At 33.8% G+C, this 72,089-nt stretch overlaps 3 non-coding genes across 3 annotated transcripts; 1 reads left to right on the plus strand and 2 right to left on the minus strand.

The window, feature by feature from the left end:
• Positions 1–25,566: 25,566 nt before the first annotated feature.
• On the plus strand, positions 25,567–25,673 carry LOC128035777 (small nucleolar RNA R71). The gene has a single exon (XR_008192326.1). It is a non-coding gene; the product is annotated as a small nucleolar RNA R71 (small nucleolar RNA).
• Positions 25,674–35,533: 9,860 nt separating this feature from the next.
• LOC128035830 (small nucleolar RNA R71) lies at positions 35,534–35,640 on the minus strand. Its single transcript, XR_008192377.1, has one exon. It is a non-coding gene; the product is annotated as a small nucleolar RNA R71 (small nucleolar RNA).
• A 5,756-nt stretch (positions 35,641–41,396) lies between these two features.
• Positions 41,397–41,502, minus strand: LOC128035775 (small nucleolar RNA R71). The gene has a single exon (XR_008192324.1). It is a non-coding gene; the product is annotated as a small nucleolar RNA R71 (small nucleolar RNA).
• Positions 41,503–72,089: the final 30,587 nt, after the last annotated feature.

The raw sequence follows: 72,089 nt of genomic DNA on the forward strand, positions 1-72,089 counted from the left end.
ACTCATGATATCTGATATATGGCGATTTTGGGTAATACATGTATTGTAAACATGATATTACTACATTGATATTCTGATTCACATGTGATTATGAATATTCTAATTATGAATCGCATGTTAAGCATGCTATTGTTTTGCCTATGATTCACATGTTAAGCATGCCACTGTATCAAACCAAAAAATAAATTTGATTCACATGTAAAGCATGCGTACTGTAAAATCTTTCTTGTTTGCCATATCACATGCGTGGGGTTGGGATAATGTGTATGGAGGAAGGATCTGGTAATATATCTATAGTTTCTGGTGGCTTGACCACAATATTATGTATCTGGCAGTATATCTGCAATTATTTGGTTGCTCGACCATAATATTCTATTTCTGGCAGCTTGACTGCAATATCTGGTGGCTTGTCCACACTATTGGCATGTTACTGGATGGACAAGTTTCGGGGAACTCATTATGGTTTGTAGCGGAGATGGGTAGGAATTGTTTTCTAAAAAAATTGCACTGTTTCTAAAAAAGTGATGCATTGACATCATCATTATGCATTCTGATAAATGTGGTTCTATGATTGGATATTTTGTATGTATATGATATGTTAAAACTGATGCTTTATGTGATAATATCTGTTAGTATGATTTGAAACTCAAACTGGGCTTTTTAAGCTCACCTCTTTTTGTTCTGACCTTTCAAATAATAATCGAGGTTAGGATGGGCTCGGCTTTCGAAGGTGCTCTCAGACGTTTTCAAAAGAACTTATTTATTAGGCACTTGATATACTTTGAGATCTGTCTTTATTTTTGTTGACTTTGGCTTGGGACTTTCTTTTAGACTTTGGATTTTGGATTTTGGATTGTTTTTGCATGATTTTTGTTTTTAAACTATCATTTAAGAGAATTTATGAAAATGATAATTAAAATGGATTTTTCACAATAATGTTAAATTCATCTCGACAATAATGTTTTCAAACACAATACTTCGATTTCAAAACTCAACACTACTTACCCAACAACCTAGAATTTTATGAGATACATCTATATATTAAACCTATGTTTTCAAAATGTCCAAAATAAGATTTAGTTTGTTAATTTTCGCTGCGACGTTTACCTAAAAAATGATGTTTTATAGAAACTATCAGTACTAGAGTTTTCTAATTTAGACGATTTGACAAAATATTTAAAAAGGAAATTATAGATGATTTTTGGATTTTATTTAAGCAAAATGAAATGACATTTTAAAAATTCTTATTAAGGAAAAAGTGAAAATAATTTTCTGAGCTACCAACTCGGCCAATGTGATCTACAAATTCAACCATAACGTCTAGGTCGGGTTTAGGGGGTTACATTAAGCATCGGCCTGTTGGCAGTATCTACGGAAATAGTTACAGGAGTTTTCAAGTGAAGAAAGATTACACCCAAGAGAGTACACGCCTATTAGGGAGTACACCCTAGAGTTGTGTTTGAACACTAAGAGATTGCCAAGTGTGTGTGGGGAAATTGTAAGAGACTTAATTGTCATTAAGACCGCGCCAAACGAGAGTCTCTGCCAATTCATAGTATGATCAATTTGTAAGAGTATTTTTCAATTGGATCTCATATCAGGTTAGTTGAGAGTTGTTGGGATTTTGTAGCAATAGAAGGCAGAGCTCAGAGTAAAGAACAGAGTAGTAAAATGAATGAAAGATTACTTGTACATTAAAACAAAAAAACTAAACAAATCATCTTGTGCAGCATGGTTAGCCATTTCTCAAAAGGATTAAATTAGATTGAGTTGACCTCCCCATTACTGGTCAACAGTGAGGTTAACCTTCGCAAGGTTTTCTGTTACCTACCCTAGATCGGGTAAGGAAATTAAGGGATCGAGAATATATTTATGGGAATTGGATACTTCAAATGGTTTTTGGCTATTTGCTTAATGTTCAAGCTCTTCTTTCTAACGTCAACATTATATTCTTCCTTTTCATTAAGGTCAAACTAAGATAGATAATTCATCCTTCTTGTAAGTCTTACAGCTTTGCACATTACGATTATACAAGGGAAGAGTGTTAAAGGAAGGCCCTGCATGGGGGTCGGATGTAGTTGAAATAGTAGTAAAATTTCTGTAATGAGGATTTTAATGGAAATCTTATGATCATTTAAGTAGTTGTTGCTGGATCGAGAAGTACTATCGAAGCAGAAGCTCTAGGCTGAGATAAAGGTAGGTCTCTGGTGAGTCTCTAAACCTGATTCCTGTATGTCATGTAATTATGCAAATGCATGTCTCTGAGAGATATTCATAAATACATAAATGCGGTGAATAATGTGCAGCATGGTATGACGTTGAGTTATATAAGTTGTTGTCACTAGCATGTGTGTAGTCGTTTTTTAGTACCTACTTGTTATATGGGTTCAGTACCTGACAATTATTAGGTTATGTAAAAAGGTGAGAAAGAGATTTGTTCGTGTTGCTTCTGATAGGGCAAGCATATTGCTAACCAGACAGGCAAATCACTATGAAAATGGAGATTTATCATGTAGCCTCCTGTAAAGTAGTTGTATTGCTAACCGAACTGGAAGATCAGGAAATAAATTTGTGGAAAGTCCATAGTCATGGCACCATATGATAATACACCAAGAGGGCGTGAAGTTATACGACTATGTGGGAAAAGCCCCATGGCAAACATTGAGATGGTACGCCTGTATGATAAGCAGGAAATTCTCTGCAAAAACCTTTATGGTGAATTCTATGGAAAGCTTTTATGGCATGTTATTTGGGAAATCCATTGAGTGAATTTTGTAATGACCAAGTGGCGACATGTTAGTTTTCCTTGAGTGAGATCTGGGTATGCTTATGAGGCACTTTTTGATAGTATTCTCAATAGAGTAACAAACTGATGAATCCACCTTCATGATCTCCCTTGACAGGGAACTTGGGACATTCAGAATGATGTTATTGCAAGTGTCCACCAAACCTTGAAATATTTTAGGTCTTGTATTAGTGTTATCTAGAAGTCTATTAAGTGCATTGAAATGTTGTGTTCTTTTAAGCAAGTATGATTGTTTAGACTTATTTGAAGATACAATGTAATTGGTGTTCTTGTAACCGATGAGTCCCATAAGGGAATCCAACAAGAGTAGTATTCGGTGGGTATCATTCTGAGAAGCATATCTAACTACAAACAACCAAGGAATCATGTAATGGGATTCAAAATGGTGTAAAGTTTATGATCTGCCAGTCAGGTGAACGGAGTGTAAGATAGTTAAGTGCAGAGATTGACGTATGGTTATACACCATCCAAGAATCAAAGATGTATCCACCAATGTCTGAGAGGGAAGCCAAACCCTTGATTCAAAAGAATCTACATCTTTGTTAAAAGGTAAAAATAAGTGAGACTCACTAAGTTTCTTAGAAACTTATATGCGTGTTTTGGTTTACAGGTTTGTGAGTTGAACCTGTACGCCAGGAGGGACCAAGACAGGAATGCGCCATGACCGTAGACCGAGGGAAATATTATGCATACAGAGGGAAATTTATAGAACAATTTTTTTAATTGACAAATAGGAATATACACAATGAATATGTCTATTTTATCAAACAATTTAATGTAAGGTCTTATTTTACCCGGAAAGTTTATGAAAAACAATATATGAATTATTTCAAACCTAGTGCCTTAGAAAGGATTTAAAAAAAAGATTCATTCAGTATTTTTTTTTGTAGGTTGTACAATTTAGCTAAGTAAGTATTGTGACGTCTTATACTTGAATTTGGTAAATAGGGTCAGGTATAGGGAATTACAACTATCCCACCCTTAAAGGAAATTTCATCCTTGAAATTTATTCTCATGATTAATACAATAAGCGGACTCAGAGTAATACTCTACTCTTCAACATCCTCATTCTATCATCTGAGTAATAATATCTCGCTTTTCCCTGATTCTTTAATGGTGTTTTCTCTTTCATAAGTTCACCATAAACACACTTCGCTTGGATGGCAGATCCATCTGTACTAAACTTGAAGCGAAAAGCTTGTATACTGACATAGTCATGGTTATTCTAGTAGAGAAACCATGAATTACACTCTAAACTAGATAGTTTCCCATTAGAATACTATCTAGCAGACGCTCTGCGACAAATACAAGTTGGTGTATTCTTGCTTAAGAACTGGCTCAAGAGGATATTCGTGCTCTTTTAGATACCAAGGGGTTTAAGAGAAACCTTTTCCGTGGCCAAAAGGTGTCAGATGCTGATTGGGAGACGTGAACAGTTATTACAAATTTGAAACCCAACTTCATGTTGACATTTGTCTATTTATATCGAGACATAGAGAAGGAAAATCCTTAAATCTGAAATTCATTGTCCCCTAATTTCCTTATCAAGTAAGTTTCTACCTAAAACTCTAAGTTTCCTTTCTTCCATTTTTCTTCTTCTATTTTTGATTTTGTCACCATAATTTATCTTTCCTTTAGGGATTTCCCAATCCGAAGGTAAATTTCCATTCTCCTTCACCTTATTTCTCACTCTATTTTAAGTATGAATGGAATCAGACTAGTGTTACGATGGAGGGCAAGAGGTTACCGACATTAGAGCCAAAAAGGTCACCGAGGTAACTCTATGGTTGAGGGTGGTGATGAGCCACAATCTCAAAGGACTAGCACATTAGCAATGTCACATTTGTACCATTGCCTAACCACCTTGGCATAGATAATCAATTACTTGGCAGCTCGAGGTATCTGGCTACAAAATTTTTCGTATCACTTCAGAATAATTGATGGGGAAAAGCGATTAAGAGATTCTAGGGTAGCTGGTCGGTCTATCCTGGTGGACTTTTGTGATGTACTTCATAGATTGTTGATCTATTTTAATTCAGTGTAGTAGACTAAACTAGTTTTCGCACATTAGGAGCTTAAATACAAGCACTTTGGGCAACTTTTAGTTAAGATTTTGTAATTCTATTTACATTTAATAAAATGTGTAAATTGAGTCTTTTATTGACCTTAGGGGCCAATTGAGGCCTAAGGGTTAGCTAATATGCTTTGTGAGCGTGCAAGAACCATTAGAAGGCGTGTTAACTCGATACTGGTCATTGTGTTCCAACACAGAGAGCTGGATGTCGCAACCTAGGGAGAAAAATAGAAGAATTTCAAGACCGCCTTTGATGTCATGAAATAACCCTGAAGATATCCTGAAGATGAGGCATACTGCGTTCGATGTTGTGACATAAGCCTGCTGTGTCATAACATCACCTCTGTACAGGAAATAATTATGAGTTAGGGGTGTTTTGCTTCATACAATCAAACATTAAGAATGAGGACGACAACTAACGTAAGGTTAAGGACAACAACCACTTTAAGTCTATAAATAGGCTTATTTTTAACACATGTTATGGACAACTTTTCACATTGTATAATTTTCTTCATAGTCTTAGTCTTTAGCCTTTCTCTTTTCTTAGGTCTTATGTTTATTTCAATTTTTTTCTTTCTCTTTTATGGAAGAGATCAGATTTCTGAACTTGATCAAACTCTGTGAGGATTCGACATTATATTTAGTACAAATCAGGCTTATTCGAAACTTTATATTCTTGAATTGTTATTCATGTCTATTTTATATATCAAGTCTATATTGTTTATGAGATCCATGAGGAACTAATCCTTCTATGGCTGATTAGTGAGTGGAGGTATGATTAATCAATTTTTTTGTCGGGTTTTCTTGGCAAAACAGTTTTTTGAGAAAGGAAGAACTTAAAACCTAGGCTTAATGACCCTAATAAGTCATTAAGGTGGGAATTAACGCAAATTTGATATGGCCTATTGTGAAGACCTTAACCTTAAACCAGTCTGGAGTATGAGGCTGAGAGATAAGTAATTGTTTTCAACTCATTATTCTATTGAAAGATCAAAAGATCCTGCTAGGGTATCGACTAGTTGATTGAACAAGAAAGCCTAATGTAACATTTGGTTATGATTACCGAAGGGAGCTAATCACCCATGTTTAGGTTTCATAGATTCTGCTATTTGATTTCTTTATATTTCATCATAATATAATCTATCAAAAGTACTAATTAGATCTATTTGTACTTAGGTTAGAGTTAACTTAGTGCTTGCCTACATTGGGCACGATCCTTAGAGTACTCACCTACTCCGTTGTAACTATATTACAACCTGACCCATATACTTGTGAAAACCGCCTTTTTAATATATTTTGAGCAGAATTTCTACTTTCGACTATGGTGTTAGAGTATACCCAAAGACCAATCATGAGATGATTGTAATAACATAATTTTTAACCTCGTTTGTTACTGTTCATTATTATTTTAGTTTCTTTTATGTGTATATAAATAAACTATTTTATAATAATGTCTTCAGAATAATTTGATTATTCTTAAAAGGTCCTTAGTCGAGTATTATTGTGGGCTTTGATAACAATAATGCATTAAGACTAACATATAGTTTATTGATGACAAAGTGTTGTCATTGACATGAGATGTCAAAATAAATACATGAGTATATGTTTTAGAGAATAACATATTGGACTGACCCACTATGAGTATGTTTCTTAGATTATTATGTAATAGTCACAACATTACTCATAGTGATTACTATGTATATGATCCTCAAACTTGAGATCATCATTATCCCAACATCGCGAGCCGTATATTTTGATACAGTCAAATGTCCACTGTAACTGGTTGTTCTATAAAGGCTAATGTTGGAAATATCAAAATCTATGTAGTGGGATATGGTTGATCAATATAGGATTTGTCCGTCCTACATAATGGGAGCAATATCATAGGCCACTTGATTGAGTGAGACTAGAAATGCATGACCATGCTCGAATAAGTTTATATGAGATATCATATTTATTTGTTTGTCATAGTCTACTCAGGATATCAAGCAACATTAGATGGACGATGCAGGTGTGACCGTTCCATGACTTGTGTCTATTTTAGATATAAAGGACAAAAGGATTTAATACATGAAGGGTTAATCACAGAGAGGTTATGTCAAATCATTACTTATTGTAACCTTGGTAGCAATGATGGATTGCTAGATGTCACTCATTGTTTGTAATACTAGAATCATTCTAGTATTACTGCTCACATTACAAGAACCTACAGGGTCACATCTTATGCTTGAAATGAACGAAATCTAAACATAGTTGGTATTTTTTTTGGCTATCACATGAATTAAATTGATTATAGAATTAATTTAATTGGGCGATTAAATATTGAATGAATTATGTATAGAAGTATGTTGTACACATAATGGGAACACGGTTAAATTAATATATATGAATTTGATTCATATAAAATTTAACTAAACATAATTTCATCAAATCCTTGTTATAATTATTGTAATTATAATTTATGATCGAATATTATAATTATTGTAATTGTAATATTTTGGTCAAACATTATTATAATTATGGTATTATTATTACATTCGGTTAATTATTATAATCAATTTTGAATCATATTAAGATATCAATTATTCCCGAATTAGGAAATATGGGGTTTTTCTTAAAAACCATTATATACTCAAAATATAGTGTATGAGGTCTAATAGCCGTCAATGAGTTTCTCTCTAAAAAGGTTTAAGAGAGTTTTTACCGTTCATTGTCACACTGGGTGGATTACGTAGAGGCCGAAACATTCCGTCGTGGCTGGGAAGTGACATGCAATTGCGTAATCGGTTTCACAACAGTTATGTTTGGTTTTCTACATGATTAAAGGTAATCGTGCATACCTTCCTCACCCTGGTTCGTTCCTCGCTCATGGATCCCTGGATGTGATCACTGGATTTAATTTTTCCACTACACCATATGGTGTATTAGTGATCCAATAGTTGGCACGTCCGAAGGTGGTCAAGTTATGGACCCCATTGCCGGGGATGCAATATCACTAATTTGATTTTAATTTTTTCATTTTAATATAATAATTAGGAAATATTCAGGTTATAAATACAATCGTTAGTTCATTTTATTTAGTTACTTGTTAACATTACTAACATTTTTTCTTCTTTAAGGAACATTAGGGTACACTCACATCAAAGATACTCATAGAAGTGACTACCAAAGTCAGTTTACCATATATCATGGATGATTTTGAGCTCATGTGGTCGGATGAAGAACTAAATTACGACGTTGAAATCTATGAGGATGGAGTCTATGAGAACTAGGAGATTTAGGAGAATTAGCAATTACTCATACTAGAACTGAGTCAACTTTGAGGTGAAAATCCAACTAATTTACAAGATGGTAATACCATCATTAACATAAATCCAATTGGTCATCAATATGAGCAAGCCCAAAATTCAAATGAGGAGGAAAACTCAACAATAAGGACCCATAGGTGGAGGGTACCTTAAAACCAAAAGGTTTTGAGTACAAAAGAGTACCAATATGGGCTAGTAGGAATAACACCATGAAAGGTTACTCAAGAAGGGGTAGAGCCAGAGGAGGAGATAGTGAGCATATACCCTAGTCAATCAGGAGTTGAGTACATCTTTCCAACGACGTCAGGTTTCTCGATGGGGAGAATGTACAAGATCAAAACCTACCAAAAGGTATTAAAGTTATGAATCTACCTCGACAATCAGAGACAATAGTACTCATTATCGACTAAATGGAGGAATGCCTGATGTATCGAAAACTGGTGAAAGAGATCAAGGAAAAACATGTAACTCTTAAGGAGATATTTAACCTGAGCGTATTCTGAAAAGTATTAATCTTCAACCAAAAACCTCAAAAGTTTGATAATGTAGAGGTTTCCTGGATACTAATAAAGATCGGGAAAGTCAGTATTGACGAAAGTTATAATTGCAAAGTTGTTAATGGACATGTAGTACCACCAAAAAATCTAGAAAAAAGGCTAAAAAAAAATACAAAGCACTCGATTCCTACAAGAACCACCCAATAAAAGTGTGACTTGACATGTAGGAAAACCTGAAGACGCCTAGAATCCACCACAAAGTTAGGTTGTATGTAACGAATCTATTATTAGAACGTTTGAGGTAAACTCCAAAAAACTCCTCTCACTGAATGAGTTCTTTAAAAAATTTATCCGACCTAGGGATGAAAAATATTTGTACTATATTATGCAAAATCAGGATAGAAAAAATGTCTAAGGATGTTACACTATTATTTGATCTTAAAAATTGCTAACTGCCACGACTTGCAAAAAGAACTTTCAATGGTCAATGTAGGACGGAAGAGTAAATTCAATGAGCAAAACAAAAGAAGAAGAGTAGAATGGCACGATGGATGCTGGACGAACACCAATAGAAAAGAAATAGGAAGAGCATTCATAGGCACACTGACTGAGCTAACGGATGAATCCGATAGCAAAACCCAAAAATTTCTTAAAACTTTAATTTTATGTATATTATTATACATTTAACTAACCGCTTAGTTTAGATTCTAACTTGTATTAAATTTACGTTTTATAGGAACCGTGCCATTTTAGAAATTTGAATTTGGTGTAAAAATAGAGTTAGTGTCACAACATGGTGGCTCCATGTCGCAACACCAAGGCCAGAATCAAAGGAATAGAGAAAACCAATTTGATGTCGTGACACAGAAGACAGTATACCCAGGTTTCAAAAATTTCAGAGTGTGCCATGACATCAAACCCCGTTGTCGTGACAATGGCAAACTGCCAGGGATGGACTAAACCTTATTTTACTCAGTTTTTAACCCTCATTTTAAAACTTAAAAATAGTTTAACTTCAACATTCTCAACATTCTGAACACTCTAAAAACTCTTAAACATCCCAAAAAATCCTTTTTATCAAAGCCCTAAATACCCAAAACTTCCATTGTCACCTATCAAGCTTTATTTGGGCAAAAAAGCATTAACCACTTCGACAAGAAGCATCAAAGATTGCAAGAAAGCTAAGGTTAAGTATTCCTTTACCTGTTTTATTGTTCTATCAATTACTGCTAATTTTTATTTGATTATTTTAGAACTAAGGTACTCGAAAATGACGCCTAGAAAGAGTACGAAACCCAAACTTCAAAATCCAAATGTCGAGAAATATTTTCTTGAATTATAGGAAAGATTGCTTACACAAGAAAGAGGGTTCGAACCCTCAGTGGTTCTATGCAAAGAAATTTGGACAATAGTCAAGGACCATCGATGGGAGTGATTTTGTGTCACTCCTACAGAAAATGCTATCATACTAGTTGTACAAGAATTTTACGCCTCTTTTAGAAAGCAAGAAATGAGAAAAAGGCAAGATGAAAGTTGGGACACTATAATGGTGAGAGGATAAGTATCGATTACTCTTAGAGAGGTATTTGAGTTTTACGATGTCCCTTACTATGGCAAAGACTTCCTTAATAACACTAATTTGAATACACTTAGGGATATAAAAATGTATGATGTCATTAACTACTTAGCTCAGGGTAGAGGTACATGGAATTATAGGTCGAATACCTCCTTACCAACTAATTTCAATCAAGCAATAATGTTTTCGGTAGCGAAAATATGGATGCAATTCATAGGTACTAGAATTGCGCTTGTATTGAATGTTTCTAACGTTAACACTTTTTTGATCTATACTTTTGTATGGTATTTTGTGGCACAAGCAAATATGTGTGGTCAAGTGGATTTATCGCGAGGTGAAGTGTTGTGTGAATAGCCAAAAAGTTGGGATTTTCTTTCCCCACCTCGTGACAGAACTATATCGAAAAGTAAAAGTTCTGATGGGAGGGAATGAGTAGTTCAGGAAGCCAAAAAATATCATAGTTGGAGATTCATTATATAAGCAATATGTTGAGCTTTAGAGGAAACAAATTATTGATTCGTACCAGAGGAGGAAAAAAATATGGATGTTCTGGTGTCACTCACACAGAATGAGCGATCGAAAGCTCAAACAGGGGCAAGTGGGAACATCAAATAAAAAATCATTGGAATGATCAGGTGGGTGCAGGAGACGAGCTCGATACTTCGCCTGATTGAATGGGTTAAGAGCACCAAATTATTCGTCGGACATATTTCGCCCAACACAGACCCATCATAGAGCTGAAGTGGAGGAGGCAAAATCGAAGGACGAGGATGAGGTGGACGATTAGGATTTCCAAAGGAATGAGAACAATTATGAAGCAACATTTTACCCAAAATACTCCACACCAAAAGGGTCCATCATTCGAAGCCCAATCCGACATGCACCTTCGACAGGAGGGACTTCCCATTACGAATATGGCTCGGGAAAGGGAAAAGCACCAATGGAAAGGAGGCATTCACCTTGTTTTGATGATTAAGATGAAGATTAAAACTGAACTTTTTCTTTTCTATTTTTGGATTGTATAAATTTTTGGATGATTTTTAATTTAAAAAATTGTTATGGATAGGAGTAATAGTAGACTATTAGTTGTTTTTTGTTTTGTTTGAATTTTCTATGTAGGAACCCAACATGGAAGAGGCACAACAATCTCGAACCTTCAACAGTAAAAGGAGGAGGCACCCACCAATAACCTACAGAACTACTACGATCAATCGGGTAACTTTGTTCCTTATCTTTCTAGGGCTGCACATTGAAGACAATCTGTTATCTAAAGTGTGGGGGTAACATAGAAAATCTATTTAATTTTTATCCTTTTCTTTGATTTTTCTTTTCAATTGTGCGCTTGAGCTTATGAAAATACAAATTATTGGTTAGGAGCATGTACATAGGTTGATTGTATTTACGGTAATTTTGGCATGATGATAGGTGATTTTAATTTTTTTTTATTAGACTATTAAGTTCTATTTATTATATTGTAAATATTCATTAAGAATGGAATGTACCAAATGATATAGAGAATAAAAGGAAACGAGCATGTTAGTATGTATGATAAATTATTGATTTTTTTATTATTTGGTTGAATAAATTTGTTAATATTGAGATACCTAGAGATGAACTAAGACATTGTTTGGTATACACTCGCAGCCAAAAAGCTAAACCCTTGTTTGTTCATCCTTAGTACCTATTTTGAGCCAGAAAACACTTCTTGATGAACCTCTATACAAAACCCAAGCTAAAAATAATAATTTGTCCTTACCCTTTTATTTCGGCATGAATTGCATGATTATAGACGTCTAGCCATACATATTGAGGGATAAGTAGATATATTATGGTGGTTTTGTAAAACTAGAGCGATAGGAAAGATCAGTGTAGTATGGTGATTATAGGTTAGCTTAAAAGTGCAAAAAGAACAAAAATGAAAAAAGAAAACGAGTAGAAAAAGGACGTGAAAAATAAAAGCATTTGTGAGTAAGGTATCGTGAAAAACAAAGAAAAGTGACAAAGTCAAAAAAATAGAAACTTGTTCATTAGTGAACAAAAATCGTGAGCTAGCCATAGTTACTATATGATGCTGAGATTTCCTATAAGGAGAAATAAGGAAGGTAAGAGAAGGAGAAATAAGACAGTGAACGGGAAAGGATCATTACGGGGGAGAATAGGGGACAATATGATGTGTCAAACTATTTTTGTGCTTGAAACTATTTGATGCTTACTGTTCTTGAATTCCATTCCTGCCCCAAGCCTCAAAACGTTACAAGGGGAAAAGCCTTATGTGATCTTGGTTCACTTATTTACAACTTGATATCATATTGAATAATTGCATTTATGACTATTTGTATTCTGCTAAGATAATCAAATTATTTGTATAACTTATTAATGGATCCCTACATTTGAAACCCTTAATGCTTGTATGTTTTGTAATATACTGAACTTAGGTGTTTGATGTCAAAAGTGGTAAATCAGTTATATTTCATGCCAAGATTATGTGTAAATATGAAATGCTTATTCATGTGCTTCAAGGCTAACATCTGTACCGTACTTGCTTAAGGGTCATCTTTTCATTTACCTTTTTTTTTTTTGCTTTGCTTGAGAACAAGGAATGACATAAGTGTGGGGGAGTTTGATCTGTCATAATTCGGTGCAGTAGATTAAACTAGTTTTCACACTTTAGGAGATTGAATACATGCACTTTGGTTAAGTTTTAGTTAAGTTTTCATAATTCTATTTACATTCAATAAAATGTGTAAACTGAGTCTTTTATTGACCTTAGGGGTTGATTGAGGCCTAAAGGTGAGCTAATATGCTTTATGAGCGTGCAGGAGACTGTTAGAAGGTGTGCTAACTCGATACTGGTCATTGTGTTGCAACACTAAGAGTTGGATGTCACAAAATAGGGAGTAGAATAGAAGAATTTTGGGACTGCCTTCGGTATCACGACAAAGCCTGAGGATGTCGCGACACACCCCAGAAGATAACCTAAAGATAAAGCATACTACCTTCGATGTCACGACACAAGACTTGGTGTGTCACAACATTACCTTTGTACAGGAAATAAAACAAGCCAATGACATTTTGGTGTGCACAATCAAACATTAAGAATGAGGATGGAAGCTGACCTAGGGTTAAGGACGACGACCACTTTTAGTCTATAAATAGGCTCATTTAACACATGTTGTGGACAACTTTTCATATTTATAATTTTTTTCATAGTTTTAGTCTTCAGTCTTTCTCTTTTCTTGGGTTTTAAGTTTATTTCAGTTTTTTTCTTTCGCTTTTGAGGAAGAGATCAAATTTGTGAACTTGATCAAACTTTGTGAGGATTCGACATTTTATTCTATACAAATCAAGCTTCTTCGAAACTTTATACTCTTGAATTATTATTCATGTCTATTTTAAATTTCAAGTCTATACTATTTTTGAGATCCATGAGGAACTAATCCTTCTGTGGGGGGATTAGTGAGTGGAGGTACGATACTATAGTGGAATGACTTTGTGACTAAATGAGTTTATAATTAATTTTTAAAATGTCAAAACTTAATTATAAATCACTTAAGTCTCAACTTCATATGTCCAATTGGTCCCTCCGCTAACTCGTTGCAACCAGAAATGAATTGCATGTTTGAATAGAAATGAACGGAATGAATAGAAAAAGAGAAATGGGTAACATTCAGGAATGATTACGATTTTCTCCAAAATGGAGAAATGGAATCATTTGGAAATGAATGTAGGTTTCGAAAAATTGAAACATAAATGAAAATAGAAATTTGCAGTCCTGTATAGGACTACTTAAAAAATGATGGAAGAATGAGTTAATGTTTTTGGACTGTTTTGAAGCCTGAAAATAAAAATAAACTATTAAGTCATAGTGAACATGTTGAGTTGTGACATATTGAATGAATTTTCGCAAAACTCTACCGAGGATAAAATCATCAAAATTTTACTGAAGTAAAATTGGGATGAGAAAATTATTTAATATGTAAATATTAAAGTTTATTTTGGGAAATATAAAAACTGAATTGAGTTGGATCACATTACAAAGTACTAGGTCAGAAAAGCCTAGGAAGTACTCATGTAACATGAAGGGAGTAACAACCTTAGTAGAAATACAAGGGTCAGTCGTTCACCCCTCTCCTACTCTAAGTAGGATGTTGTGTTTCTATTTAAGATAAACATCTACAACTCTACAAGGGTTCTACCTTCTCTTCATATAAATAGATGGCACCGGTAGAGCTATTAACATAACTTTCGAGAGATTGTTATTCTACTAAAATATAGAAAGAACTAATTCTCAACTATTACATTTTTTTCAGAATAACAATTCTACCAGTTTCTATTAAAAAGAGAGAATTTTTGTTTTCACTGTAAAATGAGAGAAAACATTTTCTAGTTTTGTGTTTCAATTCAATTGGTTCAAGCCCACACTCAAAATAGTTTGTGGTACGAGAATAGTAGAGAAGATAATTTGGTTGAAAACTGAGAATAACGAGCGTCCGCTAAGCTAAAAACATAGGTACGAATTTAGTTAAGGTTTATTGCGATAAATATCACAAACGTCTTCGATTTTTTAAATTTTAATTTTCTGTTGTTCAAGAAAATCATTTTCAAACTGGATTTTTTCCAACATACCACCGAACCACCACTGTCGTTGTCATTGCCACCCATTTTTCTCTCTTTCTCCTTTCTTTTAGTTGTAACCAAATATACTTTACTCTTCTCTCTTTTCATTTTACTTCTTTGATCAAAACCATGTCCTCTTTCTCTTCTCATCTCCATCAAACCTTGTGATAAGAAAAGTGTAAGAAAGTCCTCCATGTTCAATCTCTATCTTTCTAAGTTTTCAATTGGAATTATAAATCTCATTTTGGATCTAGTTTAAATGAATATAACTTATGATTTTATTATGTGTATTTATTGATCAAGGTGCAGATTTGGAAGCTTTTGACTAGATTTAAGTTGTTTGAAGTGTTATGTAGCAAGGCTATAAACGAAAAATAGTGTAAGTAACTGTTCTTCTTTTTCATAAGGATCTAAAGACATCGCTTTAGCCAAAAATAATACGTGTACTAATGTGTGTCTTTTTCAGTATTAGATCTAGACTAGATCTAACTTAATTCATAGTGAAGGAGTACTTGGGTTTACATCTAGAATGGTTCAGTCATACACAACAAGGTGTGTGTTATAACTAAGTATCTTTGTGTGACTACTGAAATTCGTGTAAAACTATATTTTTAACTATGAATAATTGATGGTAAGAATACCTTTGGAAGAATATTCAAATGAAATTGGTGCTCTATTTTAGGGTTGGATAAATGTAAGTACCCCGATCTTTAAAGATTATGTTGGCCATTAATGTCATATGATATTATATATGTTGTACTAATTTGCACATTTTGTGATGTAAGGAAGTCTGTTATCTCTGTTGTTCTGATTAAATGATAAATCATGTACATTTTTACTGATATTTTAATCACATGGTTAAAAATGTGTTTACTGATACCGGTATTACTAAAAGCATCAATAATTATGCTCACTATATTGTTTACCAAATACATGATAACTCATGCCACTATTTCTATCACTGATCACATGTTCAAATCATTCCTACTATATTGTTTTTGTTATTGATAAAGCATGTCATACTGCATTGGGGTTGGGACGATTATAAAAGGAGGAAGTATAGACAGCTTGACTGTAATACTTGTGGCTTGTCCATAATTTTGGCAGCTTGACCACAATACTGGTGGTTTATCCACAATTCCGGTAGTTTGTCTGCAATTACTGGAGGCTTGTCCATAATACTAGTAGTTTATCTGCAATTACTTGTGGCTTGTCCACTAGTTGTTTGTTATTGGATGGATGAGTTCTAGGGAACTCTTATTATGGTGCATAGTAGCATTGGGTAGGAATTTCTCTGTAAATATTGCAATGACATGATCATGCATATTAAGACTTTGAATCAGTATTGTTCTTTGTTTAATTATTGTCTTGACTGCTATTATATTGTCTTATACAGATTACTTACGCTATGACTTACACTAAGATTTTTAGCTCACTCTTTACTTTTTTTGATTAGTTTTTAGATAACCCATGAGGTTAGGATTTGGACAAACTTTGGAGGAGGAACTCAGATGTTTTTTTGTTTTAAAGTACTTTGAAACTTAATTCTATTATTTGTTTTGGGATTGTTGATATGCCACAATTTGTTGTGGCAAATTAAGGTCTTTCTAGCACTTAACGAGCTTATTTTAGAGTATTTTTATATGTTTTTATTTCATTTTTATTTTTTATTTCATTATGTTTAATTTATTCAAAAATAACTATTTCTATGCAATTTTGAGTTATGTTATGACCTAATGGGCCACTATGGGCATAAGGATAATTTAACAGCTCTATCTAGTGTGTAGGACACTATTTTCGGGCTTAGAAGGTGAGGGATGGCTACAATGTCGCGACACTGAGAAATGGTGTCGCAACACCAAACTTCGTAGCCAAAATACCTAGGAAATGAAGGCAATGTTACAACACCGGTCCTGTGGTGTCGCGACACTGAGTGACAAACAAGAAAATTTAATTAAGGGTTTTTTAGACCTCACAATGTATCTTAATCAGATTTTTGGGTTGATTAGTAATCTTAATTAGGTTTGAGCATAAACTCTATAAATAAGTATGTTAAGTCTCACTTTAGGACGCTTGGCCAAGCGAGCCGTTTTAGTATTTTAGGATTTATAGTTTAGTTCAATTTTCTTTTCAGTTTAGTCCTTTTGTATTTTTGTTACTATTTTAACTTGGATTTGATTTTGACCCAAGGCTTTAATATATTATTTTTTCATTATTTTTGTGTTGATTCCAATTGCAATCGAGGTGATCTTTGTATCTGTTAAAGGAGAATTCGCTTTTGAGCTTCAATCGACATCAAAAATGAATTTATTTCTATACTCCTTATATTTATTTAATTTGTTGATTTGCATGTTAAATATGTGTTTAGGATTTTTTTTATTTCAATACATGAGTAGCTAATTTTCTTAGAGAGTTTAATGAAAGGTTGTGTGAATAATTAATGAATGAACGAGGGTTGAAAATCAGGTTAGTTGGTTTAAATTATGTGCGATTATACCCTAAGAAGTGATGCTCATAGGAAGTAATTTGGGATAAACGAGATCAAGGGATAAGTTTATCGAGTACCTCATAATTTATCCCAGACAAGAAAATGAGGTCGAGATGTAAGCATGTATTGGTTGATTAGTTAATTAGTTAGACATCGAGAGGTAATAACTAGTTAATTAATAACTAACTCTATAAAACCTGAGTTCTAAAGTTAGTTAGGATCACTAAAGTGAGTTAAGCTCCTACTCGTTTTATTGGATTGTTTTCGATTGTTAAATTTGTTGATTTTTATTTTAATTCATTTTTAGGTTAATTAGATTAATTGATGATAATTTTGTTTTTCATAATATAATTTTAAATTTGTACTATTTAGACTTGTTAGTGTAGAGAATTAATTTCAGTTTCATTCAACCTCCCTTGGGTACGATCCTTAGAATACTTTTAGGAGTGTTTCATTGTAGCATTCTTCTATATTACAATTTGACCTATTTAGTTGTAGACACCTCTGTTTAGTCTTTTATCTATTTTGCTGCAGTATTTTCAATCCACACGTTCGCACGTCTGGCAGTAGTCAAGTTGTTGGCGGAGTTGTCGAGGAGGTTTCGGCATTACACTCAAATTTAATTTTATTTACTTGATAAGATAAATAGGAAAATTTAGGATTATAGATACCAAATTTAATTTAATTTAATTTAATTTATTAATTTTACACTATTAATTTTAACTTTGATTTTTATTTCTTGAAATTAGGGTGTTGATTATTTGGAAGTAAATGATGAAAACTATTTTGGGACAAACTATATTCAACACAAGCTGGATTCAACCAAGTATAGCAAAACCTATTACTCATGGGAATCACTTTGAGATTAACCCTGCATTGCTAACTTGGGTGTCAATGAACCTTCAATACTGTGACGAGGTGGATTTTGACCCAGTGGTGTTCTTGAGGAGATTTGAACAAATTTACAAGACCATGGGATATTTGGGAGTTCTAATGAAGTTATTAAATTATTATTAATCCCTTTTGCACTTAAAGGTCAAGTTAGGAAATGGTTGGAGGCATTACCACATGGCACTATTGTAACACCCCTAACCCGTCTTCGTCGCCAGATTAGGGTTATAGAGCATTACCATATGATCAAAAACATTTTAACATTTAAACATGCATATTGTCCCTAAATCGAGCCCTCGAGGCCTTAAAAATGGCTTAGAAGCAAATCGAGACAAATTTGAAACAATTTGGAAGGTTTAGGAAAAGTTACAAAATTTGCAAAACAGGGGTCACACGGCTGAGACACACACCCTTGTCTCAGGCCATGTAACCTTCGAACTAGGGACGCACGGCTGTGTCGCTAAGCCGTATGTCTCATAAGGCTAAGTCACACACCCATGTCTCAGGTCATGTGGACCCAAACAATTTCCAGTCCATATCATACATGACCTTTCAACCTATTTAAGCATACTTCAAGAGAACCTAAACATTACCAACACATACACCAAAATGCCATTTCAAAGTCCTAAGTTAACTAACCAATGTGTCATTCAAAGACACCACGTATGCATCCAAACATCATATATCTAACATGTCAATATTGCCTTATTTCAAGCATGAATACCTAACTTCATTGTGTAACTAGATTACATTTCAAAAGACCTTTTCCAAACCATCATTATCATACCATATGACCATACACATCAATTACCTAACATATTCATAAGCTACATTTCATACTTATCAACTCAGTACATATAGGTATTAAATCATACCATATTTAACCATTATCAAACATTCAAAACATACTATAAGATCTTGATTTTAAATCACTATAAGTGGTCAAGATGACCTTATTTATCAAGCCATACAAGTCAATCATATAAACATAACTTCAAGACATAAGCATAATAATTTAACCTTTTAGTACATCCATGAGCCATCAATACAAAAGGCCTATACATGATAATATTGCAATTTTCCATACATACTATCCTAACTCAAATATGAGCTAAAACATGTCACAAGTATCCATTTTCAAACCATCATCAACATGCCAAGGTATCCATATCAGCAAGTACTTTAAAAAAACCAAAATAACATTTCCTTTGAACACTTACCATTTCGTTTCCTTCTGAACACTTACCATTTTGTTTCCTTTTCATACCCATTTAACCATCTAGAAATCATCGGATACTCGGGAAAGCTCACACAAAGTGTGCTTAAACATATAACAGTAACATTTCCTTTACATCAATGCTCATACGAGCTGCGAAATGGGTATGCTCACATGAGCTGTGAGTTGGAATGTAAGCTACACGATGCTGCTCACACGAGCTATGGAGTATCCTACACAAATGCAGGACCTCAGCCATCAGTAGGACATTCAAGACCAGCACTCGAAACATGAAATCCCTAATGACATGTCATTTGTATCCTACGAATTCCTAAGGTTCAACTGGAACTCAACATCCGTCAATTCATCATAGCTTTGGTACAATTATACATCGATCCATTTACATTAAGATAACATAATAAACATTTAAAATAACAACATTAATTCAATAATTATTCATACGAACTTACCTGACTATATCGCAGCAATGACTAAATACAATGGTTATTTGGTAATTCTCTATTCTCGATTTTCTACTCGTTCTTGATACTAAAATAATAATTTTGTACAATTCATTATTTCTAATAGAAATATCAACTCATTTTATGCAGTTAAGTCCTTTTGACATTTTTACCAAATTGCCCCCAACGTTTACCCTTTTGCAATTTAGTCCCTAAACCCGAAACTTGCAATTTCATCATTTATAAATAAAATTCATGCAAACTGAAACTTTCAATGTCGCAAAATAGCTAGAGGATTTCATGACACCAAAGCCAGTCTTGCTATTTTGGTATTTTGCTCACTATGTTGCAATGTCGAACCCCCATGTTGCAACATGGCGACCAGTCTCGTGTTCTCATGCCTCCAAATGGTGTCATGCATACTCATCAAACACGTTAGCCTTCCCTTAGGCCTACTTTGGCCCTAAGTATGAAAACATAAGATAATTGCTTATGTTCAAGCTCCTTAAGTATGAAAACTAGCTTAATCTACTACAACGAATTACGATAGATCAAACTACCCCACACTTAAGTCATTGCTTGCCCTCAAGCAAGAGAATAGGAAAACTAAAATAAAGTGCAAGTCTTGAGGAAATATGATATAAGGACCAATTTTGGAACACATAATTTAGACTAATCATACACACATGTAATTATGGCAGGATATATAAACGAGTTACCATTGTCAGTTTCAAACAACTATGTTCAGTTTATTACAAAGTATATAAACAATAAAGTTCTATAATATATTGATCTGATGATAAATCATATAGGTAATTTGTTTATCCTAGCAAAATAAAAAAAATTATAATTGCAATTACTCGATATAATGTCATTCCTGAATAGATTTATGAAGGTCACATAGGACTTTTTGACTTGTAACATTCTAAGGCTTAAGGTTGGTATTGAATTGAAGAAAAGGAGCATCAAAATAGTTTCAAGCAAGAAATTAGTTGGCACTTCGTATTGTCCCCTATTCTCCACCTTAATAACCTTTGCCCACTCACCGCCCTATTTCTCCTTCTCTCACCTTCCTTATTTCTCCATGGAAGAAGTCACAACATAATAAAGTAACTACGGTTAGCTCACAAGATTTTTTGCACAGATGACTGAAGTTTCTAATTTTGTGACTTTGTTTTTTAGTCACTTTTGATTCTTTTTTATATCATTTCTCACTCACAATGCTTTTGCTTTTCATTGTTCAAGTACTTTTTCTACTTGTTTTGAATTTTTCTGGATTTTTCTTTTGTTTCACTCAGTTTTTGCTAGACCTATAATTACTCTACCACACTACTTCTCCTATTTCACTATCATTTTAACAAAACCACTATGATATATCTACCTATTCCTCAATATGTATGGCCAAAAGTCTAAATTTGTGCCTTTCAGGGACCAAAGAAAAAAGGTATATACAAATTTGCATTTTGGCTCAATTTTTGCATGAAGGTTTATTAAGAAGCATTTTTTGGTTCAAAATTAGGTACTAAGGATAATAAGGTTAGATTTTTGGCTTTGGGTTATACCAAACAATGCTTTAAGTCATCTCTAGGTATATCAATATTCAAAAATTTAATCAATCAAGCAATCACAATTTTAACCATTTATCATACATTCTAGAATGCTTGTTTCCCTATATTCTTTATGTAATTTGGTATATTCAATTACTTAATTCCTATTTACTGTGAAATTTATAGAACGTATTAGACTTATAATTGAAAATTAAAAATCATTCACTATCATGTCAAATTTATAGTAATTACAATCAACCTAAATATATGCTCCTAACCAATCACTTGTATTTCTACAAGCTCAAGCACATATTTGACAAGAAAAATAAAACAGAAGGCATAAAATAAAAAACTTCCTATGTTACCCCCCACACTTTAGACAGCTTATTGCCCTTAATGTGCAACCCTTAAGTAAATAAGGAAAGAGGTTACTCGATTGATCATGATGTTAACGTATTCTTATGGTGGGTTTTCATTCCTTATTCATTGAAAGTTTGTAAATGTAGCACTTCCTTAATGTGAGGTTCCTACATAGAAAATTCAAAAATAAAAATAAAAAATATATATAAAGTTACTATTACTTGTACTCCTAAATCAATAAAATAAAAACCCTCATAATTCATTATTTTACAAATCCTTAAAACTAAAAATTCTGTTAATCATCAAGATTATCCTCTTGAGAATCTCGTTTCATCTCGTCATTCTTCTTTGCAGCTTCCTCATCATCATTTCCTTCCCCTTCTTCACTTTATTGCTCCTCGAAACTTTGATCGGAAGTCATTGGGCCATATTTGTTTGGTGGTAAATTTGGTATTCATTCTCATACCGTTTTACTGTGCAAACTCTGGAAAAACTGGGCTCATTTCCTGCATCCATCTGATCATCCATTCGTTATCCAAGATTTCACTTCCTTTCCAAGCTTTAGATAACTTTTTTTAGGGATGCTGAGACATCCATCTTTTGCTTTCTTCACTGGTTCAAATCCTTGATTTGTTTTCGGTTGAACTTGACGTATTGTGCGTACATGGAATCGCCTAATAAAATTTTTGTCAGCTTGATGAACTATTCATTTAGTTCCATTGGAACTCCACACTATTTGCATAATGTCATCACTAGGGAAGAGAAGAAAACCCCGAGCTTCTGGCCATTGATACAATGTTTCATGCTGTAGTAGATCCGTTCCCCGATCCATATCTGTTCTTTCTACAAGATACCATATAAAAAATAGCTCAAAAAGCATTGACATTAGATACATTCATAGCATGTGTAATTCTAGTGCAAAAAAATTTCATCCACATTTTAGCTACCTAAAACATAGTTCCTTTATTAAAATTTGTTAGAATGGTCGGTGGTTCCCCTCACCCCTATCCTCGGTTAGGTACTTTACAATGTTATCCATATCTATGTCATTAAAGTTTGTTAAATTAACGCTTTCTAGAAAATCAGGTTCATAGTATGGAGCATTGTAAAATTCGCAAATTTCACGAGGGGTGACATGGACCTTCTTGCGCCTCACTGTTATGTTTTCCCAAATTTCATCATCAAATGGTCGTCTAGATTCTTGATCCCTAAAAGATGCATAAAATTCTTATACAATGGGGATAATAGCTTTTTCTTTGAGAGTTATGCAAAATCTCTCCCATCTATAATACCAAACTAATACCCAAATTTCTTTACAAATAATCATTGATGGTTCAAAACCCTGTTTTTGAATAAATGTCTTCCCCGGTAGTTCTAAAAAGTATTTTTCAACATTTTCATTTGGAAATTTCAAGGGATTCGTAGCCACCGGTGGTTCTTGTTCACTAGTTCTTATAGATTTTCTAGGAGGCATTTTCAATAGTCTTTTAATTAGAAGACTAATTGAAATCAAACAATATATTCAATTTAAGCAAATAATAATGCAATGGAACAGTAAAGTTAAGAGCCCTTAACCTTGGTTTAAAAGTTTTTGATTCCTTGCGAAAGCTTGATGTAAATTCCTTCTTAATATGGAGTGTTGGACCTGCACTAAATAAGAACACAAAGAAGAATAAGAAGATTTGCAGCAAAATAGGGGAAGATAAAGAAAATAGGGTTTTGGGATTTAATATCTTGAGAGGTTTTCGAAAGAGTTTAATGTTAGGGAGGATTTAAAAATAGGTTAAAAGTGTTTTAAGTTTAGAAATTTGTGTGTTTAGGTTAAAAATTAGGTTAAACAAGTGTAAAAACCGATGGGTTGCGCGGCGGGTTGGGTTGGCCCTATAGAAAATTACGACAATGTCGTGACAAAGGGGTTCCATGTTGTGACACCCCTGACAGGATGCCAATTTCGTGACACAGGTATCAATGATGAACTTTTTAACTTGTGAGTTTGATGGTACTTGTATAGGCTTTTACTAAACTTATGGTATTAGTAATGACATTATGCATATTTTATAGTTTTTGTTAAGAAAATGGTAAGTTATGTTTGAGTTTATACGAGCTTACTAAGTACCCGTTGCTTACATGGTTATTTTCTTTTGTTTTATAGATTGTCAGAAGCCTGACTAATTGGAAGCTTGCGGGAATCAATCACACTATCCAACAACCATTTCGATAATTTTTGTATATTTTGGCTAAATTTATAAATGGCATGTATAGGACCCTTTTATTGTGGTAGTTCTTGAATTTGTATTGGTTGATTTGGTATGTATATGCTTTTGAAGTTTATGTTTGGTTTGATGAGATTTGGAACCTTGACAAGTTAGGTCATTTTGGCCATTCTTAAGTGCTTGTTTATAAGAATCTTTTTGGTATGTTGTGATGGCATGTAAATGGTCATTGATGATACCAATTGGTAGATAAATGAACTAGGTTTTGATCTTGAAGTATGGTAATATTGATTTGGTGATTAATGATGTTTTGATATATATATGTAGTGCCTTTGAGTGGCATATTGGTTAGATGAAATAGGATAATTATGAGTGTTTGAATGATGTTTAGGTCAATTGAATGTGTGCACAAATGGGATGGATAGTTAGGTGTGTTTTGGCCTTAAAGTGGCATGCTTCTAGGGTAAAAATATGGATCACACGGCCTAGGACACGGGCTGTCACACGGCCATGTATCATTTGTAAATTCTTAGTGTACTAAGTCAATGAGTTACACGGCCTAGCACACGGCCTACGACATGGCCATCTGTTGTAAGTCAGAGAGTTACACAGTCTGCACACGGCCTGCGACATGGCCGTGTGACCCAACTCAATGAGTTATACAGCTAGAGATGCGAGTTGAACACGACTGTGTGTCCCTTTGTTTGATTGTTACAAGCCTTGGGGTATGTCATACGGCCGTGTGACCTCTGTTTTAAAAATTTTGCAACTTTTCCCAAATCTTCTATTTTGTTTCAAATTAGTCCCGAATGGCTTCTAAGCTATTTTTAGGGCCTCGAAGGCTCGATTTACGGACCAAGTATATATATTTGATTGTTTTTTTAACAAGATTGATTTATTTAATGTTATAATGTTAAATGTTATTCTAAATATTTGGTAATACTCTGTAACCCTAATTCGATGACAGAGACGGGTTAGAGGTCTTACACATATAGTATGGTCATTCGGGTTAGCCCTTTCCTGAGGTTTCTAAAGCTATGGAGGTTGGTAATTAGCATTTTGTTTGTCAGGGTTAGAATTATTACCTCCTCTCTGATTTCTGCCCCATCTCAAATTCGAGTGATCTCGCTAGCAAAGATTTTACGTATTGCATTTCTGACCTTATTCCCTATGCAATTCATGTTTTCAGCTGGGTTATCAAAATATTGGCTAATAGGTTTATCTCCACAAAATATTTTAGATCCCCTAGATGTTGACTCTATCCAGTTGAGTCTGTCCAAAATCTGTTGCTATCCATCGTCCTCCTAAATAGCCTTCACTGCGGATGGTCTTTGGCCATAAGTGAATCTTTAGTTTGGCCACTGGTAGGAATTCATCGCCATGTTTACTATAGGATCATACACATCCTCGTATGTTCGGTTCATCAAGTTTCCTCTTGCAGCTCCATCTAATACTGATAGCACATGTGCATACAACCCATTATAGAACATCTACAACCTCAAGTATTCGGGTAGACCATAATGCAGACATCTCTGGATCAACATCTTAAGTCACTCCCAAGCTTCGTGAAAGCTATCTCCTTCTAGTTTCTTAAACCTGATAATCTCTCTCCTAAGTTGGATCATCTTGCTAATCGGAAAAACTTGTGTAGAAACTTCTCTGCAAGTTCATTCCATGTCATGATAGATCTTGGTGCCTGTGAATCTAACCAAGAAAAAGCATTATCAATTGAGGAGAAGGTCAACAACCAAGAATGAATAGCATTATCGGTGACCCCATTAAATTTAAACATATTACAAAGTTGGAGAAACCATTTAAAGTGTTGATTTGGGTCCTCCGTCATTGTTCCTTTAAACTGTAGATTGTTCTGGATCATAGTTGGTTTAATTTCAAAGTTATTTTTCGTAATGGTTGGCCTTGCAATGCTACCTTGTACTATACCCAAATTTGGTAGCGCATAATTTCTTAGTGTCCTTTTTTCTCTTACCATCTATGGGTTTAACGGTAATTGTGCTGGTGGTAAATCTTGTATGTTAGCTTCGTCAATGTCGTCGAATAGCGGGTTTCTCGTGGTGCATTACCCACAACAAGTGGGTTATTTTGCATCTGTTTTTGCTATTGCTGCTTGGAACGACGAAAATGTACAAGTGTACACAATAGCAACAAGTAATAAAGTAACAAGTAAATGTCGAGTTATCATACCCACAGGGACTGTAAAAGAATTATTTATGAAAGTAACTTTAAACACTTTGGTGAAAGAAAAATATTTGGATTTGGGAAATGATTAAAAACTAGAAAACGAAGTAAAATAAAATAAAATAAAGTTCTAATGCATGATTTCAAAAGCTAATTTTAATCAAGATGATATAATTGTGTTGGATTAATTACATTCCTTTAACTTAGAATTACTAAACTTATGTTTATACTGCTACGAACAAATTCACGGCAACTCAGTAATTTGGTAACTACTACTCATGCATACTTATTAAATTAATCAATCTCTTGAACATTTTTAAATGTCAATCCAAGCGATTAATCAATCTTCACAAGCATATAAAAGATCAAGTGAGGTAACAGAGTATTTCTACCTTGAAACAGTTTAATCACAATAATCTTGCAAGTTATGCAAGGCATATGTATCGCCAAATACAATGATAAATTAACTTTAGCTACCTTAGAAGAATAAACATGCACTGATTAAGTATTGTGTTGATTAATTACAATTTTAATACGACTTAATAATTAATTCATTAGTTATCTAACAATTAATATTGCAAGAATAACTTAGGCATGATTTTACTTAATCAAGCATCTTACCGAGGCCTATAACAGCACAAACACAATTTCAATAATTCAAGCAGGAAAAATATAATCAACCCAACACGGATTCAATTCAAGCTAAATTGATTAAAATAACCATTTCAATAGCATAAATATTCATAAACATGTTTGTCAAAACAACAACGGAATTTAAAGAGATAGGGAACAAAAAGCAAATCCGGTGTTTCTCCGTGGCTTGACTGATTGCTCCGTTCTTCGTTCTCCATTGTCCTCGGCTATCAAGTTGGCCTATGAATACTTTAATTGCTGCTCAACAATGGCTGATTAGGACCTCTTTCCCAAGAGATTCAACTTTGCTAAAAATAGCCTGGGGCAAATCCATAAAGCCACATTTTTTAGAGGGGTTTGAATGCAAGGTTGAAAGTTCTTCAAGGGCTTCTTTGCAAGCTTATTTAGTCAGCTAAAATGCTGATTTGGGTCAACATATGGACGGTTCTGGCAGCCCAATTGGTGGCTGGTTCGGTTCACTAGATTCGGTTCAACCAATGCGGTTCAACTAGACCCTTTTTTTCCACAATTAATTAATAATAATTTATTTGGCCCAAATTAAATTGGGAATAAATTTAAATTAATTTTATTATGAATTAACACACATTTTTGGACCATCTTAGGCTAGAAATAAATTTTCCTTGATGCCTCAAATTGCTTTTCGGTTTTATTCTTCGAGCATTGTCTGCCGAGCCAATTTTCTCCCTTTGTGTGAATCTGTGGAAAATAGTCAAAATTAACTATAAAATTAATTAAAATTCATCATGTTCATGTTTTTAACATAATTTAATTATTTTATAATATTTAATTATTTTTTACTAGAATTTAACCAAAATAGCATGATTTTAAGTTAAAAAGGGCATGTAAAAACACATAAATTTTCGTGTTTCCATTGCTGTCGATGGTTTCTACGAATTATTCTTTCGGAACCAGTGGGTGGCTCTATAGATGTACCCCTACTGCGAGTTATACACTAAAACCACAAAGAAAAAAATAAAATAAAATCGTTATTAAAAAAATAAAAATCATACCTATAATTTAAAAATCTTCTAATTATTCTATTAATGGAAAAATTAAAACTAATTCAATAACGTTGCCTCCCCGGCAACGATGCCAAAAACTTGACCGCCTCTAGACGTACTAAAGTCTAGAGTAAATTTCCTGCAACGAAATATGAAACTTAGGCAGTTCTTACAAGTATACGGGTTAGGTTGTAATATATTTTTTACAATGAAGTAGGTAAGTACTCCAAGGATCGTACCCAAAGAAGACGAATACTAAATTAATAATAACCTAAATGTTAATAGATCTAACTAGTATTTTAATTAAATTATGTTATGATAGAACATAAATTGAAAAGAATTTCTTTTATAAGAAAATAAATAAATTGTGTAATAGAATAAAATGGACAAACTAATTTGTTGATTCAGTCAAACCTAAACATGAGAGACTAACTCACTTCGGTGGTCATACTTAATTCCTATGTCAGATTCTATTCAATCAACTAGTCACTAACCTAGCAGGATCTCTCGATCTTCCACTAAATTAACGAGTCGACAATAACTACTTATCTCTCGACCTCACAATCCAGACTGGATTGAGGTAAAGGGTTCATGAATAGGCAACACCAATTTTGGGTTAATTCTCACCTAAATGACTTCCTAGGATTGTCAGGCCTAGGGTTTACGTCTTCCTATCCCGACCAGCTAATCCGCTAAGAATCTCTACATAAAAATTAATTACTCTTACATTCATTCACTAATCCCCCATAAGAGGATTAGTTCCTTATGGATCTCATAAAGGATATAAACTTGATAAAGAAAATAGACATGAAGAAAAAATAAAGAGTAAAAGTTTAAAATAAAATTTGAATTGTATTGATATTAAAATGCAGAAATCCACAAAGAGTTTGTTGAATCCACAAGTTAAATTCTCCACAGAACACGAGTGAAAATAAAATTGAAAAGAAATCCTAAGTAATAAAGAAACTAAAAACTAAAAGACAAGTTCTAAGATACAGAAAAGATGCTTTTTAAGTGTTTAATGACCCCTATTTATAACTTTACGGTTGGTTGTCATCCTTAGCCCTAGCTCGACTAACATTTTTATATTAAAGTTCATTGTGTGGACCAAAATGCCCTTAGCTCATTAATTCTTCACGTACAGGGTCGGTGTCGCAACATCCTCTGCCCTATGTTGCGACATTGATGGCAGTTTGCTTTGCTCAGGCTTAGATTCAAGGCTATGTCGTGACATCCTCTGACTATGTCTTGACACCCAAGGTAGTCCTGCTATATTAGTATTCTACTCACTCCATTGCGACATCAAACCTCCGTGTTGTAACAAGGCGATCAGTCTCATGTTCTCATGACTTTGAGTGGTCTCCTACACACTCACCAAACACATAAGCCTTCCCTTAGGCCAACTTTGGCCCTTAAGGTCATATAAACAGCTCAAATCACACTTTTTATTGTTTGAGGCTAAAAGTGAAAAACAAAATAAAACATAATAGAAATACTTATATTCAACCTTCTTAAGTATAAAAATAAGTTTAAATTGTTGCAACAAATTGTTGTAGATTAGTATGTCTCTTTATAGATTGGTTTATGGAAAAAAATGATTTCCCAATTGAATTAAAGAAGAAAGCCTACTGGGCCATTAAGGAATTTAATTTAGATCCCTACTTATTAAAAGAAGCATGCTTATTTCAGTTACATGAGTTGGACAAATTTTGATTTGCAACTTATGAAAACACGAAGATGTATAAAAATAAGAGTAAGCTAAGACATGATTCCATTATTAAGAAACGATCCTTCAAACAAGGACAACAAGTTCTACTATTCAACTCAAGACAAAATTTATTTTTGGGGAAACTGCGATCAAGATGACAAGACCATACATTGTTAAACATGCATCCCCTTACGGAGCAATGGAGCTTAAAAATATGGAGGGTAAGACATTCATTGTTAATGGACAGAGATTGAAACACTATTTTTTAGGTGACATTGAAAAGATCAGTGATAGAAAGATTTGGAATACATAGTGGTGGTGGAAATGCAAGATGACACGGAAAATTGTTCTTAAAACTAGATTTGGAATCAAATGAATCAGGAAGTCACACATAAGATAGGACTTGAATGCAATTTGTAACATATTGTAAAAAAAAATTTGGGACTTTTAAATTTTAATTTTTGGATGTTTTTATTTTTTTTGGAATTTGTTTATTTATTTTTTGCTTTAGTGTTTGTTTAGTTCATTTTTGTGTAGGAACCTTGTACGATATGAGGCACTACATTTCGAACCTAAACTGACATGAGGAGGACCACTCGACCATATCTGAGGATCTTTAATGCCAAAACTGGGTAGTCTCTTCTCCTATCTTTGGGACACACTGTAACACCCCTAACCCGTATCCATCACCGAAAGAGGGTTACAGAGTATTACCGAAGTTTACAGTACAAACAAACAAAATTTTGAACATTTCATAACATACCAATATTCATATCAAAAATCAATAAAAAAAATAAATCATATTGTCCCATATACGAGCCCTCAAGGCCCAAAATATGCATTCGAAACAAGAAACATTCATGTGTTTTAGGCCGTATGGGCATTTGAAATAAGGACACACTGCCGTGTCCCAGCCCATGCCCATGCCTGTGTAACTCACTGACTTGGACCACATGGCCAAGTCACACGCCCGTGTGCTAGGTCATGTACCCTTCAAAGTAATCTCACACGCCCATGTGTCAGATTGTGTGCTAGGCCGCGTAACAACTTGACTTGCAACCCTTTGAAAACTACAGGGGACACACGACCGTGACACCTGGTCGTGTGTTACATAGGGCTGAGACACATGCCTGTGTTTCTGCCCATGTGGATGAAAATAGGCCATTTTGCAATCCATATTTCTCACCCAATTTGACATGTACCTGCTCCCAACAATGCACATGTACACAAGCTATAATAAGGCATCCAAAATAAGCATGATCAAGCCTTATACAAATGGTATGATCACATACAACCAATATGCCCTTAGACACCTCAAATAATAATTTATAAACATGACTAATCATGTGTTCAATATAACAAATTGTTCAACTTACATATATGCATATTTGCACCAAAACATACCATGTAGATCACTTAACAAAACATATCTTTTGGTACCAAAACTCCAATCTAAAACTAGCATCAATGACCATGTAAATCATTTGCAGCAAAGCATTAATTTGCCATAATTACATCCTATCACTAAGAACATATCCAATATGTATAATCATGCCACAATTTTCATCTTCCACAATTCAAGCATACTAAGTTATTCTTCAACCCTTAGAGGGTAAATATTTACATACCATATACTAGACTTATTCTATCATCAAAATACCAAAACACAAGCCAAACAAATGGCCAAAATATCAACAAAGCATATAGGCCAACATTAGCCAAAATAACCTATACATGCCATTATAACCAAAATTAAACAAACCAAATGTACGAAAAGAGCCGATGAATAATGTGATATAGCTCCAACAAGCTTCCACCCTAACAAGCTTCCGATTCACTATAAACACAAAAAGTACACAGAGTAAGCATTTAAGCTTAGTAAGTTCGTATAACATAGAATTTAACTTGCCATTTAGTCACAATTTAGGCAAGTAAACGTAGCATATCCCAACTTAATTTGGCCAAATGTCTAAGCACATATTCACCAACATGGTAGCCATGTAAAACACATATATATACCAAGTCATGGATGAGCTCAAAAATTAATCAAATTCCATATACATGTATCATCCATTTCATATACCTATATACCATGTAATGTCATTTTCCATGTAATTCATATCTATATTTGTAATAGTTCTTATCGAACTCATATCATCTCTTAACAGAACAATGTCCGTTGAACCATTTAGAATATTGTTGGACACGCGGGATAGCTCACACATAGTGTGCTAAACTGTAATATGTCAATTCATGCACATGCATGCTCATACGAGCTATGAATCGGTATGCTCTCACGAGCTGTAAATTGGTAAGCTCATATGAGATAAAATTGGTAAGCTCTCAATAGTTGAAATTGGTAAGCTCATATGAGCTGTGGTGTACCCACAACACATGCAGGACTACAACCAAATCGGTAACCCTAATGACATGTCATTTGTATCTTACGAATTCCTAAGGTTCAAACGAGGCTCGATAATCGTCGTACATCGTCGGATATGTGACCGGTAGTTATACATGGTAATTATACAAATCACATACATATAATTCAATTAAAACATGGAAATACTCAAATTAATTACACGAACTTACCTCGACGAGTATACATAGATACGGAGGCGATTAATCCCAGACTTTCTCTTTTCCCCGATCTAACTCCGTACGAGGTCTAACTGGATCTATACGGATAAATTTAACTCATAATTCATTCAATTTAATCCAAAACATATTTTTGGAAAAATTACCATTTTGACCCTGTACTTTTAACTTCTTTGCAAATTAGTTGCCCTAGGCTCGAAAAATGAAATTCATGCAATTTAACCCTTACCCAAGCTAAGACAATTTTTATACATATTAGTAGCAACCCGTATATTTCATAAATTCAAATTTTCACCATAGAATATTTTCTATTTTACAATTTAGCCCCTAATTAATAATTTTACTAAAAATTCCTTTACAAAAGTTAATTATCTATCAACAACCATTCATTTTCTATCATCAAACTTCAAAACTCAAGCATGTTCATCAATGGTAAAACCCTAACAATTTAACAGTTTCACAAATTAGTCCCTGAGCTAGCTAGATTAAGCTACAACTATCCCGAAAACATAAAAATCATTAAAAACGGATTAAAATGCATACCTAATTAAAGGAAATAAGGTTGCCGAAAGCTAAGCACAAAAATGGCTTTCTTCTTTCTAAAATCCGGTCGAAGAAAGATGATACAAAATGATGTTTAATGTGGTTTTATTTATTATAAACTTTAATTAGCTAATTACTTAATTAACTTTTATAAACTTACAAATTACACAAAATGCCAAGCCATTATAATCCACTATCACTATTATGGTCTACTTACCATCTAAGGACTTCCACTTTAAAATTATATAGCTATTTAATACCTTTAGCTATTGGAAACACGAAAATACACACTTTTTCATGCCCTTTTTCACTCAAATTCATGCAGTTTTAGTAAAATTCTTGTCGAAAAATATATAATTATTATATAATAATTAAATTTTACTTAAATTATTAACATGTTGAATTTTACTTAATTTTATAATAAATTTAGATTAATTTTGATCATTTTCGACAAATTCGCACAAAGGGCAAAAAAGGTCTCGGCAAACACTCCTAGAAGCACAAAATCGAGAAGCAATTTTGAAGCATCAAGGCAAATTTATTTTTCAGCCTAAGATGGTCCAAATTATGTCTATTAATTCATAATATACTTAATTTTAATTTTAATCCAATTTAATTTGGGTTAAATAAATTATTGTTAATTAATTATGAAAACGAGTTCAGTTAAGCTGAACCAAGAAAACCGATCCAATTGAGCACTGGACAGCCCAAAACCATCCCACACACTGACCCAATCAGCTTGTTTGGCTAATTATTTGGCTTGCAAAATGGCCCTTGAATACTCCTTTAATTTGCATTCAAACCCCTGCACTAGTCATGCATTTCAAGATTTGCCCTTACCTAAAAATAGCATGTTTGAAATCTTCAAACATGCCACATGTGTGGTAGGGCATGGGGGGAGTCTTTTGCTTCTGATTTTGTCTATTTTTAGCAAACTTCTCAACCTATAAATACCCCATTGGCTTCTCTCTTCAAACACATCTCAAAACTATTCATTCTTCACTTCTCTATCACTTTTCTCTATTCATTGTTCTTCATTTTCTTCCCCATTCCATTGTCGATTTCACCTCTTGAAAAAGATTCATTCAACCACCATTTGGAGCAGCATTCAAGTGTTCGTGGAGGCCTTGATTCAACAAGAATAAGTGGAGAAGGAAGAGTAGAGCAAACTAGTCAAACCTCAGATAAACACCGGAATTGATTCTTGTTCCTTATCCTTTTAGTTTTATTGTTGTTGTTATGACCATTAATATTTGTGATTTTGATATGATTAATTTAATTAATATGAATTGAATTTAATTCGTGTTAGGTTGATTGCATTTCTTCTACTTGAGTTATTAAAATTGTGTTTGTGTTGTTATAGGCTTTGGTAAGATGTTTGATTAAGTAAAACCATGACTAAGTTATTCTTACATTACAATTTTGAGGTAACTAATGAATTAATTATTTAACCGAATTGAAATTGTAATTAACTGACACGATACTTAATCAGTGCACGTTTAATCATCTAAGGTAGCTAAGGGTTAAATTAGCAACGGTATCTAACGAAACATTAGCCTTGCATAACTTGCAAGATTATTGTGATTAAATTGTTTCAAGGTAGAAATACATTGTTACCTCACGTAATCTTTTATGTGCTTATGAGACTGAAGTAATTGTTTGAATTGGCTTAGAGATATGTGTAAGAGATTATTTTAATTTCATAGGTATGTATGTGCATTAACACATTTGCTTATTTAAATTTGTTTAATCGGTTGAATTGACATAGAGATATAGCCAATATATAAATGGATTTTGGTAGGTAAGTATGTTCATAAGTTAAGAAATGTAATTAATCTATCACAATTATGTCATCTTGATTAAAATCATCTTTTCAAATCGTGCATTAAGACTTTTATTTTATTTTTATTTATTTTACTTAGTTAAAATCCTAGTTTTTAATCAACTCCTCAAATCAAAATATTTTTCTTCACCAAAGTGTTTTTAAAATTGCATTAATAAATAATTCTTTTCACAGTCCCTGTGGGTACGTTAACTTGACATTTACTTGTCACTTTATTACTTGTTGCGATTGTGTACACTTGCCCATTTCCGTCATCCCAAGTTTCTGGCGTCGTTGCCGAGGACTATTTTAAAAAGTCATTATTTGTGAATTTGTCAATTTTTTATTTTGTTTTATTTTTCTATTCAAATTTAACTTAATTAATTTTTCTATGTTGGTTTTAGGTGTTTATGAGTATTGATCGAATCATCGATTTACTTACTGTAGATCCTGAGATTGAAAGAAATTTTCGACAGTGAAGAAGACAAGCAAGTTAGAGAAGGACCGAAGGGATGAACTATGAAAATTCCAAATCAAGGAAACTGAGCAAACCCTGCTCAAAATCCTATCTTTTTTTTATAATGATAGGGATAGAGCTTTAAGACAGTATGCAGTGCTAGTGTTTCATGATCTTAATCCGGGTATTAGGAGACCCGAAATTGAGCATAACAGTTTAAGCTAAAGCAAGTCATGTTCCAGATGCTTCAGACTGTGGGCCAATTCAGTGGAATGCCTACCGAAGATCCTCACCTTCACTTAAGACTATTCATGGAGGTGAACGATTCTTTAAAGTTAGCCGGAGTACCCGAAGATGCGCTACGATTAAAGTTGTTCCCATATTCACTAAGGGACAGAGCTCGAACCTGGTTGAACTCATTACCACTGAATTCAATTTCCACATGGCAAGAGTTAGCAGAAAGAATCCTCATGAAGTATTTTCCTCCTAGGAAGAATGCTAATGTGAGGACTGAGATCACTGCTTTCCAATAAATGGATGATGAGTCCTTGCATGAGGCATGGGAAAGGTACAATAAATTATTATAGAAATGCCCTCATCATGGAATCTCACATTGCATCCAACTTGAGACATTTTATAATGGTCTCAATGCTCACACTAGGATGGTACTATACACTTCTACTAATGGTGCTCTCCTTTCTAAGTCATATAATGAGGCTTATGAAATCATTGAAAGGATTGCCAGAAACAATTATCATTGGCCAACCAGTCGAGCAGCATCAGGAGGACGAGTTGATGGAATACAAGAAGTAGACACTCTCACTTCACTCGCATCTCAGGTATCTTCTATTTCCTCAATGCTTAACAAATTTACTACTAATGGGTTTAATAGTTTTGCAACACAGCCACCAAATCAATTTGAAAGTGTAGCCTGCGTCTATTGTGCGGAAGGACATCTATTCAAAGAATGTCCATCGAACCTAGAATTCATGTATTATATGGGTAACCATAACCAAAATTGAGGAATGCAAGGACTACAATTCAATTCCTATAACCCATCACGGTGAAACCACCCTAATTTCTCCTAGAGTAACCAAGGGGTTAGACCCAGTAACATATACGCCTAACCTAGACCGACCCAGCCACCTATTTTTCCCCAACAAGTTCAAAAATAGCCTCAATTTCAACCATCCAATGGCTTAGAATAGTTGTTGAAGGCATACATAGCCAAGAATGATGCCTTAATCCAAAGCCAAGCAGCTACATTGAAAAACCTGGAAAACCAAATAGGCCAGCTTGTAACTGAACTCTGAAACCAACCACAATGTGCTTTACCTAGTGATACAGGAAATCCAAGGAATCCAAGGAAGGGGTATTGTAAAGAATTGACATTGAGGAGTGGAAAGACATTAGAGCCCAACACCGTCGAAGTTCAAGAGGAGCCAACTGATGCTCAAGACTCAGAGGAAGTTCAAATAAGTGTTGAAGTTTCAATTTCAACCGAAACCAGAATCTGCAAAACTATATAAGGTAATTTCTGAACCAATCAATTCTGATAAACTAACAACTTAATTAGAAATGGAATAGCCATAGAAGATAAATCAACCAGTTCTAGTAAAGAAGTCTCCACCACCCTTCCCTTAAAGACTTTAGAAGCAAAAACAGGAAGTTCAATTCAAGATGTTCCTAAACATACTCAAGCAACTTCATATCAACATTTTGTTGGTTGAAACACTTGAACAAATGCCGAACTACGTCAAATTCATGAAGGATATCTTATCAAAGAAATGAAGACTTGGAGAATTTGATACGGTAGCCATGATAATGGAATGCAGTGCATATCTTGAAGACAAACTATCCCCAAAGTTGAAAGATCCTAGATGTTTTACCATACCTTGCACCATTTGGGCAACATATTGTGTTAAGCAACATATTTGATACGGTAGCCTTGACAAAGGAATACGGTGCATATTTTTCCTGCTGACTTTGTTATTCTAGACTTTAAAGTAAACAAAAAAGTGCCAATTATCCTAGGAAGGTCTTTCTTAGAAACTGGAAGGACCTTTACTGATGTGCAGAAGGGCGAGCTTACTATGCGTGTTCAAGACGATTAGGTAACATTTAATGTTTTTAAGTCTATGGGATTTCCTGACACAATTGATGATTGTTCTACAGTGTCCAATTTAAAGGAATTAATCATGGAAAAGGAATTCAACTATGTTGAGGACCCATTGGAACAAATTTTGACATCAGACCCTCCAAGTGATGAAGAAGAGGATGAATACTTAGCATTGCTAGAAGCTAATCAAAAGAGATTTAATCAACAATCCTGCTTTGAATCTTTGCAGTTAGAGAATAGAGATTATGCCCAACAAAAAGTGACAATCGAGGAGCCACTTAAATTAGAATTAAAGGTACTTTTCTCACATTTGAAATATGTTTATTTAGGTAACGCTTCTACTTTACCTGTGATTGTTTCAGTGGAATTAACTGTTGAGCAAGAAAAGAAACTCATCCTAGTATTGAAATAATTTAAAAAGGCTATCGGATGGACCATAGCCAATATTCGCGGTATTATTCTGTCTGTATGCATGTCTAAGATCATCTTGGAAGATGGCAAAAAAGGTACGATTGATGGACAATGAAGACTAAACCCTATCATAAAAGACGTGGTAAAGAAAGAAATCATCAAGTGGTTAGATGTGGGTATAATTTACCTCATCTCAGACAGTTCGTAAGTAAGTCTAGTCCAGTGCGTTCCAAAGAAAGGAGGTATTACGATCGTTAAGAATGAGAATAACGAGTTGATACTGACTAGAACGATTACAGGATGGAAAATTTGCATCGATTATCAAAAGCTGAACAAGGTGACTAGTAAAGTCATTTTGTATTTTCGTTACTATTTTAACTTGGATTCGATTTTGATTCAAGGCTTTAATATTTTAGTTTTTCCTTATTTTGGTGTTCATTCCAATTGCAATCCAGGTGATCTTCTCAACTGTTAAAGGACATTTCACTTTCGAGCTTCAATCAATATCAAAAACGGATTTATTTCTATAGTCCTTATTTTTATTTAATTTGTTGTTTTTCATGTTACATATGAGTTTAGGAATTTTTGTATTTCGATCCATGAGTTGTTAATTTCCTTAGAGAGTTTAACGAATGGATGTGTGCATAATTAAAGAATGAATGAGGGTTGAAATCCTAATTAGTTGGTTTAAATTATGTGCAATTAAATCCTAGGAAGTGACGCCTCTAGAAAGTAATTTAGGATAAACAAGATCGAGAGATAAGTTTACCGAGTACCTCATAATTGATCCCTGTTAAGAAAGCGAGGCCAAGAGGTAAGCATGTGTTGATCGATTAGCTAATTAGTTTGAGGTCGAGAGGTAATAACTAGTTAATTAATATCTAACTCGATAAAACCCAAGTTTTGGAGTTAATTAGGATCAATGAAGTGAGTTAAGCTCCTACTTGTTCTATTGGATTATTTTCGATTATTAAATTGGTTGGTTTTTAGTTTAATTAATTTTTAGGTTAATTAGATTAATTGATGATAATTTGGTTTTTCGTAATATAATTTTAAATCGATACTATTTAGACTTGTTAGTGTAGAAAATTAATTCCAGTTTAATTCAACCTCCCTTGGATACGATACTCGATATACTTTTCGGAGTGTTTCGTTGTAACATTCTTCTATCTTAAAATTTTACCCATATACTTACGTACACAGCTGTTCAATCTCTTATCTATATTGCTGCAATATTTCCTGTCTAGGAGTCTGCACATTGGAAACACGAAAATATACACATTTTTTCATGCCCTCTTTAACTCAAATTCATGCAGTTTCGATAAAATTCTTGTCAAAAAATATATAATAATTATAAAATAATTAAATTGCACTTAAATTTTAACATGTTGAATTTTAATTAATTTTATATTAAGTTTTGATTAATTTTGATCATTTTTGAAAAAATCATACAAAGGGCGAAAATTGGCTCGGCAGACACTACTAAAAACGCAAAACTGAGAAGCGGTTTTGAAGCATCAAGGCAAATTAATTTTTCATCCAAGATGGTCCAATTTCTGAATATTAATTCATAATATAATTAATTTTAAATTTTAATCCAATTTACTTTCGGTTAAATAAATTATTATTATTAATTAATTATGAAAAGAGGCCTAGTTGAGATAAACTGAGAAAATAGATCCAACCGTGCACTGGGCAGCCCAAAACCGACCCACATGCTGACCCAGTTAGCTTTTTCGGCTGATTATTTGGCTTTCAAAATAACCCTTCAAGACTCCTTCAATTTGCATTCAAACCCCTCCACTATTTATGCCTTTCTAGATTTGCCCCTACCTTAAAATAGCAAGTTTTATACCTTCAAACCAGCCACATGTGTGGCCGACCATGGGGGGACTCTATGGCTACTAATTTTTTTGCTATTTTTAGTAGCCTACTCAACCTACAAAAAACCCCCCTTGGCTTCTCATTTGAAACACATCTCAAATCCATTCATTCTTCACTTCTCTATCACTTTTCTCTCTTCATTGTTCTTCATTTTCTTCCCCATTCCCTTGCCGATTTCACCTCTTGAAAAAGAGTCATCCAACCACCATTTGGAGCAGCATTCAAGTGTTCATGGAAGCTTCGGTTGAACAAGAACAAGTGAAGAAGGATGAGCGAAGCAAACTATTCAAGCCTTGGAGAAACACCGGATTTGATTCTTGTTCCTTATCCTTTTAATTTTATTGTTGTTATGAACATGTCTATGAATAATTGTGATGTTGATATGTTTAATTTACTCAATATGGCTTAAATTTAATTCAGGTTAGGTTGATTGCATTTTTTCTACTTGAGTTATTAAAATTGTGTTTGTGTTGTTATAGGTCTCGGTAAGATGTTTGATTAAGTAAAACCATGACTAAGTTATTCTTGCATTACAATTGTAAGGTAACTAATGAATTAATTATTTAAACGTATTGAAATTGTAATTAATTGACACAATACTTAATCATTGCGTGTTTAATCATCTAAGGTAGTTGAGGTTTAAATTAGCAACAATATCTAATGATATATTAGCCTTGCATAACTTGTAAGATTATTGTGATTAAACTATTTCAAGGTAGGAATACATTGTGACCTCACGTAATCTTTTATGTGCTTATGAGATTGAATTAATTGTTTGAATTGGCATAGAGATATTTACAAGAGATTATTTTAACTTCATAAGTATGTATGTGCATTAACACATTTTCTTATTAAAATTTGTTTAATTAGTTGAATTGACATAGAGATATAGTTAAGAAATAAATGGATTTTGGTAAGTAAGTATGTTCATAAGTTAGCAAATTACCGAAATATTGTGAATTTATTTGTAACAACATAAACATGATCTTAATAATATTAAGTTAAGAAATGTAATTAATCTAGCACAATTATGTCATCTTGATTAAAATCATCTTTTGAAATCGTGCATTGGAACTTTATTTTATTTTATTATTTTACTTAGTTAAAATCGTACTTTTTAATCACGTCCTCAAATCAAAATATTTTCCTTCACCAAAGTGTTTTAAATTGCATTCATAAATAATTATTTTCACAGTCTCTGTGGGTACGATAACTCGACATTTACTTGTCCCTTTATTACTTGTTGTGATTGTGTAAACTTGCACATTTACGTCGTTCCAAGTTGTTGGCGTCGTTGCCAGGGACTGTTTTTAAAAGACATGATTTGTGAAATTGTTATTTTTTCATTTTGGTCTATTTTTCTGTTATATTTTAATTCTTTTTTTTCAGGTGTTTATAAGCATTGATCAAATTATTGACTTACTCCTCGTAGACCCTGAAATTGAAAGGACTTTCTGACAAAGGAGAAGACAAGCGAACCAAACAAGAACCGAAGATATGAATTTTGTAAATCCAAACCAAAATCCAGGAGGAATATCTACTTATAATACTCTCAATCTGATCATTGTTGCCGATGACAGAAATTGTGCCATTCGACAATATACAATTCCTCTATTCAACGAGCTCAATTCAAGTATTAGGACACTCGAAATCGAGGCACAAAAATTCAAGCTGAAATCGGTCATGTTCCAAATGTTGCAAAATATGGTCAATTTAGTGGGATTCCTACTGAAGATCCACATCTTCATCTTCGGCTATTCATGGAAGTGAGTGACTCATTTAAACTAGTCGGGATGACTAAGGACGTCTTGAGACTCAGACTATTTCTATACTCCTTAAGAGATAGAGCACAAGCGTGGTTGAACTCCCTACTGTCCGATTCCATAACTACATGGCAAGAGTTGGTTGAACGTTTCTTAATTAAATATTTCCCTCCGTCTTTAACCGCCAATATCTGAAATGAAATCACTTCATCTCAACAACTTGATGAAGAATCTTTATATGAGGCATGGGAGCGGTTCAAGGAGTTATACGAAAGTGCCCTCATCACGGGATTCCTTGTTGCATTCAAATGGAGACTTTCATTATTGGTCTCAATATTCATGTAATGGGCCAAATTTAAGGTTATCGGAACAGTGGTTTGGAGACCACAAATCCGATGAGAAAAAAACTATTTTTATTATATTTCTATGGCCTACAATTTCACAGAAAGATTTCATGAAAATTTCGTTCAAAAATTTTGACGTTTGGGCACTCAATTTAGTCAAAAGGACTAAATTGTAAAAAGTGAAAATGTTGAGTTCTATATGTTAGAGGTGTCTAATTGTTATGAAATTTTAAATTGGAGGCATTTATATGGTAATTAGACCATTGGTTAAGTTGGTGGACAAAAATGGACACGGTTAGGCATGTTTCCAAAGTTTTTCATTAAGGGCATTTTAGTCATTTTGTTATTAAAATGAATTAAAAAAATAATAAAAAGTCAATTTTTGATCATCTTCTTCATTAGGCCGAATTTAGCAAGGGGAGAAGCCATAGTTAGGGTTTTCAAGCTTCCAAGCTCCATAGTAAGTGATCCTTATCCCCGTTTTTAATGCTATTTACGTTTCTGAGATCCCGGTAGCTTAATTTAGCCTATTCTAGCAATAATTTAACCTAGGGTTTATATTTGGAAAAATACCCATCGGTGAAAAGTGTTTATTTTGATGTTTTATGATAGAATGTGAAGCTATAAATTACGTTAAACAACTTTTGCTAGCCGATTTTAAGCGAAAACGAGTAAAACTCCATAATCGGTAAAATACCTAATGTTCATAAGTAGATGTTAGAGTGAGAATTTGATGTTGTCATAGAAAAGAAAAATGTTCAGCATGTTGTAAAACATTAGAATAAGAGATGAAGTTTAATTTCTGAGCTTTGAGGCAAAAGCGTAATTATGTAAAACTTTAGGGGCAAAATCGTAATTTTTCCAAAGTTAGAGTCGAGGGCTGTTTTGATAAATGTGAGTATTAAATGAGTTAAATTTTTTATTTTAGATTAAGAAGAACGAAACTCGAGGTTAGACAAAGGAAAGAATAAAGTTGAAGGCTAAGTTGGTGAATTTGGCTATATTTTGTACCGAGGTAAGTTTACGGTAAATAAATACAATATTTTAATAATTATTATTAATGCTGCTATTTTCTAGAAATTATATATTTATTTTATGAATTTATTTAATGTTGACTCAAGTATGAGATGACAGAGAATCAGTGTTAAAAAGCCCCGTTGAAACATGAGGAATGTATCGGATACAAATGTCATGACATTTGGATAAAGAGGTCCCATGTAAGACCATGTCTAGGACATGGTGTTGGCACCGAGATGAGAGGTCCCATGTAAGACCATGTCTGGGACATGGAATTGGCACCGAGATGAGAGGTCCCATGTAAGACCATGTATAGGACATGGCGTTGGCACCGAGATGAGAGGTCCCATGTAAGACCATGTCTGGGACATGGCGTTGGCACCGAGATGAGAGGTCCCCCGTAAGACCATGCCTGGGACATGGCATGGGCACCGATATGAGAACATCCCATGTAAGACCATGTCTGGGACATGGCTTTGGCATGTTATTATCAGAAAAGACCCAAGTATCCTTATTATTCCAACGTTGCTCAACGGGCTAGTAAACAAATCATGTTAATGAAAGTTCATTTAAAAGCATAAATGGCAAGCTCAGATGAGTTATAAGAGTTAAGAACTTACTATATTATCAATTGATACTCAATATTTCAGCAAGAGAAGAATAAGTTACGATCATGAGTTAACTAAGTAAACCAGCAAGAGAACGAGAATGAGATTAAATAAAGAGTTAACTAGAGATCTTGACATTTGAGTTTAATTATTTGCTAGTAAACTTACTAAGCTTTATGCTTACTTCTTTTATTTTTCTTTCTCTTATAGTATTGTAAAGCTACTTTCGGGAACTTAAAGATGTCGGAGATTGTCCACACTATCAACGACAACAACTCGGTATTTTATGATGAACCATGTTTGGGTTATAGCATGTATAGGGACTTACTTATTTTGAATGTTGTATTATGATTTTGATAAAGAATGATGTGTAAATATCTAAAGATGAATGGTTGTCAAAATGGTTAAGTATGAAGGTGTTTGTTGTTATACATGTCTATGTGATAAATTATGCATAGAAATCATGAAAGTGTAATAATTTGCAAAGAACTAGATTTCAAATAGTAGCAGTGACGTGATTTTGAAAAATCACTTAGGATAGTATAAAGTGATTTATAGGGTGTATGATATATATAATGAAATCTTGTTGAGTCTACTTTCATGGAAAAATAACGGTTTAGCAAATGGAATTTTACATTTTGAGATATGTGAATTTTGGTGAGACAGGGGCAGAACCGTTTTTGGAGTCCCTTGTTCTGAGTTTAGAAAATCACTAAACATTGTACAAAAATAGTTATGAGTTGTAATTTATATGTCTAGATTCCGTATTGAGTCTATTTTCTATAGAAATAAGTTATAACACCATATGAAATTCCAACAATGAGAAAACTTATTTTTAGTGGAAAGAGGTCAGGATAGCCGAGTGGTGAAACAGGGGAGAATTTAACTAATAAACTGTACTAATTTGCTAAACAAAAAATTTTGAAAATTTAATAGTAAGAATATATATGAGTCTAGTTTCATGGAAAATTTACAGATTTAAATTTTGAGTTCTATAGCTCAATTTATAAATGATTTAGTGACTACTATGCGAGTGGACGTCTTTATCATAGATAGTGAGATAAATTTTAAAAGCAAACTTTTATATCCCGAACTAATAAGTTAAATAAAGTAATGCCTCGAGCTCGACTCCGGAAACAGTCTCAGGTAAGGAGTGTTACAATTCATACTAGAATGGTGGTGGATGTTTCTACAAATTGAGTCCTTCTTTCTAAGTCTTATAACGATGCTTACGAGATTATTGAAAGAATTGCCTACAATAACTATCAGTGGCCAACCAACCGAGTAGCCTTAAAAAGACGAGCAGAAGGAGTACATGAAGCGGACAAACTTGCTTCTTTAGTAGCCCAGGTATCCTCTATGTCTTCTATGCTTAAGAACATAATTGTTGATGGTTTCAATGGTAATCTGTTAGGTCAACAGCTGAACCAGATCGAGAATATTTGTTGTGAATACTATAGAAATGACCATTTCTTTGAAAATTGCCCATCGAATCAAGAGTCAAATTATTACATGGGAAATCAGAATTAGAATGGTCCGCAATCAAATTTTTACAACTCTTCATGGCAGAATCATCCAATTTCTCCATGGAGTAATCAATGGGCGGACCATAGTGACTCTGTTATGCTATTTCAACAAAATTATCCGTCGAAATATTCTCAACAACTACAACAACCCCCACCAACTGAATCTTCAAGTGATCTTGAGAATCTGGTGAAGGCATACATAGCAAAGAATGATACCACATTAAGAAATCTAAAGAATCAAATAGGTCATCTAACCAATGAACTTCGAAATAAACACCAAGGTATTTGGCCGAGCGACACAGAAAATCCAAGAATTTTTGGCAAGAACATTGCAAAGTAGTCTCTTTGCAAACTAGTTAATTCTGATTCTCTAACAACCTTATCAGATGCAAAAAAATTTCTACAAAATAGTTGTCCAGTTAAAGCTAAGATTCCACCATTTCCATATCCTCAACGATTCCAGAAGTAGGAATAGGATACTCAGTTGAAAGAAATTTTTTATGACGAGGTGACTTTCAATGACTTCGATGCTGCTAAATCTCTAGATGTAAATGAAGACCGTTCTGCTATTTCCAAGATGGAATCGCTGGCTTCTACAGAGCTGGAGCTCAATTCTGTAGATGATCCGTTAGAATGTATTCTGCTAGCAGATTCGTAAAGTGATAATGAATACGAGGAATGTTTGGCTTTGTTAAAAGCTAAAACGAAGGGATTCACTCAGGAAGTTCCACTGGAATCATTAGAGTTATTATTTCGGGAGTACACACAACCAAAAATGTTGATCGAGGAGCCAGTCAAATTGGAACTAAAGACTTTGCCTCTTCATTTGAAATATGATTATTTGAGTTTATCTCCATTTTTACCTATCATGATTTCAGTTGAGTTCACCAAGAATCAAGAAGAAGAGTCATTTGTTATTTTGGAAAAGCACAAGAAGGGTGTCAGATGAATTATTACAGATATTCGAGTCACAAGTTGGAGGATTTGTAGGAATTTTAGGAAGTTAAACAAGGCCACTAGGAAAGATCATTCCTGGTTTTCTTTCCCTAATAAGATTTTGGACAGATTTGATGGGAAAGAATATGATTACTTCCTAGGTTGTTATGATTGGTACGACAAATGGCGATTTGACACCGCCATGGTCAATGACGATCTTGAATAAAATGGAGGGAGTTCTCTTCACTTTCTCTATCATTATTTTATATTTCTAGTTTTTTTTCTCATTTGAATAAAATGGTAGACTTAGATAAAATTTTCTTTTGTTCATTACATTAATTAAAACTATGTCTAGGAGATTAGGACTTAAGCGGGACCATCTGTGACCCCTCTAGTCTTTCCTAGGAGTTTAATTTAATGTAATTTTTTGAAAAATATTTTTCTAAATAGTCTGAATAACTTAAGTATTCGGTCAAGCACTAATTTCTTCAAGTTTTCTTTAGTTTACTTTCAGCACAGGAGCTTAGGATCCAAAAAGGAGCTGCCATTTGGCTTAAGACACTACTAAGAAGGGAAATATTCTACCTTTTTCCGCACAGACCTATAGCAATTACCTTACTCCACCACCACTCCCAAGTAGCTCAGTAGTGCATCTTATTTAACCCCTTAATGTCGCAACCCTTAACTCCTTAAATCACCACCCCGAACACCTTCATTCGAAGTCACCAATTACCACACCTAAACTATCTTTAAAATCACCACCCTCTTCAACTCTAAACCTTACTATCGGCTACTCAACCACCTGTCCAAAACTGAAACCACCCTTAACATATTTTCCACGTCCAACTCCGAGAGTCCCTTCATCTAGCACCATTTCACGAAGTGAACAGTTTGATATAATGGCTAGCCTGCAACACATGCAGTTGCAGCAACAAGCTTACTAGATATACCCAAAAAATGCGGGATCAATTAATCAAAGATACATTTAAAAATATATTTATTTCCTAACCCATTTGTTTTTGTGCTTGAATTTCCAGACTTTACACTCAAACCATGGACTCCAATTTTGAGGAAGGAACGAGGCGATCAGATTCTCAGGGGTCTACAAATAAATAAAGAAAAGGGGGATCTTTACCTTATGTTATTTTGTTTCCTGGGCTATGTTAGGATTAGGTTCTTTTAGAATTTTTATTTTTCGCATAATAAAACAAGAGGTGAAAATCATAAATAAAAATGAACAAGTTGCAAAGTACAAAGTGTGGCAATAGATATATGCATGTCTAGGATTGGATCTAGAGAGAGCTTGGTACTTAAGAAGTCAAATTGACTCACCTCTTCTTTTCCAGAATCCTACCTGGTGTATAGTATCTATTCACCTTTAAAAATGAGGACATTGTTCATCTTAAGTAGGGAGGACCAAAAACTTGAAATTATTTTCTCTTAGAATAATTTTTTCTTTTAAATATGATTAGTTTATATTTTGTTCAAAACTTTGAAATTTTGTTAAGTATGCTAAACTTCAGTATAAATAAAGTTTGATTATTTTAATAATTGTTATGTTAGCTAAATTATGACATAAATGTATTTTTAATAAAGCATGCAAATCATACCATAAAATTTTAGTTCCTTAGGAAAGTTAGGCATACATGAAAGTTTAAGTCTCTAGAATTGACTTAGTAATTTCTTGAGGCGAAATCCTAGGAAGCATGGAATGTTGAAAATGATTTAGGCAACATTCGTTTGGACCATATGCCTTTCAAGCCAACCTTGATAATTTTTTATCCCTTGAAACCTAACTTTGAGACTATATGGCCTAATTTTATTTGAACCCTTACAATATTTAGCCATCACTTTTCTCTTAATTATCTTTAAATTGTCCCAAACACTAGACTTAGTATTATTCAGAATATTCTTTGAAAATAAGTTTGAGGGAGTTGAAAAGAAGTATCAAATGCTCAAAAATTGTAATACATACAACAAAATGCTCGTGTTAAAAAAAAAGAGCACATGTACTTGAAAGAAAATAGATGTACAAAAGAGCATATGAAAGCAAAATAAGTTCGTGTATTGAAGGTAAATATTCCGAAGGTCCGATTGACGCTGAGTCTAGGGTTTTTAGCCTAAATTTATCTATCTTTTACCTACCCCGAGCCTAGCCACATTACAACCAAATTTAAAGACCTATTGATTCAAGTCTCGATGCTACCTACATTAGTGGAGAGAAATTGCTATGCTCAACATATGAAGGCATAAATTAAACTTGATGATTGCAGCTTAATCTTAAATAAGGGAATAAGATCATATTGGTAAGGATTTAACATGTCTTTATTGAGTAAGCATTTAGTCTATTTTTGCTATCATAATAAAAATTGAGATTAATTTTCATGATATGTATACATAAATAGCATAAATCTCAAAATTCTTGTTCTTGAGCATAAGTATACTAAATTCAAAATTTTTGAAAGAATGTTGTTCTGAAGGAATTTTTCAAAGGTGTTTTTGAGAAATTCTTTTTAATTTGTGCATTACTCGGGACGAGCAATGAATTAAATTTGGAAAAATATATACACTTTTTCAAGCCCATTTTAACTCAAATTCATGCAGTTTCAGAAAAATTCTTGTCAAAAAATATATAATAATTATAAAATAATTAAATTGCACTCAAATTTTTAACATGTTGATTTTTAATTAATTTTATATTAAATTTTGATTAATTTTGATCATTTTCGACAGAATCGCAGAAAGGGTAAAAAGTGGCTCAGCAGACACTACTAGAAGCGAAAATTTGAGAAGCGATTTTGAAACATCAAGAAAATTTAATTTTTCAGCCTAAGACGGTCTAGTTTCTGAATATTAATTCATAATATAATTAATTTTAAATTTTAATCCAATTTACTTTCGGTTAAATAAATTATTATTAATTAATTATGAAAAGAGGCCTAGTTGAGATAAACTGAGAAAATCGATCCAACCATGCACTAGGCAGCCCAAAACTGTCCCACATGCTGACCCAATCACCTTTTTTGGCTGATTATTTGGCTTTCAAAATAACCCATCAAGACTCCTTCAATTTGCATTCAAACCCCTCCACTATTTACGTATTTCTAGATTTTCCCCTACCTTAAAATAGCAAGTTTTATACCTTCACACCTGCCACATATGTGGCCGACCATGGGGGGACTCTATGGCTGCTGATTTTTGCTATTTTTAGCAGCCTACTCAACCTATAAAAAACCCCCTGGCTGCTCATTTGAAACACATCTCAAATCCATTCATTCTTCACTTCTCTATCACTTTTCTCTCTTCATTGTTCTTCATTTTCTTCCCCATTCCCTTGCCGATTTCACCTCTTGAAAAAGAGTCATCCAACCACCATTTGGAGCAGCATTCAAGTGTTCATGGAAGCCTCAGTTGAACAAGAACAAGTGAAGAAGGATGAGCGAAGCAAACTATTCAAGCCTTGGAGAAACACCGGATTTGATTCTTGTTCCTTATCCTTTTAATTTTATTGTTGTTATGAACATGTCTATGAATAATTGTGATGTTGATATGTTTAATTTACTCAATATGGCTTAAATTTAATTCGTGTTAGGCTGAATGCATTTCGTCTACTTGAGTTATTAAAATTGTGTTTGTGTTGTTATAGGTCTCGGTAAGATGTTTGATTAAGTAAAACCATGACTAAGTTATTCTTGCATTACAATTGTAACGTAACTAATGAATTAATTATTTAAACGTATTGAAATTTTAATTAATTGACACAATACTTAATTAGTGCATGTTTAATCATCTAAGATAGCTGAGGGTTAAATTAGTAACGGTATCTAACGATACATTAGCCTTGCATAAGTTGCAAGATTATTGTAATTAAAATGTTTCAATGTAAGAATACATTGTTACCTCAACGTAATCTTTTATTTTCTTATGAGATTGAATTAATTGTTTGAATTGGCATAGAGATATGTACAAGAGATTATTTTAATTTCATATGTATGTGCATTAACACATTTGCTTAATAAAATTTGTTTAATTGGTTGAATAGACATAGAGATATAGTAAAAGATAAATTGATTTTGGTAGGTAAGTATGTTCATAAGTTAGCAAATTACCAATTTGTCATGAATTTATTCGTAACAACATAAACATAAGTTTAATAATTCTAAGTTAAGAAATGTAATCAATCTAGCACAATTATGTCATTTTGATTAAAATCATCTTTTGAAATTGTGCATTGGAACTTTTATTTTATTTATTATTTATTTTACTTAGTTAAAGTTTTAGTTTTTAATCACCTTCTCACATCAAAATATTTTACTTCACCAAAGTGTTTTAAATTGCATTCATAAATAATTCTTTTCACAGTCCCTGTGATTACGATAACTCGACATTTACTTGTCACTTTATTACTTGTTGCGATTGTGTACACTTGCACATTTCCGTTGTTCCACATGTCTGGGGGATTATTTGATTGCATGATTTTGGAGTTTAAAAACTACTTAAATTGATATTATAAAGTGTTTATGCATAAAAATCGATTTTTACATAAAATCTGCCAACAACACACTTTTCCGTTGTAATATTGAAAAACGAGGTTTTTATTCAAATCCAAATTTGTTTTGAAAAACGATTAAATATTTACAAATGAAATACTAAATCTAAAGATTTCCAAAATTATAATGTTTTTGCGAAATTAAAATGAACATTCCATTTCACTAAGTTCGAACGAATAAGCCAAATGTTTTAAAATATGTTTGAAATTACGAAAAGACCATTTTTGTGGTTAATGTAGTTTTCAAAATTCAACCATAACGTCTACACTGGGTTAAGGAGGTTACATTTTGTGGTATCAGAGTCATAGTTTAAAACTCGGACTATGATTTTTAGTAAAATTTGCATGCATATTTTAAAAGGGTATTTTGGAAACAATGCCACAAATAAATTTTAAAAATTTGATTTCAAAAATTCGAAACTCCGAAGCCGATCCTACATAGTGTTGTTACTACTAAAACTATAGAAAAACTATAGATTGTAAATTGTAGTCAAACTTTAGACTGAAAATACTCTAATTAATAACCAGAACTTTATTTCTAAACTATAGATAAAGAATAAAATAAAGAAAGTGATATGAATACCTGAGGTGTACGGACCCGTGGTATGTTAGCCAGTGGAGCACAAGGATGTGAGCCCCAAGTTGAGTCTTTTGCATCTCAAGTGCGTACCCCTGAACCCATAGTCGAGCACATTTACAATGCACCTACCGTTGAAGGTAGTCATTAAGAGCTTATTGATGACATTGTATCGCAGGCTATGCTTAGGGTTCTTAGTAGGTGGCTAGAGCCCAAACCAGATCTGGCAGTCGAGGGTTCGTAACTGAGAAGCTTTAATCCAATCGATTTGAACTATTCAAGGGTATTGCTGGGTTGACCCCTACCATAGTCGAGTATTGGATGGAGGCTATAGAAAGGATCTTGGATGATATGGATTGTACCCCAAAGAAAAAATTGAAGGGTGCAGTATCTCTATTAAAGGACGAGGCTTACCTATGATGACAGCCTGTTACGAGGGATACATAGGCTGAGAGATTGTCTTGGGATTATTTCTAAGATTCTTTCCAGAAGAAATATGTGGGCGTAGATATGTGGAGGCCCGCAGGCTTGAATTTATTGAGCTAAAGTAAGGGGATATGATCGTGGCTAAGTACGAAGTTGAATTCTGAAGACTTAGCCGTTATGCTTAGGGGATGGTTGTGACTAAGTAGGACAAGTGTGTAAGATTCGAGAATGATCTGATGATTCAGGATGCTCCATATTAGTAGAGAGTTTTTGAGGTTTTGGTTGAGAAAACCAAAATTGTGGAGGAGATTAGGTGTGCTGAGCGCGAGAAAAGAGATAAGGCTAAGACTTCAATTAAGAAAGATGTTGGTCCTACTGGAACGACATCACGAGCCCTAAAGTGAGCCAGAGAGGACAGACCTTGACAGAATAATACAGTACTTGGTACTAGAGGCAGGACTCTGAATGTGCTTATTTTTGTAAGAAGCACTCAGGTGAATGTTGGATGAGGATGGGTGCTTGTCTGAGGTGCGGGTTCACAGATCATAAGATTAAGGACTGTTCACATCAAAGTGATCAGATGCAAGCTCCGATGCAAAACAGGGTTTAGAATCAGAGGGCTTGGTAGTAGACTAAAAGAGGTCAAGGTCAAAAAAAAATTATTAGGTTGGGCAGGGACAACAAGCATCGGGTCAAGGTGCGAAAAGGGTTTATGTAACACCCTTAACCGGTATCAATCGTCAAATTAGGGTTACACAGCATTACAATACAAACAGAACATTTAAACATAAATGTCGAGCCCTCGAGACCAAAAGAATACTTTAGAAACAAATCGGGACCAATTCGAAAACATTTGAAAAGTCTAAGAAAAATTCGCTAAAATCTGGAGATAAGGGTCACACAGCCGTGTGGCCAGGCCGTGTACCTCACACGGCTTAGACACACGCCCGTGTCTCAAGCCATGTAACCTTCGAACTAGGAACACATGACCGTGTCCTAGCCCGTGTCCTAACCATTGTAACTCTCTGAGTAGGGTCATACGGCTATGTCAAACGCCCATGTGCTAAGCCATGTAACTCTCTGAGTTGCCACACACGCCCGTGTGCTTGGCTATGTGCTACGCCATGTAACTAACTGACTTGCATACAACAGAACTCTCAAATGACACACGGTTGTGTTGCCAAACCATGTGTCACACACAACTGAGTCACATGCCCGTGTCTTAGGCCGTGTGGACATAAATTTTCCTAAAATCTAGCCATTTCCTATATCATTTCATGCATGAACATATAAGTATCTTGTGCACATTTACAAGGCACCAAATCCACATCAAAACATACATATATTTGCCATTTCGAAAGTCCTAATTCAACTAACCAATATGCCATTCAAAGGCACCTCAAATGCATTCATCAGGGCTTCCCTAAACATGTCAATTTTACATAATTTCAAGCATCAATATCTAGTTAATACCTTCCAATCATGCCATAACTTGGCCATGATCATACCAATTGAATACATACAATTTGAGCCATTCAAAATATGCAACATAATATAACCACAATCTCACAAGGCATCAAATGTACCAACAAAGTTAACTTAGACAATTTATACATGCCAAAACATCAACCAAACATTCAACTAAACATCATTATAAGTCCACCTATACATGTCATTATAACCTTGGCCAAAACATTCAAAAACTACCAATATTTATACTGGATAGTGTGATAGATCTCTGATGAGCTTCCAAACCGATCAAGCTTCTGATAATCTATAAAACATTAGAGAGAAACTACGTAAGCACATAATGCATAGTAAGTTCGTAGAAAATAAAACATAACTTACCATACATTTGCATAGCATAAAGTATAAGCATCAAGAAACCCAAACCACAAGCTTGGAACAAGCCTATTCATCATCATCAATACACAAGTTAGTGCATTTATACATAATTCATTTGAATAATCTATATGATAAGTCATTACCATGTGAAATACATCATTTGATTTATACATCCTTTCCATGAACATATGCATAATTCCATTTGGAAACTTACCATTTCAATCCCTTTTCTTTCCCATTGAACCATCTAGAATTTCGTCAGAAACTCAAGAAAGCTCACACGAAGTATGCTTAAACATAGAACTGTAACATTTTCTTTACATCATTGCTCACACAAGCTGTGAAATGGGTCTGCTCACATGAGCTATGGGTCGGAACGTAAGCTACACAAGCTGTGGAGTATCCACAACAAATACAGGACCTCAGCCATCGGTAGTACATTTAAGACCAACACCCGAAACATGAAATTACTAATGATATGTCATTTGTATCCTACGAATTTCATAAGGTTCAACCAGGACTTAGTAACCATCATAGCATTGATTTGGATATTCATCATTCAATTACATTTTGAAAACATAATATCATACATTTGAATAACATAAATATAACAATCGTTCCTACGAATCTACCTCGACGACTAAGGGCATAGAAACGAACTCAAACTAATCCAAGGCTTTTGTTTTTCCCCGATCTAGATCCGTACATGGTTTATCTTGATCTAAATATACAACTTCAGCAAATTTAATACTTCTAGTATTCAACTTAGTCCATATTTCATATTTACGTAAAATTAATATTTTACCCCTAATATTTTAACATTTCACAATTTAGTCCTTAGCTCATAAATCAAATCTAAGCATTTTAATTCCCCATTCAAGCTAACTACATTTATTAGGGACTTATATCAACCTATATAAACCATCATTTCATAAATTTTTCACGACCTTTTACTATTTTTACAAACCAATCCCTATATGTAAATTTCATCAAAAATCACTTTACAAAACTTGTTTATTTCTCAAAAAAGGTTAATAATCTACCATTAAACATCAAGAATCATTCAAAAACATTCATGGCATAACCCCCAATCTTTAAAAGTTTTACAAATTGACCCTCAGGCTAGCAAGATTAAGCTAAAATGAACCCAAAAACATACAAATCATTAAAAATGGGGTTGAAAATCATACCATGCAAGCAAAGGAGCTTAGCTGAACCTTCAAACTTCAACAATGGGGTTTTCTATCCCTAATTTTGGTGGCGAACAAACTAAAGAAGATGATACCATTTTCTTTTCTTTTGTTTTAACATTAATTATCTAATTACTATTTTAACCGTTAGAAACTTTAATAATTACATCAAAACCATGTCCATAAACATCCACTATCACTTCAATTGGTCTAATTACCATCCAAGTCCTTTAGTTTAAAGTGTCATAACCATTTGACCCTTTTAACAAATAGAACTCTACTTTTACACCTTTTACGATTTAGTCCTTTTCACTTAATTAATCATGCAAACATTAAAATTTCTTAACAAAATTTTAGTACAACCTTACTATAAACCCATAGACATTAAAATAATAATCAAATAATAATTTACTCATCGAATTTGTGGTCCCAAAACTACTGTTTCGATTTCACTGAAAACAAGTTGTTACAACTGAGGCTAGGCAGCCTGCTCTTCTTTATGTAACCAAACGCAGAGAGGACCAAGATGCAGCTGATGTCATCGCATGTACTTTTACAATTAATTATGTTCAGTACTTTGCTTTGATAGATATTAAATCTACCAACTCGTATGTTTCTCGTCTGTTGGCTGATAAACTAGGTGTTGGGGTAGAGGAAATTGTTAGTGGCGTAACTATAGTCAGTTCTTTAGGACAATATGTTATTGTGAACAAGATCTATAGAATATTTCATTAGAAATTCAAAAGGAAGTGTTTCCGGTAGATTTAATAGAGTTACTCTGAAGACATCTGTCGGCAAGGAGATCGTGATGGTAGGTGAGCACAAAGATTACTTGTCTAATGTGATCTCCTCTATGATGACTGAAAAATTGGTTCAAAAAGGATGCAAGGATTATTTGGCGTACATTTTGGATACAAGTGCAAATTAGTCAACTGTGGAGAGTATCTGAATTGTGACAGAGTTTCCAGACGTTTTCTCGGAAGAGTTTTCTAGATTATCTCCAGAGCGAAAGGTTGAGTTTGGCATAGAACTTTTTCCTAGGACTGCTCCGATGTCTATTTCTCCCTATCACATGGCACCTAAAGAACTTAAAAATCTTAGTTCAACTTTAGGAACATTTGGACCATGGTTTCATAAGATCAAGTGTTTTGCCTTGGGGAGCTTCAATCTTTTTCGTCAAGAAGAAGGATGGATCAATGAGGCTTTGTAATGATTATCGACAACTAAACAAGCTTACTATAAAGAACAAGTATCCCTTACATAATATTGATGACTTGTTACAGTATTCTCTAAAATTGATTTAAGATCTAGTTTCTATCAGTTGAAGGTAAAGGAATCTGATGTGCCTAAGACCACATTCAGGACTCGATATGGTCATTATACGTTCCTGGCGATGCCCTTTGGTCTTCCAAATGATTCGACTTCTTTCATGGACTTAATGAACCTGATATTTTAGCCTGACCTTGACCAGCTTGTCGTTGTCTTTATCGATACTCTAAGTTCAAATATGAGAACAATGAACATTTTTGGGTTGTTTTGCAAATTCTCCGGGAAAATAAGCTTTATGCTAAGCTTAGTAAGTGTGAATCATGGCTTAGAGAAGTGATTTTTTTGGGTCATGTGGTATCTACTGAAGTTATTTGTATTGATCCAAAGAAGATTGAGGCTATTTTCGATTGGAAGTAGCCTAAGAATGTTTCTAAGGTCCAAAGTTTTCTTGGGTTAGTCGGTTATTATCGAAGGTTTGTGGAGCGACTTTCTTTGATTGCGACCCATATGACTAAGCTGTTGAGGAAGAGTGCTCATTTTAAGTGGCCCAAAGAGCAGTAAGCCAGTTTTGAGAAGCTTAAGTTTGTGTTAACACAAGCACTGATTCTGATTCAACCTGAGTCTAGAAAGGATTTTGTGGTTATTGATGCAAGATGGTAAGGTTATGGCTTATGCATCAAGGCAGCTTAAACCGCATGATTGCAATTACTCGACTCGTGACTTTGAACTTGCAGATATGGTTTTTGCGCTGAAAATTTGGAGGCACTATCTATATACTAAGAAGTGTCTTATTTACACAGATCACAAGAGTCTTAAGTATCTTCTCTCTGAAAAAGAGTTGAATTTAAGGCAGCGTATATGGATAGAGTTTCTTAAAGATTATGATTGTATCATTGAGTACCATCCGGGAAAAGCTAATGTTGTGGCAGATGCGCTAAGTAGGAGGTCGATGACTGATTTGAGAGTGATGTTCGCTAAGTTGAGTTTGTATGAGGATGGAGGCTTACTCGTAGAGTTGCAAGTAAAGCCTACTTTGGTCAAAGAGATTAAAATGAAGTAGCCTTTAGATGTCTCTTTTGCCTTGGATTAAGTAAATTGAGGATGGTAAGACTACGAATTTTAGGTTAAATTCAGATGGTGTTCTATGTTTTTGTGGGAGGTATCATGTGCAGGACGATAAGGATCTGAGATAGTCTATTCTTCAGGAAATGCATAGTATCCCTTATGCTATGCATCCTGGAGGAAATAAATTGTACAGTGATTTGAAAGAACTTTACTAATGGTTGGGTCTAAAGCGTGAGGTAAGCGATTATGTAGCTATGAGTTTGACGTATTAGCAAGTAAAAGTTGAGCACCAGTTCTCCTCTGGCTTGTTACACCTATTAAGATTCCTTAGTAGAAATGGGAGCTAGTGACTATGGACTTTATTAGTGGGTTTCCCTTAACACCTACTAAGAAAGATTCAATCTAGGTGATTGTGGATAGACTGACTAAGTCAGCTTACTTCCTACCAATTCGTATAGACTATTCTCTGCAAAATTTGGCAAGGTTGTATATTTCTGAGATTGTGAGATTGTATGGGGTACTGGTATCGATTACTTAATATCGGGATCCTAGTTTTACATCTCAGTTCAAGAAGAAGGTGCTTCAGCACTTGGTACTCGACTGGACTTTAGTATGGCTTTTCATCTATAGACTAATGAGAAATTTGAGTGGGTTATTCAAATCCTTGAGGATATACTGAGGAGTTGTGTTATCGACTTCTGAGGAAGTTGGGAGGAGCATTTTTTGCTAGCAGAGTTTTCGTATAATAACAGCTTTCAATCGAGCATACAAATGGCACTTTACGAGACAATGTATGGTCGAAGGTGTCAAACACCTTTATGTTGGACCAAGTTGGGTGAGAAGAAAATGTTGGGTCCAGAACTGGTTTAGGAGATAGAGGGTATTGTTAAGCTGATTCAAGACAGATTGAAAATGGCTTCAGATCGATAGAAGTCTTATGCAAACTTGAAGAAAAAGGACATAGAGTTTAGTGTCGGGGATCAAGTATTTCTATAGGTATTACCATGGAAGAAGATTTTTAGATTTGGTCAGAAGGGCTAGCTAATCCCAATGTTTATAGGGCCTTATAGGATCCTTAAGAGGATTGGATCGGTAGCTTATCAGTTAGAGTTACATCCTGAGTTGGATCGTATCCATGACATGTTCCATGTTTCTATGCTAAGGCGGTACCAAAATAACCCGTCTCATGTGGTTTCGATTGAGAAGATAGAGGTGAAACTAGATTTTTCTTTTGAAGAGGAACAACTTTAGATCTTGGTGCATGAGGTTAAGGTTCTAAGGAAAAAGCAGATTCCACTGCTAAAATTTTTGTGGTGAAATAATGACATTGAGGAAGCTACTTGGGAGTCGAGGGACTCGATTTGTCAAAAATATCCCCATCTGTTCAGATCAGATAAATTTTGAGGAGAAAATTTCTTTTAAGGAGGGTAGAGTTGTCACAGCCCATTTTTATTTAGTTATCGTTAACATTTCAATAAGATCGAGTGCTAGCCTAGTGATTAAGAACAAGCTTAGTTATCCATGAGACCCAAGTTTGAATCCCCCTTACGTATTTTATTTTTAACATTCAGCACTCTTTGGCCAACTCCCCTCCTTATTGCCCATTCTTAGTTGTCATGAGCTAGGAATCTTTCCTCCCTTTTCTTCCTTCTCCTTTCCCTTTTTTTGTCCCTCTTTTCCCTCCTTATGTTCCCTCCCTTTCCTTTCTTTCACCTTGTTTCTGCCATTTCCTTTTTCCTTCCATTTGACTTGGTTGTGTCGCCCCTATCACCATAGACACCATCATTCATTTTTTTCTTTTCATCTTTTTCTTCTCTACTTTTTTCTCTCTTCACCACCACCTTATGCCACCATAGTTATTTCATTTTTCCGTCACACTTGTATAGTTCAATATCTTGTTTCTTGTCTCCTGAGTAGAATAAGATAAACAAATAAGTGCGATATCTCATATCAACTCATTTGAGTATGGTCATGCATTTCTAGTCTCACTTGATTAAGAGGCCTAAGATATTTCTCCTATTATGTAGGAGGGGAAAATTTTATTTTGATCACTCACATCCCACTACACATATTGTGGCACACCCAACATCAATATTTATAATACCACCATTTATGGGAGACATTTGACTATGTCAAGGCATACAATTCATGATGTTGGAACAATGATGATCTCAAGTCTAAGGATCATACATACAATTATCACCACGAGAAATATAGTGACTATTACATAATAACCTAGTATATTATTCTCTAACATATACTAATGTGTTGAATTGATATAACATATCTATAACAAAACTTGTCATCGATCAAGCACATATTAGTCTCAATATATAATTTTTGTCCAAACCCTCAATAATTCTTGACTAAGGACATTTAAGAATGATCATATCATTATTTGGACATTATCATTATACAAATTTTTTAAATAGAGAAATAAATACTAAAAACAATAATGACAATGCCTTTATTAGCAAACTAGGTAAAAGTATGTTATTACAATCATCATATGATTGGTCTTTGGGCATACTCCCAACACTAGCCACTCTATATAACTACTCAAACTATTTTTGTAAGAATCGATTGTTTTCTTCAATTTGGTAATAGAGCCTAACACTTTGTATATTAACTGGTGTTCATGGTGGTGATGCTTGCTTGCAATAGACGGTTCACCTATTTCAAGTCCCCAATGTTGGATATCTCCAACTATGTATACTAGAAGGCAACGATGAAGGCATGCATCAATTAACACAAGTAACCATGAATATTATCAATTCAACATATATAAAAACTCACAATATCATTAACTTTCACAACTAGCCACACCCAACTATTAGAATGAAAACTAAATCACAATGATCTATATTAATCATGATTTAAAAAATAAGCAAAAGAAATTAAAAGCTAATGAGATAATTTCTCAACAAAATAGAGAAAATATATCACAAAAGTTGTTGGAAAAAATTCAATTTGAAAACGGTTTTCTTGCACAGTGTGTAACACCCTTTACTTGAGACCGTTGCCAGAGTTGAGCATGGGGCGTTACTTGACTTAACTTATTAGTTCGGGGCACAAAAATTTTCTTTTAAAATTTATTTCACTATTCACCATAATGTTGTATACCTGCGCAGCAGTCACTAATTTAACTATAACTCGAGCTACCAAACTTGAAATTTAGATCCATAAATTTTCCCTAAAACTAGACTCATATATTATCTTACAATAAAATTTTTATAATTTTTTATTTATCCAATTAGTACATTTTATTCATTAAAGTCTCCCTTATTTCACTGTCTGACGATTCTGACCTTTATTCACTAAAAATCAATTTTTTCATCGTATGATTTTCATATGGTGTTCTCACTTATTTCTACAAAAAGTATACTCACTAAGGAATCTATACATATAAATTATAACTTATAATTATTTTTTACAATTTTAATGATTTTATAAAGTCAGAACAAGGGACTCTAAAAACCATTCTGACACTGTCTAACCAAAATTCAAATATCTCAGAATATAAAATTCTTTTACCGACACCGTTATTTTTCTATGAAAATAGACTCGATAAGATTTAATTCTACATATCATTCACTCTCAAATTCATTTTATACTATACTTGGTGATTTTTCAAAGTCACGTCACTGCTGCTGTCCCAAACTGTTTCATTGCAAATTTTTACTCTTTCATAATTTCTAGGTATAAACTATCACCTAGGCATTCATAATACCCAACATATTATTACTTAGCCATTTTAATAGCTAAACATTATCACATATTTACACATCATCTTTTAGAAATATCATAAAGACATACATTCAAAATGACTAAGTCCCTATACATGCCATAGCTCAAACATTGATCCTCATAAAATATCGAGTTGTTATTGTTGATAGTGTGAGCGCTCTCCGACGTCTTTAAGATCCCCGAATTAGCTTTGCAATACTATAAAAGAAGGAAAATAAAATAAGTAAGCATAAATCTTAGTAAGTTTACAAGAAAATAAATAACAACATTTAACACAAATAATTATACTCAAATGTCATGATCTTTAATTTACTCTTTACTTACTCTCTTACTCGTTCACTTACTTGTTTACTTAGATAACTCATGATTATAACTTACTCTTCTCTTGATGAAATGTTGGTTCTCAATTGATAACATAATATGTTCTTAACTCTTATAACTCACCTGAATTTGCTATTTATGCTTTTACCTGAACTTTCATGGAACATAATTTGTTTACTAGCTCGTTGAGCCACATTGGAATAATAAGGATATTTGGGTGTCTTTTCTGATAATAACAAGCCAAAGTCATGTCTCAGACATGGTCTTACATGGGATGTTTCCTGTACTGCCAATCTCATATCCCAGATATGGTCTTACATGGGAGTTCTCATATCGGTGCCCATGCCATGTCCCAGACATGGTCTTACGGGGGACCTCTCATCTCCGTACCAACGCCATGTCTCAGACATGGTCCTACATAGGACCTCTCATAATCTCAATGATGTCAATTCCATGTCCCAGACATGGTCGTACATCGGATCTCTTTACCCAAATGTCATGACATTTGTATCCGATACATTCCTAATGTTTCAATGGGACTTTTTAATACTAATTCTCTATCGTCTCATACTTGAGTCAACATTAAATAATTTCATAAAATAAATACATAATTGATCGAAAATAGCAGCATTAATAATAATTATTGAAATATTGTATTTATTTACAGTAAACTTACCTCGATACAAAATATAGCCAAATCTATCAACTTAGTTTTCAACCTTTTTCTTTCCTCGGTCTAACCCCGAATTCCGTTCTTCTTGACCTATAATAGCAAATTTATTTTATTTAATACTCACATTTATAAAAACAGCCCTCGATTCTAACTTTGGAAAAATTACAGTTTTGCCCCTAAACTTTTACATATTTACACTTTTTCCCCAAAGCTCGGAAACTAAACTTCATCCCATATTCTTATGTTTTATAACATGCTGAACATTTTTCCCTTCTATGGTAACATCAAATTCTCATTCTAACACTTACTTATGAACATTAGGTATTTTTACCGATTATGTCGTTTTACTTGTTTTCACTTAAAATCGCTTAGCACAAATCATTTAACATAATTTAAGAATTCATTTTCTACCATAAAACATCAAAATAAACACATTTCACCTATGGGTATTTTTTCAAATATGAACCCTAGGTTAAATTATTGCTAGAATAAGCTAAATCAAGTTACTAGGGCTTCAAAAACATAAAAGAACATTAAAAACGGGGCTTGAGATCACTTACTATGGAGCTTGGAAGCTTGAAAACCCTAACTACAGCTTCCCCCTTGCTAATTTCGGCCAAATGAAGAAGATGAGCACAATTTGCCATCTTTTTCCCTTTTAATTCATTTTATTACTAAATTACCAAAATGCCCCTAACTTAAAAATTTTTTATTTCACTTATCTCATGTCCATTTTTGTCCATAACTTAACCAATGGTCTAATTACCATATAAATACCTCCAATTTAAAATTTCATAACAATTGGACACCTCTAACATGTAGAACTCAACTTTTGCACTTCTTACAATTTAGTCCTTTTGACTAAATTGAGTGCCCAAACGTCAAAATTTTTGAACGAAATTTTCACGAAATCATTCCGTGAAATTGTAGGCCATAAAAATATAGTAAAAATAATTTTTTTCTCATCGGATTTGTGGTCCTGAAACCACTGTTCCGACTAGGCCGAAAATTAGGATGTTACACAGTGAAAAATTAAAATTTTAAAAATTGACCCAGTTTGTGATATTTATAGCAATAAACCCCAAACTAAATTTTCACATGTGTTTTTGGATAGACGGATCCTTATCATTCTCGGCTTTCAACCAAATGGCCTTCACCTCTATTCACGTACCCTGAACTACTTCGAGTATGGGCTCAAGCGATTTAAATCAAAACACAGAACTAGAAATAGTTTTCTTTATTTAAGTGTGAAAAAAAAATATCTCTTCTCAAATTCAAATCGTCAGAATTGTTAGATGTCAATAGTTGAAAATAAGTTCTCTTTATTTTCGGGCAGAGTAACAATATCTTAAAGTTTAGTATATAATCATATTGGTGTCATCTATTTATAGGGAGGGGAGGTAGAATTCTTATTTAATTGTAGAAGTTTATGTCAATTAGAAAAATGAACTCCTAGTGTCTAAGAGTATAGGGGACAACAATCCTAATTAATAATATTATGATTTGTCATCCCCCTCATTAACATGAGGAGCTTTTGGGTCTCTCTCATATTGGGTCCAATTACAAGTACTTCCTGGGCTTTTAATTCAATACTTTATAATTCGATCCAACCTGATATTTGTTTTTCTATTTCCCAAAATAAACATCTCAATATATTTCCAATTAAATAATCTTCTCAACCCAATTCTAATTCTGTTAAAATCATGACAATTTTAGCATAAAAAAGTCTATGAGAAAATATATTTAATATTTATACATTCAACGGTTCACTATGAACAAATTATTTATTTCCATTTTTTAACTTCATCTAATTCGAAAAACATAAATTCATTTTTAAGTCATTTTCATTTTTCTTTTTCATTTTCATTTTCATTTTCATTTTCATTTTCATTTTCATTTTGGAGAAAACCACACTCATTTCCAAATGATTACATTCCATTATAGCATCGTGACCGAGCTCTCCTCAATAACATACCATTACGAAAGCAACTCGATTAGTACTCGTCCAATACCTTGTCATAAATGTGTTACCCTCATAGTATATCCTTAATCCCTTTGGGATAGTATTCATTCTCCCAATATGATACTATTTTATCTCATGGTAACCATTACATCTTCCTTCATGAAAAGCAAATTACTATCAAGTAGTAATCAATTCATTCATCACAAAGACGAACGATACATGGCCATGTTTACTTTTCATCAACCATGTAATGCAAATGAGAGGATGTCATTTACTCTTGTCTCAAGCTATGAATTCCATTGTTGTGACTAATGCTACAAGATTTAGGTATGCCACATTATGAATGTCACAAGTAGATAAATCCATAAACGGATTCAAGATCTATTCTTCTTGGTTATGTCTGATGTACTTTCAATCTATTCGGTCACATCTATGTCTCTATCTTCTGGGAGTCATCTACTTTGATGCCCAAGATAAAGCTTCTTCCCAATTGGACTTGATAAGCAACATATTAGTCTTTCAGTCGGTTTGCTCATTTCTGATAGACTAAGGACGTGTTTAGGTTCGTCTACTAATACAAGCTGTCATTCTGTATTATGATCCGATTACGTAATACCGCTTAGTATTAGTTTAAACATTAGACAACTAGTGAGCTAATATTTTCTTCTATTTGGCTTTTCGTACAAAAACCATATAAGGGAAATTATACAAATTATATTAATGTAATCCATGAATATATTTATTAACCAATTTATTCGAAAAAAATTTCAAGTTTACAAACGAATATACTACACTTAATGCATCAAATCCGAGAAAAGCTTTAAATACAATCATGCCCAACTGTATTCATTATAGAACTTGATGATTAAGCATCACTTGAGAGTTTTAACACAAAGATTACAAATATATATACTTTAACTTGATTACAAGTTATAAGATATGATAAAGATGATTGGCTCAACACATGACGTGATAGGCATGAACAATTTTCCAATTGTGCTCCATCTCTATATGCAAATCCTTATCATGATGCATATCTATGTTCTTTAGATATGTCTAAATTTCATAGACCATCTTGAACTATTTTCAAACTCGATCACTTTGATTCTATTGAATGTGATACGAATGAGAGCGAAAAAGGATCGTAAGTTTGTCCAAGTTACGAATTGGACTTAGGGCTCTAGACGTTGGGAAAGAAACTTTGATTTTGACAACTTGAAACGCAAACAAGTCCATGTCAGGTAAAAAAATTAAAGAAAGTAATTCAAATAAATAATTAAGAAAAATCAAATAGAACAATAAATCAAATATTAGAACAATAAAGAAGATAGATGGAAAAGATGAAACGTGGCAGGTAGAAGTCCTAAGGAGCTTTGGAAACAAGAAGAATCCACAACCCATTTCAAAAAGATCTAATTCCCCCTCTAAGAAAGAAAACTTGGCAAGAAAAAGCTTGAAGATGATCCCCACAATCTAAAAAGACTATTAAAACTCTTCTAAAAGAAAACTCAAGAAAAATTCCTAAAAAGAAAAACTCAAAGATAATTTATTAACTCAATAGAGAAGTTGTTGAATAATAATGAATTGATTTTTGTACAATGAAAATGTTTTTATATAGGCTAGCTAAATAAATCTAAATAAAACTCAAAAGTATATTAGAACTCTAATTAACCTAAACAAGAAGTAGTTTTAAACTAAACTTTCTTATTCACATAAAACTCCTAAACAACTTTAAATACTTAATAATTATAAAAATTCAGAATAAAAATAATAAAATAATAAGAGCTAATAAATACAATATTGTGTCATATATAATAAAAATTAAAACTAAAACTCGAACCCAATATAATTTATACTCAAACTAATAGCTCGGAACTCGTAATTTTCGTAATAATCCCGTCTAGAAATTATGCTCGTGCATTCATAACCAAAATGGTCATAACTTGAGTTCTCGAACTCTAAATCAAGTGATTCAATGTGCATTTAAAAGCAAAGAGATAGGTCTTCAAACACTATGAAGACATCTTAATCCAAAAATGTTGGACCCCATCCAAAAATTTGTCCCAAGTTGACTAATCTTTTTAAGTTGACAATTGACAACTTAGTTGAATTGATTTTAATATATGTCACCCATTCCGCGCATGTATCATTCCTCGTTTCCTCAAAAGATTCATCCACACATACTAGCATTGATTGAATCTTGGTTTGTTTTGCTTGACCTTTGACCTTGTTGTTAGGCCTTGAGGTATTGTATGCCCATTACATCCATGGCCCTAAAACTGGGCCTTGATACTCTTATAGCAATGTAAGAGAGCATATAAAAAGGGTGCACACGCTAAAAATACAAACGTGCGTAGGTGCATCCACTAAGCCGCTAGAGAACACTCAATTATTTTTTTTTATTTTGAGCGACTTGTCATTCTTCATATCTCAATAAAGGGAATCCATTATGGTATACTTCGAAATTAGGATTTAGAAAATCATATGCATTTAGGATGGTATAGATTATAAATGAGGAATGTTTTTGGTTTTATGTGAAACGGAATAAGATATTTATAGGATTTAGTGTTAGGTTTTGTTAAGGGTTTTAAGAGGACCTCAACACCCATGGCTGGTGAGGTCAATTTAAATTTCAAAGATCCTCTCTTTTTAAAAAAAATCAGTTACAATTAACAATTTACATTTTTTATAATTTTACATGGACCTCGACACATGTCGAGGTGTGTTTAAATATATCCACAACAATTACAAAATGCATAAACGATTACAATTTAAAATTTTAACAAATTATAAGGACAAACCCAACTACTCATTCCATAATTGTTAGCCTAGTTCCAAGCAAGGCAAGACAAGTAATAGAACTCGACACCCACTAGTTAAAAAAACATGTTTTGAAAATTAACATCTCCCTATACATATTTTGATATTTGTGTTCTATATTCAAATAAGAAAAAAAACCAACTTTTAGCCTTTAGTTAAGAAAGAAAGAAATATAAAATTTTTGCGATGATGTATTGCCTAAAATGATTTACCCTCTTTCTTTGGCAACTTCTAAAGTTTAGAAGGAATCATTATTTCACAATATTTTAAGAAGAGCATGATTAGGGGTGTGCGTAATTCGGGTAAAACTGAAAAAATTCGATTCACCGACCGAATTCGATTAATCGGTCGGTTAACCGAATTTTTTCGGTCGGGGGCCGGTTAATTTTTTTATGATTTTTCGGTTAACGGTTAATTCGGTTTGAAATTGGTTTGTTAATTAACCGAAAAAATTAATAAATAAAATTATCCAACCCAACCCAATTACCCAACCCAATAAAACTAAAACTAAAGTCTACCCATTTACCAACCCAATAAAAATAAAACTAAAGTCTAACTCTTAAGTATCTACCCAATTACACATGTTTTTTTTTTTAGGTTTAATGCAAATGGAGATTTTTTTGGAGAGAATAAATGGATATAAATGGAGAATTTTAAAGACTTACATTTCAACTATGTGTTAATTTCATGAATTATATAATGTTTTTAATTATGTAGTGGTTCAAAGACTTATGTAATATTTTTAATTATGTAGTGATTCAATTCGGATAATTCAGGTAATTCGGGTAATTCGGTTAATTCGGTTAATTTTTAACCAAAAATAAAAACCATACAATTTTTGGTTAATTCGGTTAACCGACCTAATTAACCGAAAAAATTTCGGTTCGGTTAATTTTGTTTTAAAAAATTGGGTACGGTTAACGGTTAAAAATTTTGGAAGGTCGATTAATTCGGTTATAGCTATTTCGGGTCGGTTAACCGAATACACACCTCTAAGCATGATATCAATGAGAATTTTTGTATTTAAATTTCTGGAAAAAAATAGTTAAAACAGATATATAGGGAGGGATATCAACAAGTGATTATAATCAAGACTTTCTAAATTTGTAAAGGAGAAGTCACGAGCTAAAATACTATCGCGGCAAAACGATGCGTTTTGGGGGAACTAATTAATGAAATGATGCGTAGAAGGAGTTATTTAAGCGAAGCGTTTTGGTTTAATTCATGTTGTTTAGTTTACCATTTATTTTAACCAACTTTTAAAGCTTTATTTTCTTTTTGTTTCCTTTCCTATAAATATAGTGTAAATGACCAAAGGCAATTATCAAAAATTGAATACCAACAATTCAGAATAAAAAATAATAAAATAATAAGAGCTACTAAATAAAATGTTGGGTCATATATAATAAAAATTAAACCTAAAACTCAAACCTAATATGATTTAAACTCGAACTAAAAGCTCGAAACTCATAATTTCTGTAATAATCCCGTCCAGAAATTATGCTCGTGCATTCATCACTAAAACGGTCATAACTTTAGTATCTCAATAAAGGGAATCCATTATGGTATGCTTTGAAATTAGGATTTACAAAATCATAGGCATGTAGGATGGTATAGATTATAAATGAGGAATGTTTTTGGTTTTATGTGAAACATAAACAAGTGGAATAAGATATTTATACGATTTAGTGTTAGGGTTTTGTTAAGGGTTTGAAGAGGACCTCAACACCCATGGGTGGTGACGTCAATTTAAATTTCAAAGATCCTCTTTTTTAAAAAAATCAATTACAATTTACAATTTACATTTTTTAAATTTTACATGGACCTTTACACATGTCGAGGTGTGTTTGAATATATCCACAATAATTACAAAATGCATAAACGATTACAATTTAAAATTTTAACAAATTATAAGGACAAATCTAGCTACTCATTCCATAATTGTTAGCCTAGTTCTAGGCAAGGCAAGATAAATAATAGAACTCGACACCCACTAGTTAAAAAAACATGTTTTTAAAATTAACATCTCCTTGTACATATTTTGATATTTTTGTTCTATATCCAAATAAGAAAAAAAAACCATCTTTTAGCCTTTAGTTAAGAAAGAAAGAAATATAAAATTTCTGTGATGATATATTGCCTAACATGATTTACTCTCTTTCTTTGGCAACTTCTAAAGTTTAGAAGGAATCTTTACTTCACAATATTTTAAGAAGAGCAGGATATCAATGAGAATTTTTATGTTCAAATTTCTAAAAAAAAAAAGTTAAAATAGATATTTAGGGAGGGATATCAACAAGTGATTATAATTAAGACTTTCTAAATTTGTAAAGGAGAAGTCACGAGCTAAAATACTATCGCGGCAAAACGATGTGTTTTGGGGGAACTAATTAATGAAATGATGCAGAGAAGGAGTTATTTAAACAGAGTGTTTTGGTTTAATTCATGTTGTTTAGTTTACCGTTTATTTTAACCAACTTTTAAAGCTCTATTTCCTGTTTGTTTCCTTACCTATAAATATAGTGTAAATGACCAAAGGCAGTTATGAAAAATTGAATACCAACAATTCAGAATTCTATCTCCTTTTTTCCAGATTCTGTCTTTTTCCTTCGTCCTTTCTCTTCTCTATTAATAATCGTACCAAAAGTATCAAAGCTCAGCAATGGCCGATGATGGAGTGACAACAAGGCTACAAAAGGACGTCATCGTCCTCTAGTAGGAAATGAGGAAGGTCCAAAATGAACTCCCTCAACTGGATTCTATGTGGGATGCCAAAATAGAGGTTCGTTTTCAAATGTTTAAGAAAGAGTTTCAGGTGGAAATGCATTACCTGTTTGAAAAATACCTAGGTAACACAACCATTTCAAACACTTCGACCACTACTCAAGCCAGGGGAAATGGTGTCTTGGGAGGAACACCACCAGGTTTTCCTATCAAAGACAGCTTGGCAGCCCTTCCATAGATTGTGGGATAGTTGGACCCAGACCCACCAAGAACTGGGTTCTCTTAGGAGCATAGCTACAGGTTGGAGTGTCCTTATTTCGATGGCACTGATTTTCGGGGTTGGTGGTTAAAGTTGGAGCAGTTCTTTGCTGCAGAGGGAGTACCTGAAGGTGACAAAGTTCAGACAGTGATGCTCTACCTCGAAGGCCGCACCTTATATTGGCACCATTTATATGCCCAAAAGCACTGTGGTCTCCCTTTATTTGACTGGATCTGCTATGCTCACGGGCTGAGGGAAAGTTTTGGGACTAGAGTTTTTAAGGACAAGTGGTTGAGTTGGTGACTCTGAAACAACTAGGAATAGTGGAGCACGATCATAACCAGTTTGTAAGTCTTCTGAACTAACTATAGTTAACCAAATCTTATGCCATCAGCATATATATTAGTAATCTTAAGGCAGACTTAGGCAAGTATCTGCAGTTGTTTAGGAAAGGATTCCTAACTAGAACTCACCAAGCCACCAGGTTTAGCCCAAATCAACTTACTATTGTGTCCACCCGATCACGTCTTTCTATCCAGTTGAGCTCCTCTGTACATCCACTCCAGCAGGATCTATAGCATCTAAAGCACCCTCCAATGAGGTCAGTTCTGCACTTATGGAAGAGAGGAAACACAAAGGGCTTTGTTTCTAGTGTGGGGTCAAATATCATGTTGGCCATAAATGTGTAAAGAGCCAGCTCTACCAAATGTTGTTGGATTCTCCTAGTAAAGAAGATATTGAGGAGTTTCAAGAATGTTCAGATAAGTTGGAGGATCTTCCTGCTGAAGAAGCACCAAGTCCAATGTTATCATTGCATGCAATAAAAGGATCTTAAGGTCCCTATACCATGAGGTTTGTGGAAAAAATCAGGGTAGCTAATGTTATATTTTTGGTGGATTCAGGGAGTACACAATTTTCTAGATTCTAAGTTGGTCTCCAGGTTGTCCAGGTTGTCCTTACTTGTGGAGCAACAGCAACAGATTAAGGTTACTATAGTTGATAAGAGACATTTATTAACTGTTGATATGTGTAGAGAGATAGAATGAGAGGTTCAAAGGTCCATATTTATTGTTAACTTCATGGTTTTACCCCTCAAGAGATGTGATATGGTACTCTCCCTTGAGTCCATTAATTGGAAATTTCGCTCCATGACCATGCAGTTCACTTTCAAGGGAACCCCTTGTACTATCAAGGGCATCTTACCAAGCAACATTGAAATGCTAAGTTAGGGACAATCAGCCAAGTTTTTTTCCATAGTGGAAAGGGAATTGGACCCATGTGCACTAGTTTTAACTAGTGTGGAGCAAGTGGCTCTCTCAACAGCCTCCACTCAGATGGTATTAGAGGAATTGCAAATACTTCTTAATGAGTTCCAAGACATTTTTCAATCTGTTTCAGGGCTGCCCCCTGCACGACTACAAAACCATGGGACTCCTCTCAAAGATAAAAGGGTAGTGGTTAAAATAAGACCATACATGTACCCTATGATTCAAAAATTAGAACTGGAAAAGTTGGTTAGGGAAATGCTTAAAGCTAGGATAATTAGGGACAGCTCTAGCCCTTTTACTTCTCCTGTGGTTATGGTTAAGAAAAAAGATAGAACATAGAGGCTTTGTGTTGATTACAAGCACCTTAACCAGCAAACAATAAAAGACAGGTTCCCCATTCCCATCATTGAAGAATTGTTGGATGAGCACGGCCAAGCTCAAATCTTTTCCAAGCTAGACTTGAAATCTAGTTATCACCATATTCGAATGCATGAAGCTGACATTCCCAAGACAGCTTTTAAAATGTATGAGGGCTACTACGAGTTCTTGGTGATGCCCTTTGGGCTCACCAATTCCCCTTCTAACTTTCAAGGGCTGATGAACACCATCTTTAGACCATTGTTGAGGAGAATAGTATTGGTCTTGTTTGATGATATTCTTGTTTACTCACCCACCTGGTTAGAATATTTGGGCCATCTAAAGGAGGTTTTTGAGCTGTTGAGACAACACTAGCTTTTTTATAAAAAAAGTAAATGCTCATTTGTAATAGATCAAGTAGAGTACTTGGGGCATATAATCTCCAATGGGACTATCTCTATGGACAAAACTAAGCTAGAAACTGTAGCAGCTTGGGCTATCCCTTCTTCCATCAAGGAGTTGAGAGGCTTTTTAGGGCTCTTGGGTTACTATAGAAGGTTCATAAGAAATTATGGTGTTATTGCAAGGCCACTTACCAATTTGCTTAACAAAAATGCTTAGAGGTAGTGTGAGCAGGCCACTGTTGCCTTTCAGCAATTGAAGCAAGCTTTATGCTCAGCATCTGTCTTAGCTCTACCTGATTTCAGTTTGGAGTTCTGTGTGGACACGAATACCTTAGGTTATGGGGAGGGGGCAGTCCTTCAGCAACAAGGTAAGGCCGTGACATACTTCAGCAAGGGACTGGGAATAAGGCATCAAGCCCTTTCCATATATGAAAAAGAAATGTTGGTTGTGCTTCTAACTATGAAGAAATGGCATTCTTATCTATGGGCAAACACTTTAAAATTTGAACTAACTACCAAAGTTTAAGGTTTCTAGCTGATCAAATGGCAGTTACTCCTTTCCAACAAAAGTGGGTAGCAAAGATGCTTGGGTATGACTATGAAATGATCTAAAGAAAGGGGTCTGGTAACTTGGCTACTGATGCACTGTCAAGGAATCAAGCACTGAAAAAAGGGCAATATTTGTAACTCACTAGAAGCACTATCTGTTTCAATTTATTGGCTCTAGTGCAAGAATCATATTTGGTGGACACTAAAGCTCAGAGGTTATGTTTAGAGGTACAACAGTAAGGCTCTAAACATCCAAAATACTCTTGGGATAGTAGGTTCCTCAAAAAAAAGGGAAGACTATGGTGGGAAATGTTTCAGCTCTTTTGTGATAGCACTCTAGGGGGACATTCAGGGGTAAATGCAACTAAGAAGAGACTGACAAGCCTTATATACTGGAAAAACCTTACCACTGATGTCAAGAGATGGGTAAGAGAATGTTAGA

This window comes from Gossypium raimondii, chromosome 12 (genome assembly GCF_025698545.1).
Source record: "Gossypium raimondii isolate GPD5lz chromosome 12, ASM2569854v1, whole genome shotgun sequence".
Taxonomy (NCBI): domain Eukaryota; kingdom Viridiplantae; phylum Streptophyta; class Magnoliopsida; order Malvales; family Malvaceae; genus Gossypium; species Gossypium raimondii.